The sequence below is a fragment of the Poecilia mexicana genome, unplaced genomic scaffold, assembly GCF_051168715.1.
Source record: "Poecilia mexicana isolate PSO_F unplaced genomic scaffold, ASM5116871v1 scaffold_10, whole genome shotgun sequence".
In the NCBI taxonomy this organism is placed as follows: domain Eukaryota; kingdom Metazoa; phylum Chordata; class Actinopteri; order Cyprinodontiformes; family Poeciliidae; genus Poecilia; species Poecilia mexicana.
The window spans coordinates 23,994,905-24,064,133 of NW_028263379.1; the positions used below are offsets into that span (position 1 = coordinate 23,994,905).

General features: G+C 41.1%; 7 protein-coding genes across 7 annotated transcripts; 5 read left to right on the plus strand and 2 right to left on the minus strand.

Annotated features, from left to right (window-relative positions):
• Positions 1–1,266: 1,266 nt before the first annotated feature.
• npy7r (neuropeptide Y receptor Y7) lies at positions 1,267–3,300 on the plus strand. The gene has a single exon (XM_015010836.2). The coding sequence runs from the start codon at positions 1,303–1,305 to the stop codon at positions 2,416–2,418; it is 1,116 nt and encodes a 371-aa protein (XP_014866322.2). The 5' UTR covers positions 1,267–1,302; the 3' UTR covers positions 2,419–3,300.
• Positions 3,301–6,249: 2,949 nt separating this feature from the next.
• Positions 6,250–9,715, plus strand: prelid1a (PRELI domain containing 1a). Its single transcript, XM_015010844.2, has 6 exons — positions 6,250–6,387; positions 6,894–7,021; positions 7,626–7,851; positions 7,949–8,062; positions 8,286–8,364; positions 8,851–9,715. The coding sequence occupies exons 2-6, from the start codon at positions 6,930–6,932 to the stop codon at positions 8,970–8,972; spliced, it is 633 nt and encodes a 210-aa protein (XP_014866330.1). The 5' UTR covers positions 6,250–6,387; positions 6,894–6,929; the 3' UTR covers positions 8,973–9,715.
• A 687-nt stretch (positions 9,716–10,402) lies between these two features.
• On the minus strand, positions 10,403–13,718 carry mxd3 (MAX dimerization protein 3). Its single transcript, XM_015010847.2, has 6 exons — positions 13,533–13,718; positions 12,746–12,848; positions 12,566–12,595; positions 11,997–12,111; positions 11,732–11,897; positions 10,403–11,567 (listed from the first exon to the last, which is right to left on the minus strand). The coding sequence occupies exons 1-6, from the start codon at positions 13,600–13,602 to the stop codon at positions 11,449–11,451; spliced, it is 603 nt and encodes a 200-aa protein (XP_014866333.2). The 5' UTR covers positions 13,603–13,718; the 3' UTR covers positions 10,403–11,448.
• An 879-nt stretch (positions 13,719–14,597) lies between these two features.
• fam193b (family with sequence similarity 193 member B) lies at positions 14,598–25,997 on the plus strand. The gene is made up of 10 exons (XM_015010839.2): positions 14,598–14,887; positions 17,707–17,985; positions 18,722–18,920; positions 20,625–20,834; positions 21,561–21,972; positions 22,067–22,250; positions 22,351–22,584; positions 23,415–24,471; positions 24,559–24,634; positions 25,550–25,997. Exons 1-10 carry the CDS (start codon positions 14,726–14,728, stop codon positions 25,644–25,646), a joined length of 2,910 nt encoding a protein of 969 aa, XP_014866325.1. The 5' UTR covers positions 14,598–14,725; the 3' UTR covers positions 25,647–25,997.
• Positions 25,998–27,315: 1,318 nt separating this feature from the next.
• On the plus strand, positions 27,316–35,564 carry ddx41 (DEAD (Asp-Glu-Ala-Asp) box polypeptide 41). The gene is made up of 17 exons (XM_015010840.2): positions 27,316–27,499; positions 28,041–28,136; positions 28,501–28,651; positions 28,749–28,823; positions 28,916–28,976; positions 29,075–29,211; positions 29,301–29,373; positions 29,449–29,602; positions 30,210–30,346; positions 30,531–30,693; positions 31,756–31,887; positions 31,991–32,062; positions 32,138–32,234; positions 32,460–32,609; positions 32,722–32,793; positions 34,956–35,066; positions 35,158–35,564. The coding sequence occupies exons 1-17, from the start codon at positions 27,473–27,475 to the stop codon at positions 35,292–35,294; spliced, it is 1,845 nt and encodes a 614-aa protein (XP_014866326.1). The 5' UTR covers positions 27,316–27,472; the 3' UTR covers positions 35,295–35,564.
• Positions 35,565–35,679: 115 nt separating this feature from the next.
• dok3 (docking protein 3) lies at positions 35,680–48,288 on the plus strand. Its single transcript, XM_088009690.1, has 5 exons — positions 35,680–35,986; positions 41,918–42,208; positions 42,505–42,595; positions 44,991–45,178; positions 46,323–48,288. Exons 1-5 carry the CDS (start codon positions 35,930–35,932, stop codon positions 47,190–47,192), a joined length of 1,497 nt encoding a protein of 498 aa, XP_087865816.1. The 5' UTR covers positions 35,680–35,929; the 3' UTR covers positions 47,193–48,288.
• Positions 48,289–48,605: 317 nt separating this feature from the next.
• On the minus strand, positions 48,606–49,399 carry atoh1b (atonal bHLH transcription factor 1b). The gene has a single exon (XM_088009691.1). The coding sequence runs from the start codon at positions 49,347–49,349 to the stop codon at positions 48,606–48,608; it is 744 nt and encodes a 247-aa protein (XP_087865817.1). The 5' UTR covers positions 49,350–49,399.
• Positions 49,400–69,229: the final 19,830 nt, after the last annotated feature.

A 69,229-nucleotide genomic window follows, 5' to 3' on the forward strand; every position in this document is an offset into this window, starting at 1 on the left:
TTGTGAGGGATAATAGTGATAAAGGCAGAACTGAAGTTAACAAATACAGAGCGCCAGGTGGGATGAGGGCGGCTGAATGAAACATGATGCATCTTCAACAGACTCAGTTTGCTCGGTAAACATCCAGGCAGCCGGTTGGATGCCTGCGATGTGCAGTACCACTCTCTGAAAGCAGCTCATTATGGTGTAAGGCCTACTTAGACGGTAGTTGTTGAGGCTGGTGGCTGATGTTTTCTTTGGCAGTGGGATGAATGTGGTGGTTTTGAAGCAGATGATGACCACTGACGCGTGCTGTAATGAGAGACCAAATATATCAGGAGACTTGAGGTGTGCGCTCACCTTGCTGTGAAACAAAAGGGCTCTAATGGTCAGCATTACTTCAGTGCAGAATTTGATGTAATTAAAGCCAGCCTGAGTCAGCTCCCTGTGAAAGCACACCCTGTGTATGCTTTCAAAACAGTCCCGTAATGTTACAACTGCGCTATCCTCACAGATGCTGGGGTTTTGTGAACCACAGGTTTGTATGATAGATTCAGGATCAATGAAATGTGATCTGTTGTCTGTCATCCCCAGGATGTTTGTGATGGCACAGCTTTGTACGATCACGGGACGTTTGCATATAGTTGGGCCGGGATATTTTTGTTTCTGGGCAGAAAGCATACATTTTTATGGCACTTGGGTATGACTGCTGTCATATCTGCATTATTAAAGTCTTTAGGATGAGCATTCATCTGGATGATAAGAAAGCTATGCAGCTCTTCCAGTGCTGGGCCAGTGTTAGCTTGCAGTGAGATGTAAATAGCTCTACAAAATATAGAAGTAATGCCTGTCAGTCGATAAAATACCCTGCATAAGGCACTCTTGATGTTTCCTCATAACATTTACTGCAATACACCTGTCATTGTTGATATGGTTACTAACTCCAGTTGGTATCCAGATGCAAACTCTAGTTTTACCAGAGTTTGCGGATCTATCTGCCCAATAGACTGTGTGGCCAGCTAAGCGAATAGCCTCAAAATTTGGTAGTGCAAGTTAACGTAGGTTAGCTTTCAGACTCGCATGGAGGCCACTGCGCTTGCCCCTAATTGTGCTTCACTTAATTGCTCCTCTTCAGTTTGAAAAGGAGTAGGAAAAATGCCCAGGCTTATTATATTATTCTCCTCACTCCTCCAGAACATCCACCATGTAGCTATGTTCTGTCTGAAAGTGATGTTCTATTAAGTTTGTGTCAAGCTGTTTTGTTTTCTGTTTTCTCTCCTCAGGTGTTGGCGCAGCCTCGGTACTGTGGACATCCCAGTAAAAATGAGCCCCCTTGACACATCCAACACCACAGCAGAAGTGGAGCCTGGCGAAAGTGATCTGCCGTTTTGGTTCAACAACAGCTTTGACTCATTCCAGCCCGGTTTCAGCTCTGATATCACCAAGCACCTTGGAGTTCAAATCACTCTAATAATGGCTTATTCCTTAATAATCCTGCTGGGGCTGCTGGGCAATTCCCTGGTCATCTACATGATTATTCGCTACAGAAACATGCGGACAGTGACCAACTACTTCATAGCCAACCTGGCCTTGGCAGACCTTCTGATGGTCACTCTTTGCCTGCCCTTTACTCTGATCTACACTCTGCTGGATGAATGGAAGTTCGGTGCCGTGTTGTGCCACATGGTCCCGTTTGCCCAAGCGCTGAGTGTTCATGTGTCCATCCTGACCCTGACTGTCATAGCTCTGGAGCGTTACCGCTGCATTGTCTTCCACCTTGGTCGACGCCTGACCTGGCATTCCAGCCTCTTCATCATGGCATTCACCTGGACTATTTCTTCTGTCCTGGCAGCTCCTCTTGCCATCTTCAGGGAATATCGCTATGAAGAGATTCCTCCTATCAATCTGCGCATGCCTGTCTGCTCTGAGAAGTGGCCCCACGGCATCAACAGGGACGGAGTCATCTACAGTCTCTCAATGATCCTACTGCTATACATTCTTCCTTTAGCAATCATCAGTTACGCCTACATATGCATTTGGGTCAAACTGAAAAACCACGTCAGTCCGTCCAGCCGAAGCGACAGCATCAACCGACGCAAGAAAACCACAAAGATGCTGGCACTGGTGGTGGTGGTGTTTGCAACCAGTTGGCTGCCTTTACATGTGCTCCAGCTGGCCACTGATCTGGACTTGGTGCTCCGGTTTGAGGAGTATAAGCTCATCTTCACTGTGTTCCACATCGTGGCTATGTGCCCTACCTTCACTAATCCTCTCCTCTATGGATGGATGAATAAAAACTACAGAAATGGCTTCATAATGGTGTTCCGTTGCGAGGACAAGGCAGATACTTTCCACCCCGATGGGTCGTTCAGGACACGCTCTGTGAGAGGGCCCACGCTGAACGGTCGTAACAGCAGACACCCTCCCACTGCTGTATGAGATTTGCTTCGTTTAAAAGCAGAATTTTAGCACATTAGCTTGACTTCTGCTTTAAGGGGTGTCTGGTTCTCAAGAAGCCTTTTGACTTAAAAGAACTGACCGATGGGTGCATTTCAACTGTATCTATCCCGAAGCTTTCAGCTCCTTGTTGGTTTTCATTTGTCATTTGTCCACAAAAGTTCAAAGTACAGGTACCTTAGATGTGTCACTTACTTCTGGTCAATACTGAACTGCCGAGGTGTCGCTACTGCTCACAGTGTCTTCGAAGTAAAAAAACAAGGCAAAACAAAACTACATGTTCACTTATGCTTTTGGTCTAGTGTTTCCAGCTGAATAAATTCCAGCTGGAAAAATGTGTTATTGTTAGCAAAGGCCTGGCTATTTGCACAACTACGATAAGATTAGGAGATGGTTTTCTAAATGATACCAATAAAGCATAATTTTCTGACAATTTTTGAACACTGGGTACATTATAAAACAGCAGTAAGATAACTACCAATCATGTGAAATCCTTAAGCTGCTCTCACACTATTTTCTGTCTTGCCATGTGTGCTGGGCCTTAAAAAGGAGTGTTTCATAAAACTAAGCAGGACAAAAAGGTATCATTTTGGAAACATCAAATCGTATCACAGTTTTGATGGATGTTTGTCACTTTTGATATGTCCTCACTGTTAGGTTCTGTGTTTTGAGTTCGAGTTTCTGTCTGTCTAGTCTTGTTTTCCCCTGAGTCTCTGTGTTGTCTTGATTGATCCCAGCTGTGTGTCGTTCCTGTGATTACCCTCCCAGTGTATTTAGTCCCACCTGTTGTCAGTGTTCCTTGTCGGATCCTCGTCTAACGTCTGTTTCCCTGTGGACTCTTTATCATTAAATTCATCATTTTCACCTTCATCCTGGCCTGCCTGCGTCTCATCTCACCTCACCAAAGCCTGAATCATGACACTCACTTTGCATAATGCATAAAAATTGGGATTACATGGAGCAGTATTGTGTAAAATCTACTTTTTTTTTTTTTAACTTCAGATCATGTTATAGTGTTATTTCCTCATCAAAAGCCATGCCTGGAGTGTTGCTTTGATTCTTTCATGCATGCTTGAGAAATCCTTTAATCTCATTTTGCACAATCATTCAAATGTACAAAACTCTTGGTGGGACTGAGAACAGTCTTCGGGGATGAATCTCCTCCTCAGAGCTGCAGTTCCCACGCTTCTGAGCCTCTTCCTCACAGATCTCTGCAACTTCCTCACTCAGCTCCTTCAGACTAGCCAGCACATTTAGCCAACACCTGGTGGAACTGTGCATCTGCTGATCTCATACTCCCTATTTCTCAATGCAACGCTGGTAAAAACGTTGCTAAAGGGTCTATAGAGGAGTGATGTTGTGATGACTTCCTGAAAGCTGAGTGCTGGAAAGAGTGGGACGGGACATTCTCAAAGATAATTTTTCAAGGCATGAAAAATTGTGAAATGTTTAAGCTGCTCTCGCACTATTTTCTATCTTTCCACAATTGAAAATAGTGTGAAAGCAAATTTATTTTAAGTCATATTTGATACGTACAGCAATTCCAAAACAACTGAAGGTAACATAGTTGATTGTGTCAAAATTATTCTATAGCGCTGATGTGCTATAGAATAATAACACATCACATGACTATTCGTCATAGGGAGTTATTTTACTTTTTTCCATTACATAAGCTATTTTTTATTCATCTATACTTAGGAATCAACCGAATGTCTGAGAATGAAATGTCAGTGATCTATGAATGCTATGAAGATGAGGAATTATTAGAGTAATTAATCAGAAAACTGGTTGTGCCATCAGTTGTACTTTTAGTTTCAAGCATTCAAGCAAATCTTCATGAGCACTGACAGAGTTCTCACATGAACATGCTAGCATTAAGTCATTGGTGTCATATTTGACCAATGGCGCGCTTATGATTTGTAAACACACAAGTCCCAAAAAAATCTGTAGCAGCCTGCCATAGCTAGTGATCATGTTATGTTACTTAATATTTTTTTCATTGATTACTTCATTTATCTATAGTCAAGTGCTGAGTGTCAACACATTTTGAACATGTCAACATTTTTAACCAGGGCTAGTTTACAACGTCTTTCTCCAGTTGGGCTTTCGGTCAAACATACAATGGTTTTTATATGAACTATCCTTCAGTATTAAATGCAAGGACAAGTGATGCTGGAAAGTGATTTACCTAAGGCTGTATGTAATCCCACCCCAATAAAACACTTGGCAGATAAGGAACAGTGTGACAAAGGTGTTAGTGCCTAATGCAATGTAATGTTACTATTGTTAATGTTAACTATTCAGAAACGGCTAACAACCTTTCAAAGCTCCACCCTTTCGAGGGTATTTTCAAAAGTGCTACCTCCCTACCCTGGACCCTGCAGCTTAAATGAGAGGAGACAAGAGATAAGAACCCCTCCACATAGAGACAATGGTTGACACAAGGCTTTGGTCACGAAAGAGGGCCCAATGCTTTGCATGCAAGTCTCTTTATAAGGCTCCTTGTTGAATTGAATTACTTGTAAAGTACATATCTAATTTATTCAAATATGTATCTAAAATGTTTACCTATGTCTTATGAAAACATGTTCCAGTGTATGTACAAAATTCTTGTTGCTAAAATAATGTTCAACTTTGCAGTATATTTTCTAGCGAGAAGGCAGATATTTATGTGACAGTGAATGTAGGCTTCTCATGATACTTCGGTAATTGTTTTCGCATTCATCCAAATCCTCTAATCTGGAAAAATTAAACTGTTCCAGCTCAGCAACATTCAATCCTCTTCCAAGAAATCCAAAAGGCAACGTCACTAATATTCTGTACAAACAGGAAGTTAATTGTTCTCACCTGGCCACCATCTGTTCTTGATTAAGGAGAGCAGTGGGACTCTGTGTCCAGAAGAATGGGACTGGAAACCAGCGACCTGTGTGACGCCAGGGCAGCACACTGTTGATGTCTTCATTACAAAAACTTGTTCAAGGGGATGTAAAAAGAACATGCAATTCTGTGTTCAATACACTGCTGCTAAAGTGACCTTTCTGTTGATGCTACTTAATAAATGTGGGGACATGAATCAACAATGAGGCCTCTGGGCACGGGTGTCAAGCCTGGACCTGACACATTACAGCTGCTGTTTCTATAAAGACAACTTATTGTTTGTTCCTCTGTGTCAAATAAAGAGATCTTGGTTGTGTATGTCTTTGTTCCCAGTGGCTACTGATTAAAGCAAAAAATATGATCTGTGTAGTGTAGTCTCAAACTGAACAGTGATTTCATTTGGATGTTTATATGAATCCTTGGGTTGGCAGCATGTTGCATCAGTATACAGGAAAAGATAGCCCTCAGACGATGGACTGGATTTATAAAAAAGGATTAAGTAAATCCAGTATAGCATTAAAATAGCAAAATTACTAGTATGACCCACACGTTTAAGTCAAAGAGAATAGCTATAACCAATGCATTACTGGTTCCTAACTCCCACATTGCAGATTTTCTGGTTTAAGCATATTATTTTATATATTTCAGGCTTCAAGCCTTTAAAAAGAAAAGCAAAATCTCTTCCTTAAAATTTACAGTATTTTCATATAGTCCGACATTTCTTAATATTAGTCACGGACAGAGCAGAAAATAAGAGCTTTATCTGAGTACTTATTTGTCGTGACATTTTACTGAACAGGAAGAAACTTCAGCTGTCAACCCTCCTTACAGATGCACAATCTGCAACGGGCGACTAAAAACTGGGACATTTTGCGCAGGGTCTCTGCTGCCATCTAGTGATCAAAACAAGCATCACCAGCGCCTCCTGCCGGATGTTCCATCGACGTCGAACGTTTGACCTTCTTCTCGGCCTGGTGACGTTTGACATCTCATGCAGGTGGTCGCGCGATGGACTTTGCTCCTCACGAACAATGAAATGTCCGTTCTGATCTTTTGAATATCATCACTGTGCAGGTCAGTGTTTATTTTGTCTTTGTTGAGCCCTTCCTTCCGAGTGTTGATATGTGACTAAATACAAATCTATGCCGAGAGAGCCATTCATTCACGCGGTTAGCCACATGCTAGGCTAGCTCCTACCATCCAGGAAGGGAGCTAGGTAGTGTGGACGTGACGAATGTGACAGAAACGACTTTAAACACGTTGACATACGTCTTTTTTTAAAAAAATACATGAAGCCCTTATTTAAACTGCAAATACATCATAAAGCCATCAGTAAAAATGGCCCACCGTGCTTTTTTATAGCTTGCTCGGTTTTTATGTGGGTTTTAGCCACCTTGTACCGTTATTCTATAAAATATGAATGAAAAATGTCCGCACAGTCATGACACTTAAATCCTGCTTATTCGTAGCAGTTACTTAAACCCGGAAACGGCAGCAGAATGATCTACAAATATGATTACTGTCAACCTTACTCTACTTCTGCTTTATCTGATTATAACTGACTTTTTTTTGTGCTGCAGTTCCACAGAGTACTGCCAGAGTAAACCAAGGGAACAATGGGGAAATACGTTTGCTGCACAGGTATGCTGAAAAACACCTGGGACCAAGTTTGCATTGCTTTCTGGCAACGTTATCCCAATCCTTACAGGTGAGAAAAAATGTCTTGGTGTAAAAGTGCACGATTATTATTTATGCTGTATAAAATTGTGCAAGTAGAATAGGTCTTTACATTTGCATACTGCAGAGGTTTGTTAATGGAGATAAATTAATTGATGTACAAACAATCTGATAAGTACACACATAGCTATAGTGTACCTACAACCTTTTTTTTTGTAATAAAACATAAATTATTTGCCATTTGAAACCATAAGGTGCTATCATGCCAAGCTGAAAAATGCATTATGGGAATTTTCTGATGATACACGGACTTTGAAATGATCAGTCATATTACCACATGAGGCAATGATAACTTTTCTGACATAACTGTAAAAGCAGTTTATTAATAATTAGAATCGTATTACATAATATGCATACTGCCTTGCAAAGTTCTTCACACCTTCAATTTGATTTACTGATCTAGCATTTTAGGTTTACTGTAAGTTGTCAACACAGAAATCAAATCAATAAAATCCTTTTATACTAAAATACAACACTAATTTGTTACTTTGAGAGTTTAAAAGTTGTTCAAAAATAAACACATTGCAAACGAAATCTGATTTTTTTTTAAATTTTACCGATCCCTTTGGTTTCAGTAACCACGTCTTGACGGAGGACATCATCTTCAGAGAAGTTACTCCGTCCAACTGCCTCATTTCCAGACGTCTGTTGACCAAAACCAGCCGTGCGCCTCGCTGGATGGAGCGGTACCTCCCAAAGCACATGACCAACTCGGCGTACATCATTGAGGACTCCGTCGTAGACCCTCAGAAACGGACCATGACCACTCTGACCTGGAATATCAGCCACGCTCGCCTCATGGTGCGCTCCGGTTTTCATCCAGCACAACTTGGCTTTTGCTCAAAGTCAAAACCTAATTGTGATGATTTTATTTTATTTTTTCTGCGCGCTGTGCCAGTCTGTGGAGGAGCGCTGTTTATACCAAATGAATCCAGAGAACGGCTCCTGGACGGAGATTAAACGGGAAGCCTGGATCTCTTCCAGTCTCTATGGGCTTTCTAGAGCTATTCAGGTCAGTAGAGTAAAGTGGAAAGTTGTACCACAAGCGCAGAAAGCAGCATGGAGTGGCTGATGGGGAGACCTCCCCACCTGTCTTCTGTTCTGTAGCATCAGCAACATCATGCCAGAGTGAAGATGCGACAGCTGAGCAATTAGTCCAAGTAGTTCCTCATTGTTGCTGTGTTTACGTGAACACACTTTGTCTTTTTCCTTTACTGACTTTGTTCACTTTTCAGGAATTTGGTCTGGCAAGGTTCAAGAACAGCGTCACAAAGACAATGAAAGGCTTTGAGTATGTGCTCTCCAGAATGCAAGGTACATTGTCATTTTAAGAGTTTTATTTTATTTTTTCCAGATTTCCCATAGAGTTTGTCATAGAAATGTAAAAAAATAAATTAATAAAATTTCTCAGAATGCTGGGACACCTAGAAGCTATGACGCACCAAATTCTCTGAGTCAGAACAACACGAAGAGGAAGCAATTTAATGCTTGTCTGCCTCTTCAGCAGCTCTTTTCTATGCAGACATAGTTGGCAGGAGTATGCTGCTGATCGGCTGTGAGACTTTTTCTCCTTGTTTCTTTTTGAGAACTACGTGGATTTTATTCAAATTGATTGGCGTTTGTGAAACGTGGGATATTTTGACGTCGTGATCTTGCCATACTAAACATTGCTGTGGAAAAAGTGTACGTTTTGAATACCTGCCAGTTTTGCTTTTCACACCAGCTTAAGCTTTACCTCTACGTCCTGAGCACGAGAATGTCGACGCGTTTCACTTGACGTCGTGCTTTGTGTTTCTGTAGGCGAAACTCCGTCCAGAACCTTGGCGGAGACCGCTACGGAGCGGGCAAGAGAGACGGCACTGGCAGCTAAAGAGAAAGCAAAGGACCTCGCCTCGCATGCTCAGAAGAAACAATACGTATGATGATGCAGCTGCAGCCTTTTATATCGTGACTATTTTACATTCGACCACTCTCATAGCAAACGCAGTTGCTGGGTATTTTGCAACGGATCCCAGTGTTGGTTTGAAAACACCTCTGTGAGGACGCATCCTGCTGAACGTGGTGGTGAGAGAAGGCCTGAGCTGGGTTCAAGAGCCTGTTCCACCCGCCCTGATTGTGTTTATTGTACCTCCGATGCCACGTCATTTCAGTATTTACCACAGATAGAGATCTTGAGTATGGCCCCCGGGTGCTATAAAAGTAAGGATGATGACCTGTACTGGAAGTGTTCCTTAGGCTTTTGCTCAGCCTCTCCACCCACCAGGATTTGCCTTTATTTTCACTTCACGTCTTGTTTTGTTTCCCTCATGTTCTTTGTTAACTTGGAGCACTACTTTAAAATATCACATCAGTTCTTTGTGATTAATTTATGTATTATATCCCACTTGTTTTGTGTTAGTTCAGTTAACCCAGTTCTACCTTAGTCCCGATGCTGAGACCGGTTCCCTGGCTGCTTCACGCTCAAGTTTGCTAACTCTGCATTGCCGGAGATAAAAGCTCGACAATGTCTCGTCACCTGGCATCTCTGCTGCTGTGTAAGAGCTATACATGAAGACTCCTCTTAACTTGATTGTCACCTCGCTGTATACATTCATGTAGTCCTTTGTGACTCTTCTTGCTTAAATGAAGTATCAGCTGGTCAATAAATTGACATTTCCTAATCATATTATAGTTTTCTGTGTCAAGTGAAGCATTGGATAACTTTACCTTAAATGTTATGGTGCCTTTTTGCTGTATTTAATTGGGATTTTATGTGGTAACACAACACAAAGTAATGTGTCATTATAATATGATTTTCACATTCTTTGCCAAACGGCAGATTTTCTTTTGTCTTACCACAGATTCTAGGTTAGAGTTAGATCTAGATTTTTACAAAGCCATTCCAACATTAGTGTGCTTTGATCTAAATCATTTGATTATAGCTGACTCACTATCATTGTCGCTATGGGAACATCTCATTATAAACACTTTCTGTATTTAAAAGCGTAAATACAGAACGTTAAAAGCAGAAGTGGGTAAGAAACTACTGGTTGGGATGAAACGCACAAAGCTACAGTACGTCAAACATTCAGATTTTGGGATTGCAAAACTTATGCTGTCGACAAATTAACCCACCTTTAAATTCCTCCACTACTTTAAGTGGCATCAGTTAAATGGGGCTGAATACAAATGCAGATTACCATAGTATACTAGGTATTCTTTGTGTTGCTCTATCACATACAGTCACACTGCAATACACATTGTTTTGTTTTCATATGAAAAAAACAGAAAGGTCTGAATACTTCAACAAGGCTTTTGTTCCTAAAGTTCTCAGAGAGAATAGTTTTGGAAAAAATATAACATATGAAAGAAATTTATATAGAAAATATTTATTTGCTTAAAAAAAAAGAAAGAAAGCTTACAATGGTACAAAAAAAATGCTACATAATATTACTGGGTGGAAAGACAAACTAAAAGGAATAAGGCATCTTGCATATACAAAAAAGTGAAGAAGAAAGCAACTTCAGTTCTTGTAATCGGCATTAATTGCATAATTATCGCTGGTAGGTGTCGCCTGCTCTGACTGATTTTCAAACGTCCAGCTGAATACTCACGATGGCCAACGCTCCTCCCCAACTTGAACGCTCTCGAGATCCGACCGATCACATAATGCGTCAAAAGTCTTTGTTTTAAATAGAGATGTAAATGCGTGCCGATATGAAACCTCAATGTGCAAATGTGACTGAGGTTTTTTTTTTTTTTCTTCTCTTCCCCCATTTCCTGGTTGTTGATTCCCCCCCCACCCCATCTCTTGCCCTACCCATCGTCCTTCTGACAAAACAAGTGCAACGGGTGGACGTTATGTGCAACAGAAGAAAAAGAGCTATAAATACATGAAGGGAACTTACATAGGAGGACAAAAAAAGAAGGGGAAAATAAAACAGAAATAATGTTTTAAGTGCATGATAAATGTGACATTGCTGCAATATAGACTTAGTGCTAAGGAGAAGCAGTGTAGAACGTTAGTTTAAATCTGGTTTAAGGCAGAAAGAATTCAGCGCAGACATGAAGGAAATTTGTATTAAAGCCCTTGTTTTGATAAAAACCGGATTCCTAAATGACGGAAAGGCTAACACCTCATGGCTTTTAGGAACAAAAATACATAATTGCTTTATCAGAGGAATGCTTATTCATGCTGTAACATCCGTCCCAGTTTAGTGCAATTGAACACATTATTAGCCTGAACTTATTTTGAAAGGACAAACCCCCCACCAGCCCACCCAAAAGAAAGCTGTCCCATAAAAACAAAAGTGTTCGGTTGTCTACAGTATCCACGTCTTCCCTCATCCTCTGTCGTCTCGGTTTTTTTGGAATGTTTTCTTCCTCCCCTCCCTCTGGCTAAACCCCGTGTCACGGTGGTCATAGCCAGGACCTGTCCAAGCTGGAGTAACTGTGGTCCGCGTCCATGTGTGCAATACCCAGCCCGTCAGAGTCCGCGCAGTCAAACACGATGCTTTCCACGTCCACCTCCACGTCTTCTGTAACGAGGACAGCAGCAGAGACCAAAAACCATTAGGAGAGGAAACTCACGGTGAAAGAGCTGAGAACCGGGGCCGCATGGTTGTTCAACTCAAGCCAAAGAGAGAGTAAAAACAAAGTGTGACATGACAGATTTCGGCTGAGAGCCCCGTCATCCACCCACCTCTGTCTGAGTCCGACCTCTCGGAGGACATGGTGGACCCCTGGCTGTTGTTCCTCATCCTCTCCGTGCCCCTCTGGAGCTGCTCCAGCCGAACCCGCAGCTCCCTCTGCTGCCAGCGAAGGCGGTCCTTCAGCTGCTCGGCACGCTCGTCCTGCTCCTGCAGCTTCTGCAACACGTCGCAGACGAAGGGGAGAGACGCATTTGAACAAAAAGCTTCGGATACAAAGAGAGAGGAGAGGTCAACACGTGAGGCTTTCTGGGGTACCTTTATGTGAAGCTGAGCTTGTCTCAGCAGGTTCAGGGTGGTGTTCCTCATGGAGTCGGTGGAGAGAGGAACCTGCTTCTTCAGCTGCTCCAAGCACTGCCTCAGCTGAGCTCGTCTGCCGATTACAACAGTCAGCAGTGTCACTTTTTCATATCTCGTCACATTACGACCACAGCGTTCGAAAGGAACCTCTACTGAGTTATGCTACAGACCCAGACAGTGTTATTGTGAAGTGGATGAAGATTCATGTGGTTTTCAGTTTCACTTTGCAAATAATGTGAAGTCTGTTTTGCATTTGTATACAGTCCACATTACCATGACAATCAAATGGCTTAAGAAGTCAACCCATTAGGAAATTATGTCCCTATGTGATGTGTATTGCAAAGGCTTCTGAGGTTTTCAGACAACACTGCACATGCAAACTCGATGGATACAATGTGATAAAATGTAGTAAAGTTCAAATTATAAATGAAGGCAATGTACTGTTATATCTCTCAAGACAAAAAAAAAGACAAAACAAAATAGCTTTGACCTTTATGATGTAATTTAATTTAGAAAAAAAAACATACCTGTTTTTCTCCAGCTCGTTGTGAACTGTCCTGCAATTAGAATTAAAAACACACTTTTATTAATGTCATAAATATGCATAGAAAATGATGAAACAACTTTTAGAGTTAAGGTTTATGGTTCCTTATCATAACTGAAAAGCACACTGGAACTGCCATTGATCTGTTACATAATGTACTTACCTTTTACCGCCAGCAGCAGAAATCTTCTTGTTCTTCTGTTTGCTTCTTTTATCCGAGTTACCGGGGCTGAGAGGCGGGGGTGAAGCATATCCATGTTCAGCCTCTGCACGGGAGAGGAAGTCCATTACGGGCAAGCGTCAATGTTTATGACGCTGATAAAGTTACTGCTACAATGTTATAATGGTGGTTTTCTCATTGTAAATATGTTAGAAGTCCTGGAATTCTGATTAAGTATGTATTATAACAGAAATATTACCCTAACCCAAGCTAAAGCGTTCAAGTTAAATGATGAAAACAATATGAGGACTCATCAGCTGAACGTTTTTTTTTTGTTGTTGTTGTTTTGGCGCCATCCATCCATTACCTATAACTCACATGGAAACCGATGCTTTTAGATTTAAAGTAGTCTAAATTACTAAATTTAACTAGCATTGACTCAGTTTGCAGAATGCACGATAAATGCAGCTTTCCTGCCCAGTCGGTCTTTTCATTCATCGAGCAGGACTGACGAGCGCCGCCCCGGATTCATTTTCAAACTCGGTGAGATTGGCGCCTTCCAATACAAAGATGCAACCGATATGTAGGTCACTGAGTCAAATGGCACAGATCGGCCACGGTAGCATCTAGCTGAATATTCCTGTGCAATCTTAAACGAATGCAAACAATGTGATAACTGTATTATTAATCCCGTATGTATTAATAACAGCTGCTCGATGCAGATTGTTTTTTCCCCCCTTAGCAACAATAACTCCTGCCCCTAGGCTGACTGTTGACATAAAATACCAACCTCGGCCTTTCCTCTCCACGAACTCGGCTGCCCAAAGGAGAACCTGAATGCTGCAAACATTCCCTTCCATTATTGAGCTGGCAAGAGTAAAACAAGCGGAGGTAAACAAACTACAGCGAGGCAAGCATCTACTGTGAGCGAAGGACTGTCTGTGCAAGCTACGTTCACAGTGCACGGAGAGCCAACAATAGTGCTGCCTTCAAGGACTGAACGTAAACCTCGGAAATTCCCCACTTTCGGCTGCCTTGTTAAAACGCTAATATCAAAAAATAGTTAGCCCATCACAATCCGGAGATTAATAGACTCCTCTTAATTTGAAGGCAATGGCATATAGCCCTTCATTTTTGTGTTTAAATTCAAAAATGAAAATGTTATGTATATGGCTCTACCATTTCCAAAAGCATTTGAAGGGGTCGTAATGCCTCGTAAAACGTCACGGTCAAGCCAGCCACTCCCCTCCGCGAGAGACGTGTAAGACATTTTCACGCGTATTTACGGCAATAATTGTAGTAGTACTGATGTTTTTTTAAGTTTCTCACATACAGAAATCATACAACTTTACATAATTATCTACTATATAAATCCGTTTCCTACAACATCAACAACAACAACAACAATAATAATAATAATAATAATAATAATAATAATAATAATGATAATAATAATAACCTAAAGCAACATGTTTATGGCTATTTTCCAGTTAAACAAAATCTCTTAATCGCCGTAGCTGACACATTCGTTCTTTAACCATTTGAGACACGTTCGGTCTCAAGGGTTAATTATATATTAATCTGATTTAATAATTTATACATGCTTGTGAGAATTATGCTATTGTCATAGATATTAACGATGTTTTCTAATAAAAGAAATTCTCGGAATTAGGGCTGTATTTTCAATTATACTCTAAAGGGGGAAAAAAAAGACAATTTTGCCCTTCCTAAACATGGCGATCTCTGGCTTCATCGACTGAATGTTACTGTAAATTCATTCACCGGTTGGAAGTGAAGCCTCCTTGCCAGTAGTATCTTTAACCTCTGAACTCCCGAGTGTGCCAGTCCTCCGCCATATTGACTGTTGTCTTGACTGGAGGAGATAGAGAACATTTTGAGGTCCGAGAAGAAACGAAAGTGTGCTCGTAAAAACCATTGAAACTGGTGCAAACTTGGCCAAAGCGTCCCGCAAACACCACTGTAATGGCGAGGAAGAAAAGCAAGCAACAAGGGGTCGGCCAGAAGGAGCTTGTGCCTGGACAGCAGACCGCACCGAAGAGCTCTGTCTCTCCCGGCGATGCAGCTGGCGGTGGCGGCGGAGGAGATGCTGGGTTGGATAGGCTGGCGAACACCAGGGCGAACCAGGTAGCTAAAAAAGCAACCCATTTGTAAAGACTACCCGGCCTGTGTTCCTTCTCCACTCTGGTAATCCAAACAGAACCCTACTGTTCTTTTTAATTTAATTAACGAAAACCGCTGAGGTAAAATTAAATGCATTCGCTCCGTACTTGAAAGCTATTTCACACTTGATGTACTTGTCGTGGATGTGGAGCGTGATAGCGTTGGATGTGCAGGTCAACAAATAAGCTGAATTAAGGGAGGAGGATCCGGGAGCTCTGCAGCCCATCTCTTGTGTCGGACAGGTGACATTGTACCTCATACAGGTCGTCCCATTTCCAGCCTTTACAACTCTTCATCCGCCCAGCTAACGTTAGCCTCAAGGCTAGTCAGTGTGCTGCAAACGTGCTTCATCCCTGTGTGCAGGAGCGCTCTGCAAGCACAAGCTAACAGCTTAGCAGTCCACCGGGCTACAGGAGAGAACGGGTTAAAAATTATTATGCCAAATCTCAGTTATGGTTTTCTTTTTTCCGTCGTGTCTTGTTTTTTATTATCTATTTGGGAGGTGAAAACTTTGACTGTAAATGCATCAGTTTGTTAGGTCGTAATGAGCCCGTCATTTGCACCGAGCATCTAAAATGATGTCAAAACCACACGATTTGACTCAGATTTACCATTGTTTCTTTTTTAATTAAATTATAAAATATAACTCCAGCTGGTGCGAATTTTGCTGAGTCTGGGTCAGTTCCACTCAAACAAGCCTTAAAACTATATTATTTATTTATAATCTGTTTTCCCTTTTTACTATTATAATAAGAAGTAATAACAGTAAAACAGAACATGTTGAAGTTTATGTGATTCTTTTAAACAGTAGTGTGTAGTTTTGTTTATTTTTTTTCTTACAAATCATGAAACATTACTTATATTGTGACATATATAGCTAGATGTGACTTACATCTAGCTATATATGATTTGTAATCATGTGATTCAGTGTTATACATACACAGAATTGTAGTTGACTTCTGTTGACATTTGTTAATTTATTGATACCCCACGATTATGGTCATCAATATCTCTCTTTTTTTCTTTTTTGCTGAATCAGTGAGTGGAGCTCAGAGAAATGCAATGCTCCAAAAATGTAACCAATCTGAAATACTTCTTATGCCATGAAACTCCACATAGACAGTTCAAAACAAACCGAACATTACATCTCCTTACCGACTATTCTGGTTTCTATTGGTCAAATCCATGTTTAGTAATACAGTTTCAAAGGCTTTTTGACAATCTAAACAGATTCTCGTAAAACCGTGACATTATTCTTAAACTTAATGAATCTGCAGAGTGGTTAAAGAGGGTTTACGAAAGGTTTTTAAAAGTCAAAAAGATAATTCTTATAGTTTTAGGTTCTGGAAAGTGCACGTATGTCCAGTTAATTCCTAACTTTGTGTCTTCTTCATTAGCGTCTGTTTTTGTTCTGTGATTAGTAGCTCTTGCTGAGGATTTAGTTATTGCTTGTGAAATTGTGTTTCATCTCCTGTGACTAAACTATGACTCCCATGTTGCAGGGAAGCAATAAACTCGGCTGAAAAAAATAATGATTACATAATGTACAGTGTACTGTAGGTCCGGAAGGTAAGGGAACCCAGCTGTAAACAATTTACGTTGACAGTGTTGCATTAATTGTCCACTCGCTTTGTTCTCTGAATTTGTATTTTTCAAGTTCTGAGTCAGGAAAACAACCAGAACGCTCCCTAAAGTCAGTCTTTGGACCAGAAAAGCTGGAGCTGTTGAAGAAACTCTGAGTTTAAGATCTCACACAGTTGCCCATATTAACCATTTATTAGCGCTTCATTAAACCAGGGCAACACAGCAAAATATCTGTTTGCGAATATGTTCCTTTAGTGTTTTAATACAGGAAGTTGAAAGAAGTAGGCTCGTAGTTGTTGGTGCGAAAAGAAAAGGCAAATCCCTCAGTTTTCCCTCTTGCAACCAGAACCCTCTAACTCAGGTGTGACTCCCTGCTCTGAAATCTGAGACTACTTGAACGCAGATATAACTCGTTGTAATCAACTAAGTAAAATATGTATTAACTAGTGAGTGTTATTTTTTTCCATGTAATTCTTAGATTTAACTCACAATGACATCAGAAAGGTTTCCAGTGATGTTCCATTTAGCCTTTTGAAACACAAAGAAACACTCATTTCATTACTTTTCTAATAAGGCACTCAGTTGTGTTTCTGTTTTTTTTTTTTGTATTTAATCTTCCTTCCAATAATTGTAAATGAAAAAAAAAAGACTTTGCTCCTTACTGGCATCACTCTTTCTTTGCAGTATTTAAAATTGCTGGCCAGTGCAGATCATAAAGCCCTACACACTGCAGAGCCCCTGAAGTCTGTCTTGTGATATTAAACCATAGGATTTAAAATTAACTTGGCAAGTGTGTGACACTATAGGGCTGTTATTAAGCGCAATGTTCATTTAAATTGTGGTTCAAATCTTTGAGATGATTTAAAGCAAACTGAGTTTTGTGCAGACATTGCAAGAAATATCTCAGCCAAAATGATGGTATCAGAATATAAAGGAGCAATGATGGCTGTCTGTTCATCGAGTACTACGGGTCTCAAAGAGAAGAATAAACAAGAGGGAAGTATTCAAATGATAAAACAAACAAAGACTGAGTAGTAGTTAGGTCAAATAAAAAGCAAACAACTCTTCTGATGCTTTGAAGTTTTCTGTTTATATTCACCTGTCTTCAAATTGGTTCAACTTCATTATGGCGCCATGTGAAGTCGGGCTGTAATTCCACAGTAACGGTAATCACTTTCTTTCTGTCTGTGTCTGCCCAGCCCATGCACACCTGCTGCCTGCTGTGCCATCGAGAATTCAAGGACTGGGGAGCGGGTTCTGTCAACGGGCTTCCCGCCGGCCACGGGACGAAGCTGGCCGACGCGGTGCCTGCACTCTCCCAGGCCTTATTGCGGGAGGCGCCGGGTCGAAAGCTGGCCGACGCGGTGCCCTCGCTGTCCCAGTCCCTGCTGGGAGAGGTGCCTCTGTGGATCTGTCAGAGCTGCTGCAAGAGTGTGGAGGAGGAGGAGAGAAGGAGCACGCAGGAGCAGCCCTCATCGGTACATTAAACAAAAAAAAAAAAAACATGAAACGGTTTGGCTCAGGGGAAGTTTTATTCTGCTCCTGTTTTCTTATATTTGGACAATGTTTGGTTGTTTTAATTACTAAGTTTTGATTACTAATGCGTGTGGGAGAACCTCTTTTTGTTTTGCTTCATATGGGGATGCAGGTTCTGAAAAATCTGATTTGACTCCCCCCCCCCCCAATTGCTGAATGCATTAAAACTAAGAACTTCCATCTTTCTTTGGTCCATGATGCATCACCCAACAGCATGCACTTAAATGCCCTTTTTTCAGCTAACTAACTGATGCATAATTGGGCATAATCAAGTATTTTCTTTTAGTTTTCCACTGGATGCAAAACAACATCTAACATGGAACCTGCAGCACATTTTTTCAGTTTTATTTGTCCTGAGAAAAATAAAAGTGGAATTGCTCAAACTCATAATTAGCTGCTCAGACCTTAAATAAAAACAGATAGTGCTGTGTCAGAAAAAAGTCTAATGTGTGCACTTTCAGTTCAAATTGTAAATATGTTAAACGTTAGAAAAACAAGAAGCGGTCTTTTTTACTGTTTGTTTTTTTCTCATTAAAATAGTTTTAATGCATTTCTAAGCCGTTTGACCTTTATCTCACTCTCTTGCCGGGTTCTTTTGCTGCCAAGACTCGAGTCAATAAAAGAAGGCCAGATGAGTAACTAATTGGTGTTCTGTTTTGTGTATTTCTTTCAAACAAGGTACCATTGTCACACTCTTCCTCCTGTAAGTCCCAAAGCTGTGGGAACGGTTACCCGGAGCAAAGTACTGTAGACTGGGACCCGAGTTCCTTCCTGTCGGCCCACAAACTGTCAGGTCTCTGGAACTCGGCCCACTCCAATGGAGGCGAGCACTGCAACCACAACACTTCTTCGCACTCACAAGGTCTGTCATCACAAGGTAAGGAACAAAGGCATCAATGACACACACACGCACACACACACACACACACACACACACACACACACACACACACACACACACACACACACACACACACACACACACACACACACACACACACACACACACACACACACACACACACACACAGTGATGGCTGAAGGTTTCTCCAGGCTTGAGATCCAGATGTTGAGTTGGTGGTGGTGGTGGTGTTGTTGTTCAGAGGAAACTGAAGTTAGTTTTATTGGTTGGCATCTTTGCTCTGCTGCACCTAAAGAGGGCGAAAATAAAGTTTTGGCTCAGAATTATTGCAGGTAAAATGATGTTTGCAGAAAGGAGGTTGGCTAAACCAAACTCTAAATTAAAGCTTTTATTCATAACTACACAGTTACTGCATAGGTAGGCTGTTCTTTTTTAGTTATTAACGAATGACAGTGATAACATAAGAAAATAAAAAAGATGAAATAGTGACTCAACTATTGATCAGCCAATGAACGAAATAGACTTGATTCAATGATCGCCAGGTCAAATACTGAAAAGTTAAATGCTGTTCTCTGGCATCGACAAATGTTATGCATGTTGGATACATGTTTTTGTTTTCAGTTGAGGAAACATCTTTGCGTTTAATTGCTGAATTAAAACTAGTTTATCCTAAGTTGTTATCGAACCTTAAAGAATGTCACTGGTCTTTCAGGCAGCGAAGGTTTGATCAGAGTGTGATGCAGGAGCTGCTCTGTCTTAAACTTGTTCAACAACTGAGAAACATTTAAATGGACAAGATCATTTATTGTTCATCATTTCCAACTTTTTAATGGTTGGGAAGGAATAGAACCAGCAGTTTATTGCTCCTCCCAAACTTTCACAACTCAAAAACAAAAAGCATCCCAAAGAGTAAACTTCTTAAATGCGTAGTAGAGATTACTCCAAAAACAACTACATATCATCTCTTAACAGTATTGCAAAATGGGTGACATCTACTATTGTTTTCTGGTTTATCAACAATTCGTAGTCAGTATCTGAGTATTAAATAAGTACACAGCATTTGCATTTTCGTCTAAACCAACTCTTCAATTTTAGCCCCTACTTTAGTCTTTGTTGCAGAGTTTACCTTAAATAGACCAGAGTTCCTGTAGCTCTGGTCTAGAAAACAAAAAATTTGAATTGGTAATGTAAGATTGAGGCTTAAACATGGAAAGTGAAAGTAGTCAAATGATGCTTGTATGCATCATGAAGTCGCATGTCATTCTTGAAAGGTTTAATTTGTTTAGTGAATAAGAAGCAAAGGGTGCAGAGCACTGACACCACACCGACGGAGCAACATGAATAAGAAAGGAACAAGGCATGTCAACGTCTAGTGTCTTTCTACATCAGTTATGAGTAAGTCAACATTTTAAAATGTGTAAGCTGGACTCAAACGTGTCAAAAACACTTGTGTCAGCTTGTCGTCTTTTAGTAGAAACAATAATAATTAGTTATAGTTGGACAGTTAAACGTCCCCTCAAAGAAAAGAGACGATTTCACAAAGCAAACTCTAATCCTGAATGACTCCTACATGCTTCTTTCTGTTATTGATGGTTCAATTACACCAAAAGGTCCGACGCTTATTACTGTTTCTATGCATTGATCGGTGCGAGCTAAGGGGATGCACAGCTATTAAACCCTCTGTTATCTGAGATATTTTAAACACGCTTCTATTTACAGGGCTAACAGCCTGTCACGAAAAACGGGGGCTTCACGAAGCACCCGGAAAATCGGCAAAAACCTCAAGTCCCAAAGTCTGTCCCTACAGTCACCCGTCGTCCCAGAATTCCAGTGGATCCTCTGCTGGGAACGCCCAGTCTACCTCAGCAGACCTCTGTAAGACCACTCCCAAGCACTTCAAGACCATGTGCCGTCGACCAACGCCACCAGGTATTTTGTTTTGTTTAGTTTGAGTCAAGCAGTCTTGTTAAAAGTAGTAACGTACCGATGAAATATTTTGCTGCCAGTTTTCAGTTTCTGACTTTATTCACGCACAGGGTAATTAAAAGGGCTTTCAAGGAAAGGCTCTTGGTGTTTTGTAGAACGAAAGCAACCAGAATGTGCGGTTGCTTACCATCTTGATCAAATAAGACCGCTAACTGGAAGTAGCATGTGAAGTTTTTTTTCTTTATCTTACATAAGCAACTGCTGAAGAGGAACAATCTTTTGGTGAAATAAAAAAAATTAAAAAACTGTATTTGTCTTAGGAACAAATATGGTGGAAAGTTTAATTTTATCCAACTGAATTCTTTACATTATGTCACTAATTAAGTTATGTTTTTTTCTTTGTATAAAAAAAGGATTTACTTAGTCGTTTTGTATGTGACTAAATAAAAGTACAGCATTTGTTTCAACACGGAAAACATTCTTAAGTATTTTTTAATAAAAAAAAAAACAGTTTAATTTATCATTATCTTAAGCAAATGTAATTCTATCACTATTATTACTTCCCAAGTTATATCTGACATGCAAAAACACATCCATTGTAGCGACATATAAAATGTCCCAGAGATGTAATTTTTACAAATTAATTACAAATGAGATGTAGGAATTTGCTCATTTGTAATTCCTGCAGTCGATCAATGTATATAACCTAGAGCTCATTTTGTTGTCCAGGGGAAGCCTTTCATCCCAGTGACCACCATCAACATGCAGACTTGTCGGTACCGCCCAACAGTCCCACCGGTCTCTCCTCCCAGCATTCCTCCCTCCTGCCCCCAAAGCCAAACTCTGGACAGCACGGCCACGTCACCTCGTCCTGCGGCGCTGGCGTGGCGGCCCAGACTTCTTTCTCCCCGCTGGTACCAAACCTCCACAACACCACAGCCAAACTCAACTCCCCGAGTCCAGACAGCCCGACATCAGTTCACAAACCCAGTTCATGCAAAAACTCCCACATTCCTGCGGTAAACACACAACACAGCAAACTAGGAACGTCTCTAATGGGCTGTAACCACTCTTGCAACGGACACAACCCGGGAACTGTGGCCGCTTCAAATGTAGGGCATCTGACGGCCGGAGCCTGCAGGTTAGAACCGGTGCCTCTGCTTATGTGAAATTAGAAAAATTCTGTATTTTTTGAAAGTAAAGATGTATTTTTTTGGGGGGGGGTTCTTTTGCAGGGATCAGGCATGTAAAGGGCACAAAGTGACAAATGGGACATTGTGCCACCCGTCGTCTGAGCTGGAAGAAGGTGAGGATGAAGACAGCAGCTCTGAGAGGAGCTCCTGTGCCTCCTCTTCAACCAATCAGAAGGACGGGAAATACTGTGACTGCTGCTACTGCGAGTTCTTTGGACACAATGCGGTAGATTTGCTTTTCCTTCCTTAAAGCTAGAAAGCAAGAAATGGAAAGCATTTGCTTTGCCAAACATGCGTCACATTTAAACATGTTTAACATCTTGCAGCCTCCAGCTGCACCAACCAGCAGAAACTACGCCGAGATCCGCGAGAAGCTTCGCTCACGCCTAACGCGACGTAAGGAGGAGCTGCCTCAACGTCAGGATGCAGAGCTGAACGCAGTCGGTGCCATTGACAACAGGGACGTGGACGAGCTGCTGGACTTCATAAACAGCTCGGAGCCTAAACCAGTCAACAGTGCCAAGGCTGCCAAGAGGGCTCGACACAAACAAAAGAAAAAGGTGTGCTGACCTTGGAAAAAGCTGCTCAAGTTCTGTCGCAAATCGTTACCTGTGAATTTTAAACAAAACCTATAGATGTGGTTTATTTTAAAGGTTAAAGCTCAAATCTTTGTCCGGCAATAGAAGGTCAAGTCAATTGTGAGCATATTTGTAACTTCAGATTTCATTTTGTCATGGTAAAAAACACGATAAACCGTGATCTAGGACAATTTAACGAGCTTCAACCATTCTTGACTTCCCAGTACTGATAATACTTAAGTTGACTCCACCAAACATACTTCTTGTGATCTTGGCCAAAAAGATAAATATTGTGCTCGATATAGTTTTGCCTGCAAAATGCATTTGAGCTTGAAGGTGTCTGCTTTGGAGCAGATGCTTCTTTTTGGACAAGTCGTCTCCAACCCATGTTGATGTTTAACTGGACATGTGGTGAGCCAGCCTGTTCAAACCTGTGATAAAATGAATTGTATTGTTCTTGGACATCATAACTAACATAGTTTTATCTGAAGGGAACAGCCTGGGTCAGAAGGTTGAAACTCAGTTACTCAAAAGCCAGGTCCAGGTCTTAGTGGGAGTGCATGTATAATCTTGAACCTCTGTAGATTAGAAAAAACCCTGCAATAAATTCAAACCTGCATCTCAATTTTGATACCACAAATTATATGTTGAGGTATCAAGCCGCTGCAACATTAAACGATTCCAATAAGTAATCAATAAGCCAGGATCAATGACATTCATGTAGATGAGTGCATCTCTAAGGTGGTTCTGCATTGCGTGTTATGTGTTTGTACTTAAGTCTGCTCCTGAACCTGTTTCCTCTTATGATGCAGGAAAAAGCTCAGCAGGTTAACACGGGTCCTGCTGGCAGTGAACCCCAGTCCGGTGCGCCCGAGGAGCCCGTAGACGAGCCCATCCCCGACGGCCCTGAAGCAAGTCGGCTGCTTGACTGGCCTCAGCTGGAACTTGAGCGAGTCAACAGTTTTCTCACAAGTCGACTGGAAGAGATCAAGAACACCATCAAAGACTCGATCCGGGCCTCGTTCAGCATGTACGACCTCAACCTGGACGTCAATGACTTTCCCAAGAAGGCGGCTACATTGGAGGGAAACCACCTGCTGTCCCATCTCAACGGTTCCTCTGACTTGCAGCAGATAGACCTGGACCTGTCTCCTCTCTCGCTGGGAAGCTTTAAGAGCCACCTGGACCTGGTTAACGGATGGGAGGACACGAATATGTCCTCTTCTCCCAACGCTGCTGCCAACACCCAATCAGGTGTCAGTGCTGCTTCAAAGGACGCCCAGCGGTTGCACACTACAAGCAGTCTCTCAAAGCTTGCTAGAGTTCGCTCCCCAGAAAGATGCACTTCAGCTGGATCTGACAGTTTGCCAGAGGTGCCAGCCCAAGCGACGGCAAAATCAAAGGAGGACGCTCCTGACCCCAAGAGCACTGGAAACGTCGGCGCAAAGTCGAAGAAGAATAAAAAGCAGCAGCTAAAACAGGAGCAGTCGGTGTTGGAGCAAAACTCTGTCAGACCAACCAAAGCTGCCTCTGGGAACGAAGCACAGAAAACCAATGAGTCTAAAGACACGGTGTCTCACGGCTCAAAGGCTGGGAGCAAACAGCCTCAGCAGCCAGCAGACAACCAGAAGAACGGGCCTAAGAAAGCCGAGGAGGGGAGGTCGTCCAAACACGTGTCAAACGGAGCAAACGGCCTTGTGGGTGCACCAAGGGGGAAAACTGACATGGAGACCCGAGGAGGTCGATCCGAGCAGGAATCAGAGAGCAAAGCTCCCGCCTGCGTTCCTCCAAATGGGCCTCCACAGCAACAACCCAAGGGGAAAAATAAGAAGAACAAGAATAAGGGAGAAAAGTCCAACAGTGCTATTGGTACGGGGGCAACAGCTTTGTCTTTACCACATTATGTTGGATTTGAGTCGTCCCATCTAATGTTGCATCTTTATGTCACTTCTTCAGATGATGTATTTCTCCCTAAAGATGTGGATCCCACAGAAATGGATGAGATTGATCGGGAAGTTGAATACTTTAAAAGGTAATCACAATAGAGCTGTTTAAAAAATATATTAAAAATCGGGTTTTAGTTTGAACCATACATGCACTAATCAGAATTTTGAGCTCGGATTCCAGTCTTTGGGTTTTATAAAGCTTTGAGCTGCTGATGCTAATTCTTACCTTTTTTTATTTTTTTTCTTTATCAAAAAAACGGCATGATAAATGAACAGTATTGAAGATTCCTGACTGAATGTAGTGTACAGTGCTTTGGAGTCCTCTGGACTAGCTAAATCACTACACAAGTACAGGCCATTTGCTACTCTGTTTTACCAATTGTCAGAGTTAGCATAGATAAATAAAACAAATTTGGGGGGAGTGTAAACCTTTAACTCTGAGATTTCTAAAAGGTTGCCCTATTTTGGAATCAACAGTGGTATGTTGAACAAAAGCTAAATGAATAAAACCAAACATGTCTGTTTTACTATGTTGAGCCTTCCTGTTATCTATTTAGAGAGTAGCTTTTCACACATATAGTTTTAGGATTCTTTTTTTCTTCCTTAATAATTAACAACTTCATTTAATGTTCTGAAACACTGAAGTGTGACAATCTTGCAAAAACAGGAAATCAGGATGGAGACAAACACTTTTTCACACCACTGTACATTTCTGTGATTTTCTAACTTCATTTTGAAGAACTCGGTGGTTCTGGTAAAAGTTACATTTGAGTCTTCTTCAGTCAGTAAGCAAAGCAATTCCACATGGAAACGTGTTGTTTGGTTGAACCGGTAGGTCTTACTCAAGTGATCTCTGATCAGAAAAATAACCGATTTTTGAGTTTTTGAGTTCAAGATGAACATCTGCTGATTTCTCTGTTCGTATCTGACAGTGTTAGCCTTATTTGCATCACTAATCCAGTTTTCTCACTTCCTATTTTTCATATCTTTGCTTCTCATAGGTTCTGTCTTGATTCAGCAAAGCAAACTCGCCAGAAAGTAGCAGTGAACTGGTCCAACTTCAGCCTCAAAAAGGTTCCTTCCAATGCAGCTCAATAACTCGGATGAAATTCAGAGGTGAAGAAATAAAAAAATTCTTCACATAACAAACTCTCTCAGCAGAGCCCGGTTTGGCCTGAGCCCTTCTCTCATTCCCAGTTTTCTTCTCCTGATAAAGCCAAGGGACCCTGGTTTTAAAAATCTTGCTCTTCACTAAAAAGACTGAAACGCGACTCGTGGCCGTGAAGCCACCTGGCGCTCTCAAGGCCAACTCTGCCCTTTTGCCATGATTGCAATGTGGACCGAATGAGTGACACAGAGACGGAGAAAAGTCTGTTGATTCAACTGCATCCATGTGCTTACGTATGTAGTATGTAAACAATTAAATAAAATAAATGGTTTTATCACAAATCTGCGAAATTTTAACGTTGTTAAACTGATTAATTGCAATGAAGTCAAAAGGAACTGGTGCTTATCATCCATCACAACCTGCAGTCTAATCCAAATATGCCAATAATGTACAGTTGTCAGAATGGAGCACAATATAATAGTTTGAACTAATATGAAGAAAACACAGCTCTACCATCCTAAGTTACAGTTATAACAGGATGCGCCGCTTTTAGTCTCAGAGAGACTGACGTCCGTCCTGGCTCTGAATTGGACACCGATATTGATTACGATCAACAATCTACCTTCCTCTTGACCTACCTGCTAGACTTTCTTGTTATGAAATTGAAAAAAATAATAATAATACAGCATGTTTTTTTAAAACAATAGATATGAGAGCAACACTAATAATATTCATGTCGTCACTTATTAAATTTAGTTTTTTTTTTTTTTTTTTTTTTTTTACATTTGGCCTATGGGATGCATGATAAATGTGATTTCTATCAGCCCCCCCTGCAGATGCATCCCTGTGCATGATGAAAAGGAACTAAACTCTTTGCTCCTATCTTGTATTGGAAAATTGTGTTGCTTCAGTGTCGGTCCCTCTTTGGTGTTAGTTATGAAGAACTACGATATCCAATACACTCTGAGACTATGTGTTGAAGAAACCCCTTTGCCATGAAGTGCTTATTCTCTAAACTGCTATTTCAGCCCCTGCTTGGCAGCGCACTGTGCAATGTTCACTCCAGCATTGGACACACATTGTTTGTTGCAGTTAATTTAAATGCTTGTACATACTGAGTGAATATTTTTGGCCCCTTTGAGTCTTTTTCTTACCTTCCTGAGGGTTGTTTGTGTATATGTGTGAGCGTCATTTTTCATCCATAATGCTCTGACCTGTACTGTTAACTTGACGCCCTCCTCCCAAGTGTTTTCTTGGCAAAAATAATAGAGACGGACCTTTAGGACACGAGCCTTTGGCTTTACACCGGTATCAATGTTTTTTGCCTGATGGCTTTCATGAAGATGGATGATTTTTTTTATTATTATTTTAAATCTGTGCTGAAATTCTGTTTTAATGTAACATCTCTGATGCTTTCCAGGTTATACTCAACTAGAAAAGATTACCTTAATGTTTCGAATGTAGATTTATACTATACCAATAACAGCCAAGTGTATGTTGGCTTGTTTCTTTTTTTAATTCACTTTTGATACTGTGAAAAAAAATCTTTCGTTCGGAAAGATTAAAACAATACAGTTTTGACAAAATCCGGTGTGGTGTTCATCTTTTTAATTTTGGCTCATGCCTGTATCCGTACCGCTGTCTCGCCTGTTTGGAAGATGTGGCTCCGGTTGATCTGACCCTCCTGGCGTTCCGTACAGTAGTAGCTTCTGTTGTGTGAACAGGAAGAGTTGATATATTGAATCAAGTTATTGTATTATGATCTGTAGCTAACTCATAAGATATACAGAGTAAAGTTACGTAAATATTAAATAAAATGGAGACCGAAAATCGGACTCTAAAGGTAAGTTGAGATCAAACTACGGGTGATAAACGGGTGAAGCTAGCTAAGGGAAGCTAATATGGACATGCTAACAAGTTTTTTTTTAATCAGTGAAGGTCTGTGCATATTTTCACCTAAGATAGTACATTTAAATGTACATAAAATCACGCAGAAAGTGTAAAAATACATTTTTGTAATATGGTGCAGGTATTGATACTAAACTATATCAACACGGGCCTTACAAAGTGAGCTATCCGTGTTACGTGTACAGTTTTGACTTTTCGAAGGCTGTACGATTATCAGTGTCTGCTTCTATTTTAATGTAAATACGGTGGTGAAATTTAAAACTGAGAGGCGTATCTGTGTTAGAGAGCATTTCTTGGAGGCTTGAAAGTTGATGTATGTACCAGCTTCAATTACAAAAATTGACGGGCGCTACGAACAACTGTCTATACGACGCTAATATGAATTTAAATTCCTGAAATGAATCATTCAGCCACAATGTACAATGTTCATAATTTTGCTTTTGAATTATCATGGCATCTGTCATTTGTTTTTCCAGAGATCCCATGGAGGTGAAGAAAAGTCTGCCTCAGAAGAATCGGAAGATGATGATTATGTCCCATATGTTCCAGTCAAAATTAGGAAACAACAAATGGTGAGTTATCTTGCATTAGTAATGTTACAAAACAAAGAAATGACAAGTCTGTCTGCAAATTTAATGTTTAGGTTCTTGTTTTCACGTGACCAAATGACCTTACATTAACCTTTTTTCTTAATATTTATTAAACCCTTTCCCCCCCTTATAGTAATTCCATTATGAAACCACACACTAATAATTTTCATCTTTTTACTTCATTATTATTGTAATAATCTGAATCTTGGGGGGTAAAAATCCTGTCAAAGTCGGGTAAATGAATATTAAGGGTCTGTTAGGCCTTTAATATTTTGAGTTGCTTAACTTTATGTTGCGCAGTTGTCCTTTAAGTAAGTATGTAGTCAAGCTTTTTGAATGTTTACAGCTCCAGAAGATGCTACGGCTGCGCGGAAAGGCCGTAGATGACGAGCAGAAGGATAGCGGAGAGGAACAAAGGGATGAAGAGGAGGGCCTTGGTCCACGCTCCAATGTTAGTCTCCTCGACCAACATCAACACCTCAAGGAGAAAGCAGAAGGTTCGGAGCAGAGCTTGTCCATGTAACAACACTTGTCTCTACTTTCTGTCTTTACTTTAAGGGATCTGTAACAGTTTTTACTTGTCTGTGTATGCAGCCCGTAAGGAGTCTGCAAAAGAGAAACAGCTGAAGGAGGAAGAGAAGATTCTGGAAAGCGTGGCTGAGGGCAGAGGTACGTTACCACAACCAAGACCCTCAGAAGTCAGAATTGAGAAACGTGTAGATGACACAACTAATTGCACAAACTCAAATCTCTTCTTTTAGCTCTGATGTCTGTAAAGGAAATGGCCAAAGGTATCATATATGATGACCCAATTAAAACAAGGTGAAACTTTACTTAATTAAGCTTTTTCTTGTGTTTGTTGGACTTCTTTTTTTTGGTGGTGGTGGGGGCTCATTTAACTGATTAATATTCATTCGTAGCTGGAAAGCACCACGATACATCCTAAATATGCCAAACACAAGACACGAGCGAGTCAGGAAGAAATTCCACATCCTGGTGGACGGAGAAGGCATCCCTTTTCCCATCAAAAGCTTCAGGGAGATGAAGTTTCCGCCAGGTGACGCCGCTCGACTCCTCCCACGTCAAAACTGCATCCTGTGGCTTCATGTCTCTCCTGTTAACACATTTCTGTTTTTGCATTTGCAGCAATTCTAAAAGGTTTAAAAAAGAAGGGGATTGTCCATCCAACCCCGATTCAGATACAAGGAATCCCCACAGTGTAAGTGATGCGATGATCTCTGCCAGGATTTAATGCATGTGAAACTGTTGATGAGCTGACAGCGCTTGTGTGTAGTCTGTCAGGTCGAGACATGATTGGCATCGCCTTCACGGGATCAGGAAAGACTTTGGTCTTCACTCTGCCAATCATCATGTTTGCCCTTGAGCAGGAGAAACGTCTGCCTTTTTTCAAGAGAGAGGGACCATATGGACTCATCATCTGTCCCTCAGTAAGACATGCCAGACTCGTTTGTTTTTGGGGGGGTTTTCTTGAAAAAAACGAGAGAAACAAACACCGGTTGATTATATGACTTCAAAAATTTATTTTTATTTGTACTTGATAAACCAAATTTTGGCAAATTACTTATTAAATAATAATTTCAGTGGGAATGTGCCCATTGTATTGTTGCAGGCAAATGAAGTTGAATGGGAGTAAAATAATAATGGAAATTAATAACTTTTATAGTTTTGTCCATTGTAAATGTGAGTAGAAATTATTCAGCAATAACAGACGATGAACGTGTTGAGTCTAAATAATTGTTGGGTTTGATTTCAGAGAGTTTATATTGTATTTATGTGAAAGAACCACATGATTTCCAAAAAGAAACGTTACTTTGAAAAGGCAAGTTGCAATCGACAGGTAAAACCCCTGGAAAAGGAGGATATCTGAATCAATTAGGAAAAGCCTGAACAATGCATCTCTACCATTTTGACTTGTTCAGAGCACATCTTAGTCCCCCTCATGTTTTTTTCAGTTTTAAACCTCAGTTACATAAGCAATGGAAAGTCTTTTACTTGTCATACAGTAAAACATCTGCAACCTTCCTCCTCCCCCAGCGAGAGTTGGCGAGGCAGACTCATGGCATCATAGAGTATTACTGCAAGCTGCTGGAAGAGGAAGGAGCTCCTCAGCTGCGCACAGCCCTCTGCATCGGAGGAATGTCTGTCAAGGAGCAGATGGAGGTGGTGAAACAGTAAGAAAGATTGAAAAATCTGTTCGCTGCCGTGCCGTTTGGAAGTGTTCAGCTACGTCATCCTGAGACAAACGCAGACACTCGAGAAGGGGTCCCTGTGAACCGTGTCACAAAGTGTAACGTCAAAAAGCAGAGTAGCGACTTGTATTTGAGGATCTTTTTATATTTGTCGTATTGTTTTCAGTGGCGTCCACATGATGGTCGCCACCCCTGGAAGGTTGATGGACCTGCTCCAAAAGAAGATGGTCAGTCTTGACATTTGCCGCTACTTGGCTCTGGATGAGGCGGACAGGATGATTGACATGGGGTTCGAAGAAGACATCCGGACCATATTTTCCTATTTTAAGGTGAGGCACTTGTGGTGTAAATAAGCGATGTTGGGGAATTGGACCAGCAACATGTTTTTATCAGGGCTGTCCAGGTTTGCGTCCTGAGAGCCACTGTCCTGCAACCGTTCTCAAATACACCTGAATCAAACGAATGGCTTCTAAGGAGGGAATTCAGTCATTTGTGTTGGACAAGGGATGTGCCTGAAAGTTGCAGGACAGTAGTTTTTGAGGACTGGACTTGGGCTCCTAGCTGATTAAAAGGAACGGGGTTTTGTGGAAAAGAAAAGTTAAATGGGTATTGTGGCCTAATGTGGTAGAAGTTTGAGGAGAGATTCATTTAGTGCAAATTGAAGTGCAACAGAACATGGAAAAAGTGAATTGCTGTAAATACTTTCTGGATGTACCATAAACATTTCCTGGTTTCTTAAATTATTTATGAAATACTTTATATATTGACAGACAAAGCCTTCTGTGATCGAAACACGTATCAGGATTATAAAACCAACCACATTTTGGAGATTCCAGGAGATTCCAGCTGTGTGGGAAAAAAATGACTTTTTTTGGCTCGAGCTAAAAGGTCCTTTTAAGACTTTCTGAAGCGACCTGGGCAAGTGTAGTTTAAGTAAGCGAGTGGTCAAATCTGGAGTGTTTGTTTTACAATACACACATCACAGTGCAGTTGTTGCAATTTTCATGTTCCTCTGATCGGTGAGCTGGTTGTTTTATTGTATATTTTAGTCACTGGATAGAAGTATTTTTTTTTTTTTTACATGCAGAAACATCTACATGCTTTCTGGTGACATTTCTCTGGAATAAACTTTCTTTTGCCTAAATTGTGTTTTCATTCTGGATTTCTCCTGATTGTATTTTTATTTTTTTGTTTTCTTTGTTTTTCATTGCCAAGTTGTGATTTTTCTCACACTCCTAAAGCTCTCAGAGGAAGGGAAAGTTAATCATCTAGAATTGGCCACGTTGTGTGTTCCAGCTGCTGCACTCAATCTGTGGACGCAGACCATTTTCTCCGTCTGTAAAATGCAAAGCAGCCTTCCTGATTTTGTGTGTTTTGTCTGCGTTTTCTAGGGACAAAGGCAGACCCTACTTTTCAGTGCTACTATGCCGAAGAAGATCCAGAACTTTGCCAAGAGTGCTCTGGTCAAACCGGTCACTATTAACGTGGGCCGAGCCGGAGCTGCGAGCTTGGATGTAATCCAGGTACGTTTTGTCTGTGTCGCTGTAAAGCTTCTCAAATCTTCTCATAGATTTCATCTTGAAGATTTTCATGAGCTTATTTAACTCCCCCCCCCCCCCAATGCAGGAAGTGGAATATGTCAAAGAGGAGGCCAAGATGGTGTACCTGCTGGAGTGCCTCCAGAAAACCCCACCTCCAGTAAGAATCTCGATGTACTATGCAAACATCCTGACAAAATGAGTGGATATACGTAGTCACCGTTTGTTTTGACAGGTGTTGATATTTGCTGAGAAAAAGGCCGACGTAGACGCCATCCACGAGTATTTGTTGCTTAAGGGAGTGGAGGCGGTGGCCATACACGGAGGAAAAGGTATGCAGAATCATGTCGATGCTGCTACATAAAGCTATTAGGAGACAAAAACGGTGAATGAAGGAGTGTTGAACCCAGCATGAGATTTTCTTCTAAAATCCGCTTGCATTACCTCTTTAATACCAGCAGATGTCGCCCTTCTTGCAAACACCACAAGGCTCAGTGAAGCAGTCACTAATCAGGTGTAAAAAAAACAAAGGTTTTATTTGTCGATTCTTTTTGCAGATCAGGAAGAAAGAACTAAAGCCATAGAAGCGTTCAAAGAAGGGAAGAAAGACGTTTTGGTTGCCACAGACGTTGCATCTAAAGGTCTCGATTTTCCAGCCATCCAGCATGTAGTGAACTACGACATGCCTGAGGAGATAGAAAACTACGGTAAAGAGGGATATATGCTGATCAATAAATCTACACAAGATTGTCACATTATGTAGTTGGGTGTGGACTTCTTCTTCTCTAATGTCTCTCTATCAAATTTTTGTTGTTTTAGTCCACAGAATAGGAAGAACCGGACGATCAGGCAAGACCGGTATTGCCACAACGTTCATCAATAAGGGCTGTGGTGAGGAAACATTACTTTTTTTCTTTTTTTTTAATCCAATCATTTATCCTCAAAATTGTTGTTCTTTTACTTTGCTGCAGATATTACAAATATCTGTTGTCCCCCCACCTCCATCTTTACAGTAGAGAAGTAAATTGTAGCTGTTTCAAGTGTTGTGCAGCCTCTAACAGGTTTTCTTCCAGGATTGCTCTGCATTAAACTTCGCTTCCTGCAGAATCACACTTTGCGTTTGTGTCGGACACTTGAGCAAACCTTTAACATTTTGAAAGCAAAATATAATTCTCACTCTGCGTAATGTTATTTAGCAAATCACTTCTATTTGCTAAATGTCACAAAAATGAGAGGGAACGTGTGTCAGAGACGTATTAATGTCTTTAAAGTCAGAAGTTTACGTGCGACTCCACAGCGTTTGGCAGCATTGCCTCTGAACTATCCGACTTGGGTCAAACCTTCTCGGTTTCCTTCCTGCTCTGGTGTAACCGAGTCCATTTTGTAGGCCGCGTGGCTCACACATGCCTTTTCAGATCTGCCCACAACTTCTCCATAGGACTGAGATCAGGACTTCGTGTTGGCCACGTCAAAACACTGCCTTTGTTGACCTTAAGCCACTTTTGTCTGTTTGCTCAGTGTTGTTCATTTGGAAGATCAATCTGCACCCAAGTTTTAACTTCCTGGATGATTGTTGTCGCTTTAATATTTCCACATAGTGGTCTTTCTTCATAATGCTATCTATTTTATGAAATTCAGTTTTTTCTGCAGCAAAACGGACCCATCACATAATTCAGTCAGAAGGGTGCAAGCAGCAACCCCCCTGTTTTTTCTTCTGGATGCCACTGTGGCTAAAAACTTCCACTTTAGTGTGATCAGATCACAGGGCATGTCTCTAAAATGTCCCTGTGTCTGCAAACTGCAGTCTGGCTTTTTATGTTTCTTTTGAAGTAAAGTCTTCTTCCTCGCCGAGTTTCCTTTCAGCCCATGTCGGTACAGAACACATTTCACTGCGGACAACGACACCGTCTTGCCAGCTTCGGCCAGCATCTTCACAAGGCTTTTGGCTTTAATTTTGGGGTCAGTTTTCACCTTTTGGGCCAAACCCGAGCGGTGTGACGGTTGGACGTTCCCACCACGTCTGTCCTCGCATATAAGACTTTGAACGGATGAACGCATCACCTGGAAGCATCTGGAAATGATTCCCCAAGGACGAACCAGAAATGTCCAAATCCATGACATTGTCAACTGGGTTTTCGCTAAAGAAACGGTAATCTTTCTTTATGCTAACTTCTGATTTTAAAGAGATCAGTAAATAAATCGGACGCATTCTTTTTCTCACTATTGTGGCATTTAGTAAATGGAAGTAGATCTGGCCATTCTGAGCTGAAACAAACCTTATCTAACTTCAGACAGTAAGAAAAAAAAAAAGGTGTTTCTATGCTTTTATTCGGTGTATGTAAACTTCAATGCTACAATGACAAATTTGTTGTGTGAAAGCGAGATACAGTGATGGTGCCTAATGAAAGTGCTGCAGAATCGTCCTGACCAAATCTTCATCTGTCTGAGGACGTTGGTCCTCCAGTGGCTACTGGATCCAGACATTAAGAAGCACCCAACTCTGCAGCCCAAGCGACTGTTTTCTGTTCATTATCAGTGAGGAAGTGCTTGATGACGGGAAACGGAGTAAATCTGTCCACCACAAGCCGTTTTAGAAAACGAAGCTCCTAAAGTAAACTCAAATGGCATTCACCAAATGGAAAATACCAGCTGGCAAGTTCCTGTAAAATGGTTCTATTTTAATGTTAGATTTGTAGGTTCACGTTTTTAGGGTAATTTTAGTGGAACAAAATAGACGCAAACCGCTCAGACGTGGTCGACGGAAGTAATGAGTATTAGAGCAATGTGGTGGAGGAATAAGTAAAGTAAAATGTAGCAAGTTTTTTACCCAGAAATGCTTCTCAAATAAAGCACAAATGCTCCAAAAACTGTATTTAAGTGCAGTACGTAAGTAGATTTATTTGATTCCTGCCCACATCTGGTAACGACCAACATGGAGGAGCTGATGAAAGTTAACTGCAGGGTGAAACCAGCCAGGCTTCAGGGGAAAAAAAAGAACTTGTGACTTTAGCTGGCCTTGAACTCAGCGGCGTTCGTCTCGCCTCTCCTGACAGACGAGTCTGTGCTGATGGACCTGAAAGCTCTGCTGGTCGAAGCCAAACAGAAGGTTCCCCCAGTCCTCCAGGTGCTCCAGACGGGCGACGAGACCATGCTGGACATTGGAGGTGAGCTTCTTTGTTGTGACATAATCGTCTCACTGCGCCGTGTGGCATTAGCGGGTTTATGCTAACGCGTCCTGCTGCCGTGTCTTCCCAGGGGAGAGGGGCTGCACGTTCTGCGGCGGTCTCGGCCATCGTATTACCGACTGTCCCAAGCTGGAGGCCATGCAGACCAAGCAGGTCACCAACATCGGTCGGAAAGACTACCTGGCTCATAGCTCGATGGACTTTTAAACGCTATCTTCGTTTCGTTTTTTTTTTTTTTTTTACAAGAATGCAAGTTGTTCTGATGTAGGTGAAAATATTTCTGCGGAAACTTTGCACTTACATGTAATGTCTCTGAATTGAGGAAGTTTATTTTACCACCCTCCTCTAGATCTGTTAGACAGAAGTGATTGTTTGTTTCTTTTCCTCTTAAGTTACTTGCTGTGAATATGTTTTTTTTTTTTTTTTTTTAAATGCCGCTAGTGTCATCTGAACTGTAAATAAAACCTTTATATTTTACATGATCTTTTTGTATTATGTACAAAATTGAAGAAGTGTCGCTGAGTTTTTTTTTTTTCTACGAGGAAGTTGATGTGGTTGCAAAATAATTCAAAGGGAAGTTTGACTCAAGAAAACAGCAGCACACACAACTTGTGTGTCCTTTCTTTTGTAACAGGTTGCAGATGATGATTTTTTTTTTTTAACTCCTCCTGTCAGGGACACAGGTCGACGGCGGCAGCATGACAGCAGTTCATGACGTCAAGGAAAAAGTCAGACTTGTGGTAGAGGAGGCCTAATTTTAACCTCATCACTTGTCACATTTTTTGCCACATCGCAGCAACTGCTGTCGGCGTGTGAACAGTTTTCATCCAAAGCGTACGAGCATGGAGGTCATTTTCAAAGAGGGGATGCTGCATCTTCAAGGGGCCAAGTTTGGGAAAGTAAGTTTGAACCTTTTGCCATTCGATAAAGAATGAGAAATCCTCCGTGAAATGCGGCGATTGAGTGTCCAGTTCTCATAAAAGGTGGAAAAGTTAAAACGTACGTAGTGCTGCTGCATGCGAACGCTTTCACAGTGTTGGCATTTGTGTTACAGCACCGTGTATGGCACAACGTTCTACTTTTTAAGATTATTTAAAAAAAATAATATAGATGTCAATGCTGCTATCAGATTATTAATCTTATCAAGCATAGATCTACTCCAAATATTACAAAGCTTTACAAACTAGATTGCATTTGATTTACTACATGTCACTAGTACAAGGCAGCAGAATGTTCTCTGTCGCTCCTCTGCAGTAACAATGGGCTGATGTGAAAACTCATGTTGAATTGCATTTACCTGTATGATTTTGTTTTTATTTCTAGGAGGATTTAGAGGTTAAATGACTGATAAAAAAAATAATACATGGTATTTCTGCAGAAGCAGAAATCTGCGTTGTAAGTTCCATTTCGGCTTACTCCATCGCAATAAATAGACATGCAAATATAAAATGTAAAAATAACTGCAGCAGCCACATGAAAATAGCACACAGAGTTCAGTAAATTCAGAATTCAACACATGCATACAGGATTGTGTATTTATTTACATGTCTGCAGTGCCAAGAAAAAAAACAAAAAAACATTTCCCCCCCATCTCTTACAAATTTGTTCTGTTTCTGCTTTTTGGCGAATGTGAGAAATGTCTTTTTCTTCTTACTCCCAGGAACTCACTCTAAAGCTATGAAAATATTCTTGATGTAGCTACAATAACGACAAGTAAACATTATTGAGAATATCTCTGCCACACAATGATGTAACTTTACAGGCAGCATTTTTTTCAGCTCAGTTGATAAAGTGTTCATCTAAGTTTGCCTATAGCAGTGTATGAAGGTTCTGACACCGTCGGTGAGTCTTGAACGCTGACCGTAGCTGCGGCAAGTGAGATCTGCGATACTTGAAATGTTGTTTTGGTTGCTTTTGTGACCTCATGGATGAGTTGTCGATGCGGTCTTGAGATACTTTTGGCCACTCCTAGAGAGGTTCAGCAATGTTTTGTGTTTTTATTCTTTGTGGGGTTTTTTTCCTCTCTTCATTGCTGGAGTTCTGAAACCTTTGAAGGAAATGAGCTTGTAACTCTTTCCAGACTGATGGATGTCAATACCTTTCTCATCTGTTTCTGAGTTTGTGGCATGAGGTGTTGCTTGTAGAGGTCTTTCACCCTGCATCGTGGTGTTGGAGAGCTGCTATTTAAGCTTTTTCTTGATTCTATGACTCTGGCAGGAATCGAGCCTCCGTTGCTACTCAAACTAAAACCAACTTTACAAAAGAAATCATGGTAAAGTCACAGTTTAAACAGGTGCAGTTACTTCAAGACCCCACCAACAACTCATCCTGGACGTCACAAAAGTGCCCAAACGTCATCTAAACCACTGCGTCAACGCTCATGATTCAGTAATAGGACAGAGAGTGGGAGAAATTGTACCTCTGTGAGGTTCCCAAATAGAGCTTAATGGAAAATTGTCCAAAAACCCTCAATGATCCTCAATACTCTGGAGGGAAGTTTTCTGTGGACTGATGAGGAAAAAGGCTAAAAGGGAGATATGCTTCCCGTTACATCTCATGTAAACCAAACACGGCATATAAGGAAAAGAAATTATTCTCAGTCAGGTTGGCTGTTTTTTTTAATTTTTTTTTTATTTAATAAATAAATCATTTGAAAACTTCATTTGTTTTTTACTAAGGTCATTTTTGTCTAAAATTATAATTAGTTTCATGAATGTTTGGGACATGATGTCCAAAAGAAGAATGAAACAAAATCCCAAGAAGCCAGAACAAGAGAAACACGTGAAGCAAAGACTTTCTCTACAACAGGACTGAATTCTTCAACAAGCAAGTTTTACTTTAAAGGACATTTTTATGCACAAAGTCTATGTCTGAAGCTAAAGCAGAGACATTATGAAATCATTTTTGAAATGTTATGGGATTTTTGTTCCAAAACGTCAAGTAGAATATTTTATGTAGCCTTAAAATATTTATTTCATACAATCTCCAGACTTTTAAAGGTGTGGTGAACTCAACCTTGTCGGGAGCTTTTGTTTTTCAGACAAAAGTTTAAAACGCTTGCACAGAAAACCAAGTCACAGGAGTGAAATAATGACGATAATCACAGTGCTTCGAAATATAAAGTAACTGAAAAGTAACAATACTTAAACAACTTTAAAAAAAAATAAAAAAAAAACTCCCTGGATTTACAAGTTTCTCTAAAAAGCGTTTTCTTTTAAACGTGCCTCATGTTGAGATTGAAACCATGAAACAAACACCAACAGCAACAGTAAGAGTCCAAATAAAGTATGTAAGTCAAGATAGCTGCAGAGCTATAATCAAATCCAACTTCCTGACTGAGTGGTAAAATAAACCCTCAGCAACATTTGACACACTTGAGGTGAACCTTTTGTACAGTTGTCAACCGTTACCATTATTGAAGAAAACTTTTCTGAACCCAACCACTGCAAAGATCATCGGACATTTTGAAATATCACAAGTAGACAGAAGTATGTTTAAAACATGGCAGGATCTCATGAAAGGAATTTCATTAAGGCATGGAGGTGGCTCTATCATGACTTGGTGGTTTTAATTCGGAAAGCAATGAACCGATTAACGGAAAAAAAGTAATTTTATTGTAAATATGGATCTGTATACAGCTGGAGCAGAGATCGGCTTCAGTTGCAGCTCGTGCTCCAACTTTTATCTCGCGTTGCTCTCGTGCGTTTGGTAGATCAAATTGCTTTTTAATAAAATGAAATTAATTGTACTGCATCAAATTGGCACGAATTGTGCGTTATTGTCACACTTGGCGGCTCAGAGAGCGATATTAGTGACAAGTGGTGTTTGGAGCTACACTGCGCTTGTGGTTTTCACAGTACAGTGCCCCAGTACACCAGTGGAAAAATCATTTCTAACATGTGGTGTGTAGTGTGAGAGCGCCTCAGAATTATATATACCGGTATATATAAAGACATTTCTTTTTACCTAACCAGATGGATTCAAATGAAGAAAACACTCCTGTTCCATCCATCCATCCAAACATCAAACATTATTTTATTTTTTTTAACCATATCTGGGTGAAGAACATCTCCTCTGACTGGGTTGTGCAGCATTTGTTGGGGCCGTTTCTATGGTTCTTGGAAATTTCTAATCAAAAACACCCACGCAAGAGGAACTCTCCCAATACCAGCTTGTCATTGCCGTGTTTCCCCCCCAAAGTGATCCACCACTTGATTTCTAAGAAAGTTGAAAGGGGAACAGCAGCATCTGATGCCTGTAGAGAAGTTGATCCGGTCGTTTACACGTTCTTTGCATCCCAGCTCTTTGCGAACCATTCCCTTCTGCACGTAAGCTTAAATATAAATCGGATCAGTCCTTCCAGTTGGCCGACTTGTTTATTTAATGTCAGTGTTTGATTTACTGCCGTTAAAAGTTGTTTGTAGTATGATACCGAGTTCTTTTAAAGATCTGACTGGACTTCCTTTTGGCTCATTTAAAAAAGAAAAAAAGACGTATAAATAACCTAAATATAAAAATCTTTTATGTCTAAAAAGTAAAGGACTGTCACAATGAATTAAATCTATGGCGGCAAAAGCAACTAAAAGCTCGTTGAAGTGGTCCGATAATCGGAGATTATTAGCAGAGAGGAAGTTTTTCTGGTATTGTTTTGCAAGGTTTAAATTTGGGTTTCCAGAAGTTGCAGTGAGAAAATAATGTTCTGCCTTTTAAAATACTGATGCCTTTAGATAAACTTTCACACCTTCTTTTCTTGACTACTATCACGGTCACTTCTGCTGTCTGCAGTATGTGCGTCCTCACGGCAGTGACAGAAATTTGGTATAATTTCATCCTGCGGACTCAACCACGAGAAGAAATGTTACCACACAAAACCCAAAATAACTCAAATAAGACTTGATCGGTAAATGTAAGACAGAGCAAACGATAATACAGAGAAAGGCTACAGATGTTTGAATTTGGTTCCTGAAATCAGTTTCAGGTTGTAGACCAGAGGTGTGAGTTGATGGGTGGCGAAAAGAGAAGTGAGGCTCTCTCTTCTGGTCTTTGCTCCCGAGTAACAGGAACAATACGTCACCTGTGAACTTTTGGCTTTATTTTTCACTTCAGCTCTGAGAACAGGATGAGGATTATCAAGCTGTCTTAGAACAAGAACAGGAGTTTACTTGTTAATCACGCTTCCTGTAAGAACAGAGTGCAAACACACCTTCTGTCACAGTCCACACACACATCCTCACACACACTCTGGGATTGAGCTCAGTCCTAAACAACAGTTACGTAAAGATCTGGAAAATGTTCACGTAATTCTACTTTTTTTTTTTTTTTTATAATTTAGCTTCATCCATCTTTCGGTCAATGCTCAGCCATACCTGCTTAAAAACGTATTCCCATTTTAAACAGATACTGTGGCCAATAAAAGTTCACACACCCCTGTTGAAATCCCGTTTTCCAGACTTAAGAAAGAATTTTAAAATTTTCCACGTCTGATGTGATGTGCGCTCATACTCAATAAATTATAATATGGATTCCGATGAGGCTGCTTGTCAGATTATTTGAAGAATAACTTTAAATAAGGCATTAAGCATAGCCTTCATTAAGTCCACATTTCTGAATCGAAGGTATTTTTTTTATGCTAGTCTGATGAAATTCTAATCATTAATGTCGTGTTTTCATTTGTAAGTGGAAAATCCTCGTAATTATCCGAATTAAAAGCCTTAAAAATCATCAGTTTGTGCAATTAGCCTCTGTAATGTATGGAGTTACTGAAATAAATAAACGTATCAGTACTCTTGTGATATGACAGTGAAAAGCAAAAGCCTTTTTTGATCTATTTCAGCTTTGAGTTTTCTTTAGTTCACGCATGCCACAACTTGAGTGAATGTGATGAACCAGAGTCTCCTGACCTTTTGCTCTTTTGCATCCTTTGCTTAACTCTGGAGAGGGGGTTACGATTAAAAAAATAAAATAAAATAAACTTCACTGCATGAAGACACAGATCAGAAAAATGGTTGCAAAAAGCATTGCGCATCACCAAACAGTAGCTCATAACCTCTGCGGAAAATAGTGATGATCTGGGGTTACCTCTCTTCTGATCGACCCTGAGTGAATTCATAAACAGTTTTAATTTCTAGACAGTTTAGACCCCGAACTTTCAGGCGTCTCATGGAAATCTGAAAGCGAAGAGAGGCTTCATTTGTAGCATCATTGTGAATCAGCAGCAATAGATGTTTTCAGCAAAAAAAAAAAAAAAGGATGAAAGTTTTCAAATGGCGTCTCAGAGAACAGAACTAAATCCAAGGGCAAATACATGAGATGACTTGACCGCTGTGGACAAGAGATGTTCACACAATATGAGAGATTTGGGGGGGAACTTTTTTCAGAAGAGTGAGCAAAAAAAAAAAAAAAACAAGTTCAGACGTTGAATGTTGAAATATTTCAGGACGTATCTCACGTTAATGGATTTGAAGTTTAAAAGTCTGACATTTTAACAGGGGGGCATGGACTTCTCAGAGCCATTGCTGGTTGGTTTGGTTGGTAGATAAGTAATTAAGACCAGACGAGTACAAAAAGTAATACTTAGAGTTTGAATGACAGCTCAATCATTATGTTTGCCTTGTGGTGTGCCTCCACTCATACAGCTAGAAGATGATGCAGTGAATGAATGAATGAATGTAATGTGAAGCGCCATGGAGTCCTCTGGACTTGATGAAGCGCTGGACAAGTACACACCATTTACCATTTTTTCCAGTGGAGACACTGGAGGCCGATTTCACTTTCAAAATCTGACTCCAGCAAAAAAAAAAAAAAAAAAGTCTCCTTTCTTTTCTTGTCAGAGAACGTGGCGGAAAATCTGGATGGTGCTTTTCAAGCCCAGCTCCATGGGTGTGGGTCGGCTGGAGTTCCGCTCTGTATCCGACAGCGAGCAGCTAAAGGCCGGTCGACAGAAAGCACAAGAGAGGAAGGTCGTGCGCTTAAACGACTGTCTGAGCGTCACCCCTGCGGCCAAGGAGTCGTGCCCGGCTCGCTGCACGGCCTTCTACCTGAACACCACACACCACACCTACACCTTCGCCTCCACGGAGAGCCAGGACTGGATCAGCGCCCTCTGCATTCTCGCCTTCCAGGTACCGCGCTAACCCCCCCGTCGTTACGACCCCTCCCCTCGACGCAGCTGCCCGACTTTCGCTTCATATCAGCGTGTTGAATTTGGGAAAAATGCTCAGAAGCCTTCCCCACAGCCAGACACGATAAGAACATGGGGAAGTTGAAACATTATCTGGAACTTCCGCCACTTCTCCAATTCTTGTGCTTGCACAAGCCATGTTCTTGCTTGCATCTTACCACTCTGAAGTCATAAAAAGCAGTGATAAGAGGGAGGCGTTTACTCTGTGTAATGTTTACTGTGCCACCGTGTTTGCAGAGGGATCCTGGAGAGTCGGACAAAGGGGATTTTGAGGGAGGGAATGGCCTCATCATGGAGGATAATGACCTTTACTCGTCTTGGAAAAGCGGTAATTCCCATCATTTGTTAGCGCTCGTCCAGTAGGACGAGCGCAACACTGCACTGTTTCCGCTAATTGATGATGTATTGCTATGTGGAGCTCCTGCCGAAAAGCTGGAAGATGAGCTTTGTTCAGAAAATGAAAAGGTGCAGCATGCCTAGGTGGGCCCCATGTGGGGAAAAGGAGGGCTGATATATGGGTCCCATATGGGTTTGTCCGCGGGTTCCACGATGGCCCCACATGGGTTTGCCCATGTAGGGCCAGAGCCCACATGGACCCCACATGGGTTTGTCCATTTAGGGCCCATGTAGCGCCCATGTGGGCTGTGGCCCTACATGGGCAAACCCATGTGGGGCCATCGTGGAACCCGCGGACAAACCCATATGGGACCCATATATCAGCCCTCCTTTCCCCCACATGGGTCCCACCTAGGCATGCTGGCTGGGCGAGGAGCAATTGTTTCGTTTTTACTCAGGATAAACAAGAGACTTTTATTTTAAATGATTTCGGGTAGGAAATCCCCGCTGCTAACTTCTTGGTGTACATTCATAGTAACATAAAACATACTTTTGGATCATCACAAAATAGCAATAAACTGAACTTTCTAAAATGATTCGGTTCTGCCTATAAACGGCTAAAACAGAAAAACTGTTTCCACAATGCTATTACATAATGAAGAAAAACAGAGCCGAAATGCAAAAACTGTGTTCAAAAAACCCCTACCACAGCCATACTGCTTCCAGACCTGCTCACCATGATTATTATTAGGTCGCTTTTGAAGAGCTGAACTCCATCAGTTTTCATTGAGAAAGACTATTATATTCAAGATCGCTGCCAGAGAATGCTGAGAGAAAAGACTGAACACAAACAAACAAACAAAAAAAAAACCCCACCTGTGACTCTGATGACCTTATCTGACTTCTTTGAGTAGCATGACTTTGTTTAGCAAAACTGCATCTGATCGAACAACATCTTTTGATCGAATCAGAACGTTTTGTGATGTTTGGCCACGATGCCATACCTTATATTTAGAGTAAACCAATCGCAATATCAGCACAAACAGCTCATGCTATGGGCGTGCTTTGGGGCCTGGGTGCCTCAGAGTCACCAAGATGACCACAAGCATTTTGTAACCCAAAGTTTTCAAGAGTGAAATTAAACCCTTTCTGTCTGACAACTAAGGCTTGTTACAAATGGCAGAGGTCCTAAGCGCATCGACAAAAGAAAGGCATAACGGCATTGCAGTGGCCTACTTAAAGTCGAGGGCTCAACCTAATTGAAACCCCAATGAACTGAAGCAGCTGTACAGAAGAGCTGGCCGAAATCCATCCTCAGTGACATGAGTGGCTGATAAAATCGCACAGGAAACAACTATTTCAAGTTACTGTTACCAAAGATACTGAATCATGGGGTGGAGCTTTTCATGCAGACCTTTTTTTCCTCTGATGCCTTTCTCTTAGTTTCATAAATAATGACTCTTTTGAAACTGCTGAATGTTTTTTTTTGTTTCCCACACAGCTCAAACCAGATAATTTGTTATGTCCTAAAAACGTACAAATGAATTTAAAGAGAATGTCCTTTCCTTTCGTTAGAAAGGAAGTAACGAGAGAAGATGGTGGTTTCCCCTCCCAATTTTGCATACACGCTAAAAGCATGCCAAGAAGTTGAACTGAGCAACAAGAAGTGCAACACCTGCCATCGTAAACACTGCTACAAGCGTGAAACACCTTCCCCATTATCTTTAATCTGCTCCACAACCTGTTTACTCCCAAATCCATTGTACAGTACAATGTCACCATCAAAATCATAAACCAGATTATTTTCATTTTAACATTAAAGACTCTTCAGCAATCTCTCTTTAGAAAGATTGAACTCTGGCTTAGATAAACAGGTGCTTTCTTTTTTTTTTTTTTTTTTTTACAAACACAGGAAAGTCAAGCTCTCACCCTGTCGTTACTGTAATGTAGTGTAAATATCTTGACGGTTAGTGTCAAATTAGTTACCGCTTACTAAATAAATGTAAGACGACCAGGTGGTGTGTCACAACACAATACACTCTAAGCGTCTGCTGAAACTCGCGTCATTCGTCAGAAGCAGCTAAAGTGTGCTCGTTTGTTCAGGCGTTAAAGCTCGAATGCTCCGGCATCAGCAAGTTCCGGCTTATGAAATTGCATTTCCTTTCATTTCCGAACGGATTACATTCCCCCAAGTCACCCGGGCGGCTCAAACGCACGGAGAGATTAGCAGAGTGCGAGTAATTTTCTTTTAAATCAGACTCTCTGTTTGAAAATGTGGTGTGTGCGCTTGTTTCCTTTAATGACACGCTGCTGTAACAAGTTTCTTGGATTTGCTCGGCCCTGATGTACGAACGTCTCCCTGCTGGGTCGTTTTCTGACTCGTGTAGAGCCGACTCTTCCTCCTGACCAGTACAAAGTGAAGGTCCTGGGCACGGACGCGGCCAAGAGGTGCAAACTGGCCGGGGAGTATGTGGTGTTCACAGACAGCGAGGCCTTGGAGCTCCTCGACGTCAACACGGGCGGCGTCATCTACAGCTGGCCGTACAGACTCCTGCGCAAGTTCGGACAAGTGGAGGTAAAGTGTAGCGAACCTCATTAACTCATCCTAATGCCTAAAGAGAGATTTTATCATAGATTGTCGCACAAAGACTCATTTGTATGAGTGAAGTCTTTGTGAACATATGATGTCCTACAAAATTATTCGTGCACTTTTTTTTTTTTTTTACATCAATATGTCTTACTGTGGTTTTGTGGGATGGAGCAACACCAAGCATATGACATGGTTTTAATTTAAAATAATAATCTGAAAGTGTAGCATAGCAGCCTTGTCAGGTCATTATTGTAAATAAGAACGCCTTATTAGCAGCTTACTTCCCTCCGTCCCAATCAATACTTTTTAATCGCAATTTATGCCTGCAAATCTTTTGCACAAAAAAAAAAAAAAAAACTCAAACCCGTATAATTTAGATGGAGGACATCTTTGAACATCACTGTTCAAGTCATGTGAAAGATTCTCAATTAGTCTAGACTTTGACTGGGCCGTTTTATCGCACCAGTATGCTTTGAGCTTAACTTTGTCATTGTAAGTCAACAAACTTCCAACCAGGCCGGTGCAGACATGCACGATGTAGTGAGGGTGATGTTTTCCACGCAAAACGTTTTGCACGCATCCCAATATGTTTAATTTGAGTCGTCTAAGACTAGAACTTGTTAAAAGGTTTGAGGCAAACAACACATCTTCTATACTGAAAGTACTTTTGGTCCACTAATGTTGTCTTGCCAACCACTGATGCCTTTACAGAAGAGGTGGAATTAAACTGAAACACAGCTGGACTATTTTATTTCATTTTTTTATTTTTTGCTTTCATTGTATTTTATGCTGACCAATTCAATTCAAAATTCAAAAATACTTTATTCCTCCCAAAGGGAAATTGGAATTGGAAAACCAGGGGTGGGGGGGATGCAATCAGAGTAAATGGGGCTGCTTACAAATGCAGGCCACACATTTTTTTAGATTTTTTTTTTTAATTTAAAGATGCAGTTATTAGCTGCTTTGTGTTGACCACATAAAATCCCAACACAGAACAGCGAAGACTGTTGTCGTGACGTGACACGACGTCGCCGCTTCCGAGGCGCGTGGATAATTTCTCACGTGGCTTAGTATTCGTAAAAAAAATGTGCTAAATGTGAATTGAGCGCTGGTCTGATTGTGATTGCAGGGGGGCTTCTGCATTGAAGCAGGCCGTCGCTGCGACTCGGGAGAGGGAGTGTTCACCTTCCTGACCCGCGAAGGCCCCCAGATCTACCAGGCCTTATCGACTCAGTGTTCGCTGCAGAAGAAACAGGGCGCCCGGCCCTGCGGTGTCAAAAAAAGGTCATCGTTTGACGCGTCCTCCGTCGCCCTTCCAGCCGCGGTCGTCCAGACCGACGCCGCTCCAATCTACAGCCTTGTGCAGGTCCGCCGTGACAAGGAGGACAGTTCTGCCAGCCAGTACGGTACGATTAATCGCCCCTCCGAGGAGAGTATGAGGCATCTGTGTCTTGTCCAGCCTTATCTCTCCAGCAGCAAAGAGGAGGTGGGAGAGGAGAGCAAAGAGGAGGAGGAGGAGGAGGAGGAGGAGGAGGTGGAGGAGGAGGAAGAGGAAGCTGAGGGCGAGGATGATCGGTGTCATTCCCTTGAACCCGTAGATGAGGACGGCGACACAAAGGACAGCATTTATTACAACTTGAGGAAGACCACGCCTCCACCGATGAGAAGAACTGAGATTGGAAAATTTCAGTGCACGTACAGAGAGACCAAAAGATACTCCTTCCCCTCCTCCGACCTCCATTATTCGAATGAGCCCCTTTCTCTTGACCTCACCAATGCAGATCACTTTGCCTCAGCGCTACCGCAAAGCCTGCCTCCCCCACCCGCAGATATCTACGACTGTGCGGGGTACAACGCACAGGCGGCGGACGACACGGGCGACCCGGAGGAGGCCGCCGGCTTCGCCGTCCCATCTGAGACCCCCGGCAGCTTCAAACAAAGGCTGGCAGAAATCATTTCTAAGGACCTGGCAAAGTTCCAGCCTCCTCTTCCCTATTGAGCAGGCAGGCAGCCCCACGTTTTACAGTAGGCTGTTAGCTCACAGACTGAGTGGGAAGAGCAGTTTTCAGACGTGATGAACTGTCACGCGCCATAATTAGTTTCTTTACAGCTCTAAAATCCCTTCCCTTCTGGTGCTTGCAGATGTTTGTATGTTTTTCTGCTTTGAAAATGGATCTGGAACTGCACTGTTTTTGGGGGCTGGGGGTTTAGGGGGATTTGCAACAGCAAAATGTGATAATCGGTTTTTATTCTTTGCAGCTTGGACATTAGAGAAGCGCCGAACGTTTTGAAGCCATTTTGCTTGACCGGGTGAAGCAGGAAGCAGTTGTTTAAAACTGAAACTTTTAGCTGATACGGTGCTGAGCTCTCTAATATTTTGTCACATTACAAACCAGAAACTTCAGTGTAATTTACTGGCATAATATGACCGACACAAAGGACCACGAAATTGTGAAACGAAAGGAAAAGATTGCATGATTTTCTAAACTTTTTCTAAATGAAAAGGATAAAAGTTTGTCATGCATTAGAGTTTAGCCTCTCTTTACGCTCCAGCCGTCGAGTGCCACCGGCCTGCAACTTTGAGATGCACCCCTGCTCCAACAAACCCGAATCAAATAGCAGGCCAGCAAGTTTTAGAAGAGTTTGGTTATTACCTCTTAATTTGACTGAGGTGTGCTGGAGTGAGGGATGCATCCAAAAGTTGCAGGACGGCAACAGCCAAGGACAAGAGTCGCAGACCAGTTAAAATTATTTAAAACAATTGATCATTTTCATTCTGCTGCAATGACTGTCATGTTCTTCGTTTCGGTCTTTGACAAAAAGGCCCAGTAGAAATAGATTTAGGTTTGTGGTTATAATGTGGTATCATCTGTGAAAACTTAGCTAATAAGCATGAATATCATTGCAATGTAGTGCATTCACTCTGACCTAAAGGCTTGTGCAACAGAAAGTTTCATTGTCTTCTTATCTTATTAGCCGTGGAATGTATACTTACAAATTTTGCAGCATAATTAATCATTGTGCTTTGGTGTGAATTGTGCACATGTTGCTGGAAGTGATATATACATAAATAAATTAAAATGCACACCCAATAATTCATTATATCTTTATTGTAGCAAAAAAACAAAAAACAAAACAAAACAAAAAAACAATAAAAAAACATCCCTCATAAAATACAGATTAGCTATTCTTAAATAGAAAAAATACTTGTTTTATTTCAAAATAAAAGCTCGTATCCAACCACTGACTCTGGAAAATGCCACAAGTTATTGTCCGGGACCTTAAAGTGCAGACGAAGGCCTCTTTTAGTTCATCAAGAGGAAACCAAGTCAGGGTCTCTGAGAAACGAGTGACTTTTCTTCACTTTTGAAATCCAGCAGTGCAACATCTAATCTACTGGAGACGGCCTCTGTCACTGTCTCCCAGTCTCACTGTCCTCCGTGTCGCTGAGAGTCGAGGATTCAGCATCGCTGCTGCTGGAGGACGCTTCTGACGTGTTGGACTCCATCACAGATGAAGGTCCGAGTATGATCAGGTGGTTGATGGATTGGTCTCTCTGCTGCTGCTGCTGCTGCTCCTCCTCTCCCGTTAGCAGCATGGCTGGCTGCGCAGCCGCGTCCGGCCGAATCGAGTGAATCAAGTTCCTCCTGGAGGTCTTCTCTGACCCTGAGCGGGGGCCTCTGGACTCCTGCTGAACCACGCCGGCCAGCAGCTCAGACAGCTCAGTAATATAGATCTGCGCCATCTGGAGGGTGTCGTACTTGGATAACTTTTTCTCGTTTTCCAGCGATGGAATGACGCTCCTCAGCTCGTCGAAGGCTTTGTTCAGACCGTGCATCCGCCTGCGCTCCCTGGCGTTGGCTGCGACGCGCCGGTGTCTCTGAGGCCCCAGGCCGCTCCCCTTGTCTCCATCGGATGCCCGCGCGTGGCCCGTGTCTGCGGACGCGCACTCGTGGAGTCTACCCACTGACCCGAGTTTCTCCAGGGAAATCCCAGCCTCTGCGGCGCCGTGCGCCTCCCTCCGCGAAAAGCCACGGACCGAGTTTGAGGAAATCCACGTTTTGGAGCTGAGGTGGGCCAGATTTTTCTGCTGTAGCAGGGAGAAGTCCTCCGGGTACTCTGGCCAGCCCGGAAGCTCTGCTTTTGCGGTCATCATCAGTGACGGCCTGCGCTCGTGCGGTGCAGTGGAAATTGCGCACGGGACTCTCCGCGTCTTTGGAGAGGTTTTGCTCGGCGCCGCCAATTTATAGAGCCTCCCCTCAGTCACCTTGCTGTCACTCCCTGCCCAGTGACAGCCCTGCCGTCTCAGGAGAGAGCAGCCTCTGACCCTGTCAAAGAACAATCAGACAAAGCTCGACTTTTTCTCCCCTATTGTGCTTTGTAACTCAATCACGACCTTGTTGTTATCCTCACACATGAGGGGAGCTGGAGTATTAATCATTCAGGAGCGTGGATGTGCACTGGAGGTCTAGAAAGTTTGGATAAAGGAAGAAAAGGGTGCAACGTCTCTCTTACTGGAATGAAAGTAAACTTTGCAAACGCAATTTCAATGGGTAAAATGCGGATCATATTGCAAGTGTGCTTACCAAAAATCAACGTTATGCACAACGACTTTTGAACTTGAACTGAAACAAGATCTACATTTAAATACACCGATGAAACCAGCTGTTATTTGGTTTAGCAGTTTATTTTGATGGAGCAGAAATTTAGCAAGATTAATGGCTGAAAGGTTCTAAAATAAGTATGTTAAACTTTAAAATCTGCTTTGTCAACAGAGTTGCATCATAACAAATTGCTATATATATATATATATATAGCACTGGTGTCTCAAGAGAATTCTGATATGAACATATCCAGTGTTTATGCCCTTACTTCAGGTCAAGAATAAATGAACGGGAGAATCTAAAGCCTCTAGCTCTATTGTAATGTCTCCAGAAAAATCACCAGAGAAAGATCAAGTCAAATCAAATATCTCCAGTTTGACTTGTATTTTAAAATAGTAAATATTGTTTCATTATTCAGCCTAAATGTCTCCCCCCCCCCACAGCAACAGCTATGGATGTTAAAGTTTAAGAAGCTCAACTTGCTAGTAAGTTTGACTTTATCATTAGCGCTAAACTAGCTTAAGCTAAACTCAAATTTTCACTGCAGTAAAGAAACATTTTCAATCACAAATCTTAAGGCAATTTTTCCAAATTTTCTATTTGTAATTCAAGCCACAAAATCAAACCAACTTTTCATTTTTACCGCTGCTAACAACACGCAGTGACTGACAATTAAGTACGTTTCATCTTCTGTTAAACTCTTAGACCTTCTTTGAGGATTTGCAATCAAAATAAAGTGCTAAAGTTGTATGATTCAACCATTAGTCAACATTACATTTATGATATGAAACCCTTGATAAAAAGTGTAAACCCATTTAACGACTAATGTTTACTACCACGCAAAAAAAAAATCAAAAAAAAAAAAATCAAATTTTTACAGTGCTCAAAATAATCTCATTGAATTGGCAGAAGAGACACTACACACTAAATGTTGGTGTGCAGTGAACAGCAATCCGTTCTGGATTAACCATGAACCATCATCAGCCATGGTAAAATGAATTTGAGTATTTTTCTGAACATAAAGCTAACCATAGGCTCTGATCTCTGAGCGAGGGAAAGGCAGATCTGGAAAACAAATGCATGCTCAAACAAACAGTAAAAAAAAAGGCCAATCTTTCCCTGATTATTTGCAGAAGAATAATAAAACGAACAGGTGGGAGACAAGGCTGAGACACACCTGTCTATGCAGCGAAACCGCAATAACTGATAAGTTGTCTGAAGGCGATTTATGAATCCTTTAAGAGCAGGATGAAAACATTCATAAAAGAGGTAGTTACACCATTAAATAACCAGGTTCCAAAATGAAGATGTTGTTTTCGTGTGAAGGATGATTGATTAGGCTACAAATTTCAGGTTTAGTAACTTGGCTCCTGCCCTGTGCCTATCAGCTGGTGTCCCCTGGCACCCCTCACAAGCCACGCACCTCTGGTGGACACAGTGTCACCCACGTCTCCCATATGCTGCCCACGGCGCTCCGAAGCTAATCACTCATTAGGGCGTCAATTACTGCAGAGGAGCAGCTTCAGCACCAGGCGCAGACCTGTCCCGCTGGGAGATCTTGAGATCGTGTAGACCGGCGATGGTGACTTGGACACGCTTTACATTCAGCCCTTCTCACCCCTGTTGAAGTGTGTAGAGTTGGTGTTTGTGCGGTTCCGTGTGAGAGAGACAGTCGGGGTCGGGCAGTGTTAGTGAAAATCACCGTGACCTGCCTCGCCGCCAGCAGTTTAATGAGGCCTGGTCTTAGTTGAATAAATCGGCACGTTCTTCTCCCGGGGAGTCCATTCAGGTTTTTTTTTTTTTTTTTTATTATTTGGGGGCCTGCATGAATATTTCATTCCTTTGGCATCACTGCCAGCACAACAGCCTGTAACCCTGCGTGCAGGCTTTAAAAATGCGGCTACACTTCCCATCTGGTGCAGGGCGGGAGCGGAGGAGTGGCAGCGCAGGCCGAGGAGGTGTGAGGGAACATTGCTGAGGTCAACTTCTACTGACCCGCTGAAGCGCCCTGTGGCTCCTGCTGGGGGCCTTTACTTTACACTGAGAAGTGGTGGATAGTATGGACTCCATGCAGGTTAGTCACAGGCTTCACAACTAAAAGGTTTTACAAGACAGGACATTCTGTGGGCGGTAACTACACATGCATACATTATAGATTTCAGTATATAAATAGATTATAATAATTTTCCTGACCCAAGTTTATTTCCGGTTATGTTGAAATACACTTTAGTAAAATTATAAAATAACCAAAAGCTATGTCAGCAGAAACAACGTGGTATGTAGCAAAATAATAAATATGATTTTTAAAATAATGTAAAGTTTTAACAAGATAATTTTATTTTAAATTTCAATGATGCCATCTCATTAAAATATCTGTTAAATTTTACTCAGCCAAGCAAGCAAATAAAAAAATAAATAACATGACTAAGAAATAAATATATTTATTATTAGATATTGTTGCTCATAAACCCAAATTATGTTTTACAATTGTATACATATTTAAAGTTAAAAATATGTTATCTATTACATTATGTCCTTAAATTGCTTTTCAGTCCGATTCAATAAAATTTACGCATAAACATTATGTAAACAAAACAATACAAGTTGAATGTGATGACTGATGCCAGCAGCACAAACACAGCTTTTGACAGAAACTCCAAACAGCCTCAAATATTTAACTTCTAAACATTATCATTTTCATTAGTAATCGTTTTCCCACAGATTTCTTCCTACTCTCTGCAGTAAGAGTTAACCAGCTCCACTGAATTCAGCTCCAACCAGGCACAGCGCTAACGGGACCAGTCCAACATGGTCGGACAAATTTCCCTCAGAAAATTTCACAACATCCGCTTGCCGCCAACGGCTGCACACAACTTGCCACCGGCCTGGCAACCATAGAGCTGCAGATGAGTGCCTCTGGCCCGCGGTGCCAGTGATGGAACCTGGCGTCGGTCCAGGCGCTTTGTTTCCTGAGCCTTAACCATTATTCAAACCTTAATCAGCCAAGAACAGCAGCACCCACTTGTGTCGACACAATGCTGCTGTTCAGCTAACCCACCTGAGCTGCTGGATTTAGCATAGGTGGCTCGGACTTGAACCCAAAAGAGTTTGCTGCTGTTAAAAACTTCTTCTGACCAACAGCGGCAAATCATAGAAGTGACAAGTGTTTTGAATTTTTATTTATTTATTTTTTCCTCCGTTTTGAGATTCGTGTGTTTTATTTATAAAGACAAACAAAAAGACTGAAGGGGAAGGATTCATTCTCAAATGTATTCAGGCCTAGACTTTGACTAGGACTTTCAAATACATTAAAATACTTTGATCTGAACAGTACCATTGGCTGCCGGGTCTTTTTCTGCATTTTGTATTTTTCTTCTGTACCTGCTAAATAACAAGCACCTCCTGCAGCATGATGCTGCCACTACCATGTGCCACTATGGAGACGGTGTGTCCAGGCTGATGTGCAGCGTCTCACATAAGAGCTTCTTGCACGGCAGATGAGAAGTTCAGTTTGTCCTTGTATCATAACTAATATGTTCTAAAAGTCCCTAAGGCCGCCGGGGAACAGGTGTGTTTTCACTGAGATTAATATACCGACAGATGGACTCCATTCACTAATTAGGTGACTGCTGAAAATAATTGGTTGGACTGGATTTAATTTAGGTGTATTGCACACTTTTCAAATGTCCATTTAAAAAAAAAGAAGAAAGAAAGCATGCATCCTATACTTCTGTGCCTCTTTGTTCTGCTTTTTCACATATAATTCCAATTAAGTGCACTGAAGTTTGTGGAGAAATGTGGAGAAAAAAACAACAAAAAACATACAAATACTTCTACAAGGCACTGCACATGGCCTTTTTATTTTAATAGCAATCATACTTATTAAACACAGCGTGACGGATTCGTGCCAAGCAAACCAAACAGTCTTGATATTTCTCAGGGGACGCACTCAAACCCACTCAGTGAACTCCCTGGGGAGCCACAAGGGCCCCAAATGTTCCCTCGTCTGTTAGGCTTGATTTAAGACAATTTTGTCCAATTTAAGGATTAACTCATGCTAAATTTATTTCTTGTTAGCTCCAAACAAGAACAGTCTTTTTTTTTTCTTTAATATTGCAACAAGTGACTAATTTTGTTTTTGATCTTGCTGAAAGCTCTAAGCCATATTGGTGTATATAGTAACTTAAACCCTGGCTTATTGTTGCTTAATATTATTACATTATTATTCCAGTAATACTGGTATTTATTGGACGTGTTTGCAAAATGCAGGTCTATAAAGTGTAATAATTGTGATAAATAAGTGATGAACAAGAAACTTTAAACCAAAAATGCCTAATTCTTTTTTTAGGTTCAGTTAAATAAAAAAAAGAAGAATATTATTTTCCATCAACAGGATTGTTACCGCCACGCCCTTTTCAGATGCTTCGGTAATAATCTAAAGTTGATGAGTCTTAGTGGAAGTTTCTATGTCAACTATCGTTTTATTTAATTAAAGATCCTTTAATTTCCTTACAAAAGACTGCGTGGATTATTTTACACAATCGTGCACCAGCAACAGAGAACCTCTTGATGTTGGAAACAGTCCATAGTCTGTAATTATCCCCTCACACCCGAAGCTACGGAGGTGGTTCTGGTGAGCACAGAGAGAAAGCTTAATGCTTGGGTTTCAGACGCAAATTAGGACAATTAGCGGCCTCATTAATTTGGGAAGAGGGAAGTAATATTCTCCTTACAGAAACGGTTCATTAAGTTAATGGTATCTGTGGCAAAGGGCTAATTGATGAACTCAAAAAGACAGTGGGTAGTTTTCTCTCTCTCTCTCTCTCTCTGACTTTATGCTGTGTGTCATCATCTTTCGTCTACAAGCTGCTTGTAATGATCTTCAGCTCTCCTTTCGGTCATCTAGAGCATAACCGCGCGCGCATGCTCCAGTGAAGTGGAAGGAAATGTCGCGATGCTTTAAGTCGAGGTCCTGCAGGGGGGGGAAGGGCGGGGTTTGCCTTTTCAGTCCGAGTCCGACAGACGGGGTCCGAAGGAGCCGGTACTTCAGGCAGAACAAAGCAGGTTCTTACAGCCGGACCTGCACCGATGATCACAGTGTTCCGGGCGACACGTGCCACTCAGCATCTGTAAGGGGGATGGATATCTTGCTTGGATTGGGCAATAAAAAAAAATAAATAAAAAAAAAAGCTTTTTTTTTTTATTTATTTATTTATTTTTTACCAGTTATTACTGGAATAATAAAGTATTACTGAAAATAATACTTTAACCTCACCATTATTTACTCCAAAATGAAAACCCACTGGAGCTGTGTGTATGTGTGGAAAAAGTGAACTGTGACTTAAAAAAGAAAATGCTTTTTATTTATATTATTTATATTACTGTAGAACTGTCCAGGGTATGAATTGCTGGAGATAACCCTCTATACCCATAAGGGGTATAGACAATCAATCAACTTTATATTTATGCCATTAAGTAGAGTTGGTTGGATGGATATCATCAATCCTGGTTGATATGGAGCCTGGAAGACACTTATTGTTGATAGTTAGCCCTTTCTAACAAACAACATTAATTTGTTATTGCTATAAGGAGCTGGTAGTTTAGGTAGATAGTTATTTAAAGTCTATTCATTCACACATACAGCTGCTTTCAGATCTGTATTTCTGCTTAGCAGGTTTATTTTCTGCTTTCAACTAATGAAAACTCATTTAGTTTCTTATAAAATTAGAATGCTACATGCAGGGCCTGCTGCTGAGAAGCATCCCTCGGCACTGTGCTGCCACCACCAGTGAGGATGGTGAGTTTGTGAATTTTTTCCCCCTAATGATTTATTTGTAAAAGAAACAAAAGGGTGAATGTGAGGTTAATGAAAAATATGTTTAATACCTAACAATAAGCTTTGGTACAACAAAGAAACAATCAGCCATAAACAAATTTTCTCAATTTTTGAGCTTTGTGTAGAAAACACATATCTTATTTCTAAAAGGCAGCAGTGCTAATGTGTTTAGATGTGCACAGTTACAGAACTAAGCTAAACATTACGCCTTAAATTCAGAGTAAAACAGATGTGAGTTTTTACCAGAACATACTGAAAAAATCCACGAAACATTCAGATCATAGTACTTTCACCACTCAATGTAGGTGGAGGACGTATCCCACATTTATACAAATAATCCCATTTTTGCATGAACTTTTATGCTTCTTGATCAATCTTTTCCAATCTTGTTGATTTTCTTTCAAAATACTATTACAACCTTGTGAAACCACAATGAAATGCATGTTTTAGCATGTTTTTTTTGTAATGTACCAGCACACCATATGGCAGATAGGCAAACATGTGCGTCGAGTGTGTTGTAAAGAACCAGTCCATCAACTGGAAGAAGAAAGGCGTCCAGACACTTGAGCATCAGGGACCCTGAAAGCTGTCAGCGGTAGATAGACACTTATTATCCATTACACACTGAATGCCTGGGCGGGCTATTGTGGTTGTAATGACATCATTATATGCCGTTGATGGGCAGGCGTGCAGACGAGTGAACAGCATCTTTAGTCCAAATCCATTTTTATGAAGGACTCCATTGAAACTTTGGCCCTGGGCCCAAGTGAAAGTTGTTTTCTATTGTTCATACACTGTAACGCATTTCTAAGACCCAGAAAGGAGAGAGCGCTTTTTTTAATTTTTATTTTTAATGCACTTTTTTTTTGTTTTTTTTTTTGTCGGTTTTACAGCGTTAAAAAGGCGAGGCTACCTTGTGGTGATTTTTGAAGCTTCGGTTCAGTTTGAGTGGTGTTGTTTTGGAAGAATTCACACAGTGACCATTCGCATACAGTTGAAACCAGAAGTTTACATACATAAAAAAAAAATAAAAAAAAAGACACATTCACATTTTTGTCCAAAGTTAAATCACGCCAAACATTTCTTGTTTTAGCTCTGCAAGAGTTGCCACAAAGTGAGAGAAAGAATATGGGAGAGATTTATTATCCATGTCTTCAAAATCAGAGGAAGAACGTGTGTATGTGCCGGGGTGTTTTTCCTTTTCCTTTAGGTGTGTTTAATCTTCTGGTTTCAAGTGTTAATAGCAGAAGTGTGACATATGGGTGAATAAAACCAAACTTGTCAAATGTTCCCTGAAGCTGCAGAGCAACAAGAGTTAAGAAAGAACAAATCATTTTATCTTCCTTTTTCCCATGGCTACTGTCTTCCTTTATTAGTTTCATTCTCTTTTGTGTTGGTTTGTATTTATTGTACGTATAGCCATTTTCATTTATATTGTCTGTCGTTTTTATTTGTTTCTAAAGTCACTTTTACTACCTTAGTGTCAGATCTCCAAATTCCTTCTTTGAAGAGTTTTTGCAGTTGTTTGCTGCAGTTTTGTTTCATCTCATGTCTGTTGCGAGTCCTTCTGATGTCTCTTTGTGGTTAGTTAAAGGAGCTGAAACTCTCTGTGGGCTTTCTTTGTGATTTTCAGTCCTACTTGTAGCGGGAGCCAAACACCTTTGTTGTTCTGTGAATTGTATGCCTCCCTTTGCCATCCAGGTTCTTTGTGTTTCCACTGATGAAAAACACAAGATCCTAACAGCCTCTTTAAATGAAATCTCTTGCACATTTCTGTTGTTGGGTATATCTTTATTCTGTCTCTTTAAGAACCTCCTACTCTTCCCTACACCCCACCTTCAGCACGTCATCACAGCAGTGCTTCTCATTATGCTGTTCACGGCTCTGCTAAGGAGTGAGAGGTAGTTTGTCTGATAAGCTCAGCAGACGACTCGGAGTCTCACCAGGCGTTTGTTCATTGCTGCTGCCGCTAGTCTAGTGGAGCTGAGTGGGGAAGGCATGGGGAAAGATGCTGTGTGAGGCGGAAGCTCGACCTGAAGAGACATGAACAAGTGTTTAAGCACCCCAAATGGCTTCCACAGAATATCTAAAGATTTCCCAAACATGCATGAAAGAATCGAAGTAACACTCCGGGTATGTTTTTGATTCGGTATGAGTTGTGCATAATACCTCACAACTGTAATCCCCCCTCACCCTCCCAACTAAACCTGGGCTACTCAAAAAAGAAACCCTGAAGCCCATAGTAACTCTCCAGGTGCTGCAAAGAACCTTTACCCTTCTGCCCTATAAAACCCCTCAAATGTGGTGGAAAACATCCACACTTCACATCAATCTAAAAAAAAAAAGCATCACCCACATGATGAAGTGTGATAGTGGATGCATAATACTTTTAGGCTCCTTTTCTTTGACATGGCTTCTGGAGCTGGTCAGAGAGCAACTGGAGATAAATCCCAGTGAAATTCTTGGAAAGACAACTGTGAGAGGCTGCAACAGACTTGAGACATATCTAGTTTAGTGGGTATGTTAAAATAACGAGTACACAGATGCTTTCCCTCACTAAATGTAATCTTTTTTATTTCATCAGAGTGATTTTATTCCTCTCATATTTCGGCTCCAAGTAAACGGCGGTTAGAGATAAGATTTATTGTGACGACAAATAAGCTTTCAGATGAATCTTAGCTTTAAGGGCGAGGGTGCCAGGTTTGCTGCAATACTCCCAGATTCCACCAGATGGAGACAACACAGCAGGCAACAAACGTGTGGCATTAATGGCATCATATCAGAGCGGGTTCATTGTTCAGTCAGAGGAACCACATAACACATTTCAGAGCTGCCAGTCAGATACAAATCCTGCAGGATACAGTGATGGAGTTGATTAAAAAAAAAAAAATATATATATATATAAAAAAACAAATCTGGAGGCCTGAGTGAGAGTCAGAACCAGAGGTTTGATGGGGCAGAATAGATGTCACAACCCCATAATAATGCAATCCAAGTCGTCACGAACATATAAAAGATGGACTGAGCAACTAAAAGGGATCATCGCCGCATTGTCATTCAGTGTCAGTTTGCAAGGTAAACCTCATCAGGTACGTTAAGTGTCTTGCAGCCAGCAGTAGAGAGCAGTAGCACTCTTTGTAAGGGAGCTGAGCAGGGCAGCATCTCAGCTGAGATGAGCAACACTTTGTCCACTGACCCCTCTGACCTTGTGGACTGAATTAAACGTGCCTCACAAAGCGAGAGTCGTTATGATGTGGCTATCTCTGAATCACGGCAGACTGTTTTCACTTAGCGATCGGCTAAAAGTGCGTGACCTTCAGCGTCTTTAATGTCCATAGAGTGAGCGCAGTGCCTCAGAAATCACGGCGGATTACTCTCACCTTACCCCGTTGTCCTCTTTGGTATGATCCCTGCGTGTGTTTGATATATGTGGCAGAAATGCCTTGGACTTATTTGTATGTCAGACACTTTTACAAAAAAACAAAAAACAAACTAAAAACGGAGAGAGAGGGAAGGTGTCGGGAGGTGGGTCACAGAGACTTTGTAAAAAAAGGAGATTAATAACAACAATGCCTGTGTGCGATCACAGTCAGGAGGTTGGTGTAACAAGATTATTTCATTAGAGAGAAAGTGACAGACACAACCAACTGCAATTATGGTGATGCAGTCCCTGTAATTTAGCACTAAAGATTATTCATCAACCCTCAGTATAGATTTTCTATGGTCAATAAATATAATTGGACTGAGAATCAGTAACGTCCTAGTCTAAGCCGATGTCCAGTGGGGGGGGAGGTAGGTTTTGCAACCTTTAGTTTGTGTTCCTGCATCCAATTATTACTGCTCTGTTTGTTGGGGCTTTGTGTGTTCAGGCAAAAATGATAGCAAGAGATGAAGCCTTAACCATGATTCAGCTGGAGGAGATGGGTTAGTGTGTGTGCGCGGGGGAGCTTCACATAGCTAACATTTATTATGAAAAGAGCAGCAAACTGCATCTGCTAGCTAATTGTTCCCATGCTGACACTCTGGATGCGATCTCTCCTTTTAAAGCCTTGCCTTCAGATGTGGGAGTGTGACTCGGGAGTGGCGAAGGACCGAGGAAGCACGGGACGGCTGATGGCAATCTGCGTCTTAATCCAAGCAGAGCTGATTTTGCTGCTATAATCCCCAAGTGATTTCCATCTGTAATGTACACCGGCGGGGACGCCATCAGGTTTTGTGAAGGTGGCCGTCGCTCCTGCAGAAAGACCTTCCTTAATGCCGCCTTCACGGTCGCGGCACAGAGGAGATAAAACGTCGTCGTCACAGATCTGCTGCATGTAAACCATTTGCATTGGGATTCTCAGCCATGTGAAGCTACCGAGGGCAAGTGGCATGTGTGATGTAGGCTGAGTGAAGCAGTGAGCAGAGATGTTTAGACTGAAAGGGGAAGACGAGGGATGACGTTAGAACAGAAACACGTAGCTGAGGTGGGCAGCAGTAACAAGGTAAAAGTTTCTGCTTGCGATGAGGGGCGCTCAAAATATGTTGTTCCTCAGATTGCTTAGTCACATGTCAGAGAGAAGTCATCCTCCTGATAGTGAGTCTCGTGGCTCGTTACCAGCAGTCGATCAAATCGATTTTATGGCGGAGGACATTGGGGTTTTATCTTTAAAACGTTTTATTCATCTTCAACAAGTAATTCTTGCTTAAAAGAATCACTCGCATTTCAAACAGATCAAATGCCAAATTTTATTTGTATGATTATCTCAGCTGGAAGTGCAGAGTGGCAGAGGGTTTTGGTAAAAACTGTTGTTTCACTTAATCGCTGACATGTTCCTGTTTTGGCTCAACTCCGCAACACCGACGGAAAACTGATTTCTCAAATATTTTTGTTCTGTCCTGCAGCGGTTTCAAACGTATAACACGACAGATGGGAAATGTGCATGTTCTGTAGAAATCTGACACACACACAAAAAAAACATGCTCTTTAGAAAAATAACATTTGAAGTTAACCAGCTGAGTCAATTTTAGTTTCTTATTTTGAAGTAACATGTTCAGTGTCGTTGTCTCCGTTGGGTCAATTGGTGTCTCCATAGATTTAAGTGAAAATGACCCTTTAATTCTTAGAGATCCATCAATTTAAGCAAACTGAAATATGTTCAATCATTGAATCTTACAACCACTTTAAAAATAAATTCTCTTGATTTTGTTTCTGATTATTGCTGTAATCTTCAGGTAATTTGTTGCTCTTGTGATGCTATGAATGGATTGAAAAAAAAAACTAATCAACATTATTAATATATTTCTTTGTTGAAATGTAACAGTTATTCATGAATTTTCCAAATTTTACCTACATTTAAATATGAAAATCCCACCATTTGCTATTGAAACTGATTAGATTAAAAAAAAAAAGCCAAATGTATCCGTCCGCTATTTCTACAATTATGGTGCTTTTTGACTCGACACAAGTCTTCGTGTTTCAGCGGAGACATTATCCTCTCGTCGTGGGTGGGATCATCATGAACTGTGTGAAGCTGCAGTAACATTAGACCCACAACAGCCCTGTGAGTCTTCGTGACATTATGCCGATTTAGCAGACGCATTTCCCCAAAAGATGAGGAGCACAGAGGAAGAGTGTCACTTATCTGTAAAATGACGACGATTAAAAAAAAGTGGCAACAACAAGATATTTAACAGTGAAGGTTTCCTGTTTAGCTTCGTTTTCGACCACACACTTGAGCACAAGTCCCACAGGATCAACAAAAACCGAAATGGAGTTCTGCTCGAGAGTAATTGTTTGCTTTACCATGACAACCATTGTGCGCTGGAAGCTCAGCGAGGGGTGTGTGGCAGTCCTGCAAAGAATAAAGGATGGGTATTAGAGGGAGGAGAAGGGGGCCAGAAAGGTGTTGCTGGGAGGAGGGCGGGCTGCCCAAAACGCCTGGCATCTCAAGGTCAGCGGCAGCGCCCCGAGGCGGGAAGCGCTGTGAGGAATGGCGATGTCAGTCAGGAACCTCCCTCACCTCGCTGGCCCTGTCAATTTGCCAGCAATAATTAATCTCTTGCCGGTTAAATATAAAGATTGTAAATCACAGCGTGAACTGGCACCAACGGGGGGCCTTTATCTGTCAGCTACACACCTCGGCTAATGGCCTTTTGCAAGCAGGTAGCACAGCAGCCGCCTTCCAGTCGTCCTCTTGGCTTCTGCATCGACGATGCAACCTTTCTCCGAGCGGTTCAGCAGAGGATCAAGTAGAGTTGCATACAGGGGAGAAAAGCTGATTCTTTAAAAGCGAAACGTTTTCTTTACGCTCACGAGTAATACAAAGATAGCTGATGAAATGAAGAGTTTACAACGGCTTATGAAGTACGAGGACACTGACGGCGACCTTCTACGAGTCTCTGCTCTTGTACAAACTGCCTTGGCTTGTATGGAGCAAGGAAAAAAAAATTGACGCTTTCTCTTCCCTCAATTACAAACAGGCCGCTCATGAAGGACAAACTGTTTATATCTTACTTCGCACCGTTTCAAACTGCAAACCTGATGCCACGTTCATAGCAGACGGCCTATTCGTTTTTCTAAGAAGGCCCGACATCTGCGTGACAGCGATGTTAGTGAGAGAAAACGTTGCAGATATTTCTCAAGAGGATCATGACATATATGCGTCCTACTGTATCGTGATCTCGCTTGTTTCTGCCGCAGATCAACTCTTTATTCAAAACTCGCTCAAGCACTCATGCCGCTTTTTTCAAATTTTGCCACGTTTTAATCACGATATTACGATATGCAGGATTTTTTGAGGAAAAAGTCTGGTAAAGTTGCAAGTTTTCCAAGACATCGACGTTTGAATCAGGCAAGGAATGTGAGAGTTCAGAATCGCCTACATATGCACATCACATGGAAACACAGTGGAAGCAGGATAATCGTGGGAATGCTTTTATGTAGCGTGGACGGAAAGGTGGGTGGAGCCCACTCAGAAAACTGAAAAAAAAAAAAAATCCTGTTAGAGGCCACAAAAGAGCTGACCGGGAAATTTGATAGTTTGCGTCGAAGAACGAGCGACGTTTTCCATCTCTTCATGTTCAGAGCTGGAGGAAGTAAATGCCCTCAGAAAGATGTCCTGCTGTAGACGCAGCAAAAGTCAAACACTGGAAACCGCATGCCGTACAGATTTTTATATTTTAAAATGTTTTTAGAGTCGCACGTTACTTCCCTTCCTCTTCCTCGCGCCACCTGAGAATGAGAAAATGTGTAAAAAAAAAAAAAAAAAACGTTCAAGAGGCATTAACGCTTTTGCAAGGCACTCTCTTTACGTCCATTTTCACAAAGCAATTTTCTCTGGAAAAAAAAACAACAAACTGTCTGTTTTTGTGCGTTTCATGAGGCCGAGTGCATTGTTGTCTTTACGGGAGCTGCTAAGGCTGCACACTGCTGTGCTTGGTAAATGCATTGTCGAGAGTTTGACGAAAACCTCTTTGGGTTGCACTCAGATGCTGGTTGCTTAACTTTGTTTCGTGCTGCCGCCCCCCCTTGTGAATGAGGGAGGCACAACAGGGCTGCAGAAGAGGGAAAACAGCAAACGTGGGCACATGTAGTCCCCCTTTAAAGTCTACGAGAGCCGCACCTCGATGCTGCCGCTGCTGTACTCCATGACAAATGCAGCCAAGTCACTGTTTCTCCTCAACTAGTCCCCGAGAGCTGAATTAATTGGCTGTCATCATGCTAGCTCTCACTCTTTCTGTCACACACACACACGCACACACACACACGCCAACATGGATGGCATGATCAAGATATAAATAACCTGAGACAACATGGCATTTAAGTGAAAGGCAGCTATAAACACAGTGTGCTATATTCAGAGGAGCCTGCTTATTTTGGGGGGCTGGATCACGACACGAACCGCCTTCATGAAACTGAAATAATCACAACTATGAGGCAGTCGCTTGATTGAGTACTTGAGTGGATCGCATGGCTGCTTTGATGCCAAGAGTTTAAAATAAAGCACCGGCGACACCCTTAATGTCGCTAAAGCAGCTTAAAACTCACAGAAACCTAAACTGAAATGTAAAAGAAGTCGATACCGACAGCTTTAGCAGTTTTGTGTTCTGAATTTGGTGACGTGCAACTCATTAAGCGACGGATATATTTTTGATTAAACAACTTCGGTCTTCACGTGCAGATAAAGCGCACACTGTTTCGTCATTCAATCTATCAAACCTTACCTGCTACAAATGTGGTTTTTGTCTCCGTGTCAATGTTTAATTAACAGTCTGTCCGGTTGGTGTTTTAGAGGGTTGACCTCAAGGCATCGCTCCATCCCTGCAGCGGTCTGGGACCTAATCCCAGCTGGAGCTTTGTTTGTGTACAACGTGGCAAATTGTTCTCTAGAATGCAGAAAGCTGCTCATCCATTATTAACCCCACTGTTACCCCCCACTGTTAGCACTTTAGTTGCAGCTTTTATTCAGTCAAAATTAACTACTTTGGCTCCACTTCATATTTATAAGGTAGCAGGAGCACAAGAAATGCTCTGTTTGTTTCTCTAAAGCAATCAAGGTTAGCTCATTAGCACTTTTGTCAAACCTAACCTTTGTGTCTTTCTGCAGTGAATGGAGCGTCACACTTTGTCCTGAAAGAAAAAAACAAACAAACAAAAAAAGAAACAAGAAAACTTCCAGTTGTTGTAACGGAGAGCATCACGACAGCTTTCAACCTGTGCTGGCGACACTGATTGCATAAGTGATAGCAGAAGAAAAAAAAAGTCTGATGGCTGTTTCTTTGATTGTTGTTGAAGTTTACAAGGACACCAGCTGCTAGTCTATGGAAATTAAATACAATACTCTGCTGGGCTTGAATGTAAATCACATATAATAGTATCATTATTGGGTTTCCTCTGTGTGTCACTGTCGACGTTGACTTTGAAGTCTGGTTTCATTTCTTCTCAAAAAGTTGTTTGTAAATGATTTCAGTGTCTTTAAGAGGTAAAACTCATGACCTGAAATGGTTGTGGAGTTCATCACTGATGCTGCTGGATCAGCTCTGACTTAGAGAACAATATTTTTTTCATTTGAAACATATTTGAAGAGCAGCAAAGCCAAGGAAATGGTCAAGTTCTCACCACAATGTGGCAAATTGCTATAGATGCTGTTCCTTAAGAAAAGCATCTTTATCCTATCAAATGTTTTCTACAATACTCAGAAATTTTGAGATTCATCTCAGAAAATTTCTAGACAAAACAAAAAGAAATTGTGAGCTCCAAAAGATGAAAATGTACAAAGTCGAAGATTTCCGACTTTTCAAAAGCAGAAAATTTCCTTTTTTTTTTTTTCTGGAAAATGACTGAGCTTAATCTAAAATATTCTGAGTTCTTTGTGGACATTTACTCCTTTTTTAAAATCTATCTTCAGCCTAGATTTTCTCATCAATAGGTTGGAATCTATATGCGTTTTTAAATAGCATCCCGTTTTTTTGCTAAATTTTATCTTCACCTTTAGTTTAAATCCTAAAAATAGAAATAAAACGGTTGTTCTTATTTATCTAAAACTCTTAGTTGTCTTGTCAAAAAAGCTGTGCAACATTTGCAGCTCTAAATTACTTTTATTTGGCCTGACAGTAAAGAAAATGCCTCTCCAGGATGTAAAGGTTGCAGATCTCTGCGATAAACCAATGCAACAAAATAATTTTCGAGGAGTTGTGCAAAGGCACAGCTTAGTTGGAGGAATGTATTGGCAGCATAACTAATATACACCCAACAATCTGGCTTTTATACTACAAAAGATTTAATTCAGACTGTTAAATACATATGCAGCTATATTTATATGTTTATATATAAAATAAAAAATATTTATATATAATTATATATATATATATGTATATATTTTATTTTTTTTTAACGATCATGTACCTTCTTGCTCACTATTATCATCTCCTTTATCCCATGTATTTCTGATCAAATATTTTGAAATTTGTGGTTTTAGCTCTAGCATGAAACATGTTTAAGAAGCACGCATATTTCTGTTTGACTCTGTGTCTATTAAAGAGTGAGAGGAAGAGAGGTATTTTGGTTGTGTTCTCTCCTCTGAACGGCACCTGTTGGATCAGGGTCATGCAGCACTTTTATCCTGCTTTGAATAATCTCCTTCGTTTTATTTATTTTTGCTTCTTTGACGCTCAGCGAAAGCCAACATTTTGAAGACGAACAGGTTTGAGATTCTTTCCTACTGAAGCATGCTCGAGAGATGGAGCGTGATTACTTTCTATTTGTCTGCGCTTTGAACTGCTAAGAAGACTTTTTGCTTCTCAGCATTTTGTTCAGAATAAAAGCGGTGTCACGCCGACCGCGCCGCGTTTGCATATTGCGGTTGCAGCAGCACTGCAGTTTAATATCTGTCTGTCTGAGACGACTTCACCTCCACCGTGAGGATCATCATCATCAGTTTAATGTTTGTGAGCAGCAAAAAGAGTACTTTTTTTTCCCCCTCTGATTGTTATGCGGTCATTACTTCAATCCAAACGAGTTTTACTTTTTAATAACCTCAGGCATGTTTGCGTACATATGCACACGTGTGTGTGTGTGTGTGTGTTTGGATGGAGGTTTGCTCTGCCTCCCTTTTTTTTTTTTTTCATCCTCAGAGCTTTCCTTTCCATAACACTCCAGATGTTATCATTTGCTCATTTGGGAGGAGACAAAGCAGTCAGGTGTGTTAGAAATCCTCAACGCTGAGAAGATGAGCACAAATAAAGCTCCGCCATGTGTTGCTATATGCCTCTGTGTGTATGTAAAAGTCAGAGAACACTTATCAGCAAAGTTATTACCAGGTTTTGTACAATCGTTTGCGCGGCTCCTCTGCCGCTTCACTAAGCCGGAGAAGCTTAAGTGAGAATCTTGATGCCTTTTATGGTTACAGGCTTTATGAGACTATTTAAAGCTGGGAGGCAACACAACAACCCTTAATACCTGCAAAAAAAAAAAAAAAAAAAAAAAGAAAACATAAAAAAAGAGAGGGAAACATTACTGGCGAGGAACAACACCACAAACAGCACCAGGTGTGTGCTAAATATAGCTGCCTGTCTCATAACACGGTGAAGTGAAACTAAAACTAACTGAAAACCTCAGATGTAATTAGAGCCAATTGATCTCTGCTTAAGCTTGCCCTGCAGCAGTAAAAAAAGCAAAAAAACATTTTGAATACAGCAAAGTATTTTGTTACGAGAAGGTGTGTCTGGTAATCAGTGGCCTGATGCTTGAGGACAACACCAAGGCATCACACGTCGTCCTGAACCGATGATGAGGAACACGGTGGAGGCGGCATCATGGTGTGGTGGATGGTTTTTATTCCCCAGGAACAGAGGACTCTGGAAAGAGTTAAAAGGGTGAAAATAGAGCAGGACGGACTGTTAGAGGCAGCTGAAGACTTGAGAGTGGGGCAAGAGGTTTACCTTCCTGCAGAACAAATAAAGAACAACAAAGACACAACCAGAGTGAAACTGTTTAGGTCATGCTTTAAATTTGTCTTGTACATTTTTAGATCTTAATCCAGTTGATCTGTTGTAAGACAAAAACAAACCTAAGGTAGAAAAAAAAAAAAATCAATTACCCAAACTAATAAACAAACAAACAAAAAAAAACAACAAACAAAAACAAAACAAACCAAACAAGCTTAAACTTTCTTAGAGAGGAATAAATCAAACACCCACATTAAAAAAATATTACAAGTTCACTGCCAATAAAGTAAACACTATTTACACATGGGAGCATTACTCAGATACTCTGTCAAAATCAAACTCTTGTCAAATAATCAAGACAATGCCCCAAAATAGTACCTTTCTTTTACCTGATGAAAAAAAGAAGAATAAAAAAGATTACTCAAATATTTAATGGTGGCAACATGGAGAGCAGGCTCAAAGAACAATGTCACTTTAAGACAGTCATACACTGCAGCAATGTGATCATAAATGGTGTCAGATTATCTAGTTGTGATAGGAATTGTGATATTGTCACACTAAATGTCATACACGTCATGTGACTGTTTATTGATTAAACTGAGCAGAGTTAAAACAGTTTAGAGATCAATTTGTCATATATAATGTTTTTTTTTTTTTTTTTTTTTTTTTTTTAGATCCAGTCAGTCAAGCAAGAAACAAATAGAATATCATAAATTGGATAAACTGACTTGTATGTTCTGGATCTAAACTAATAAGCAATATTATCAACTAGGCAAAAAAAAAAAAGGAAAAAAAAAAGAAGAACAAGAAGGAAAAACCTTACATTACCTACCAATAAACATAAGCTTCTGTTTGAAAAAACATTCACAGATTAGCCTCAGTGTGTTTCACAGATAATGTTATTTGGACTATTTTGGAAAAACTACATCATTGTCAGTAAAACCAGGATTTCCATCGAGCTCTGGGTTAAAAATGCTGCCTTTGGTGCAGCGAGCTTTTAATGATTCAAATCGGTGATGGATTCTGGAGCTGAGTGAGGCGTTTTAGTAGGTTTAAAGCAAAGCGATCAGAAGTGCACATCCAACAACAGAAAGATAGTTGAAATACTGAAGATGATCTAATCTAAACCAGGAAAAAAAATAATCAGGAATTAAATCCCACCAATGAGTTTTGATTTGGAGTAAGTTTGAAAAATGTACAACTAAAAATGGCAGATCACCCCTTACCCAACCCAATCAGCAGACACACAGAGATGTTATTCTGTTATGCAAATGATAAGTCAACACAGAGCCTCAAATTAATTTCAACAACATCATGTCTATTTCACTTGCTTTATATTAATGTCATGTTACTGGAAATTTAAAGTAGACAAAGCTGCTCCAGAAGTTCAAAATTTAGTTTGCTCTTTAAGAAACAAACAGAAACAACACATTTATGTGTTTGTAAAGCATTCAGTGACAAGTTTCAAACCTAATATTCTGAAAAATAACATCTAATATGGAGATGTTTTAATCTGAGAAAAAAAGAGAGAGAGGAATGACACACAGTCGAAGAAGAAGAAGAAGAAGAAGAAGAAGAAGAAGACGACATCGGAACAGGTCCTGAATTGTTTTATTTTCCAGAGTGAAGACATTACTCCGGACCCATGCACAACCGAGCGTTTATCCCGTAATTTGAAAGCAAGTCTTCATACTGGGGCGTTTTGGTAGCTAAGTAACTGCTCCAGGCGGGCAGCCTTGGCATCATTTCCAGAAGCGCTTTCAGTTCGGCTCACTCATAGTTACCAGGCAACACTTAATCTGCTTCAGAGGGCGCTGAGGAGCCTCTTTTGTCAAGGTGCCTTGCTCAAGGAGCTTTTCAGTCAACATGACAGGGAGATGTAGCAACAGATGTTACTCCAGCTAACCTCCAGGAAGAAAAGCGGGCAGCTGGAGCGAACCCAGCCTGCGGTGGAAGGATCAAACTTGCGACGCCGAGAACTGTGACTTTGCTACTTCTTGGCAAACTCCACACTTCTTCTTTGGAGTGTGAATCTATAAATGTGATTAATTTTCACTAAGAGAGTAAATGCAATTGATAGCACTTGAGAGAGAGAGAGAAAAAAAGTGTAATTACAAAGCATAATCTTGTTGTTCTGGTTAATGACTAATTTAAATCATCCCCCTGCGT

What these genes read in the sequence shown, in the direction of transcription:
- prelid1a (XM_015010844.2), top strand. Translation starts at nt 6,930, where the DNA reads ATGGGGAAATACGTTTGCTGCACAGGTATGCTGAAAAACACCTGGGAC. An exon ending in GGCTTTCTAGAGCTATTCAG is followed by an intron (nt 8,063 to 8,285) that starts GTCAGTAGAGTA and finishes TTCACTTTTCAG; the next exon opens with GAATTTGGTCTGGCAAGGTT. An exon ending in TGTGCTCTCCAGAATGCAAG is followed by an intron (nt 8,365 to 8,850) that starts GTACATTGTCAT and finishes GTGTTTCTGTAG; the next exon opens with GCGAAACTCCGTCCAGAACC.
- ddx41 (XM_015010840.2), top strand. Translation starts at nt 27,473, where the DNA reads ATGGAGACCGAAAATCGGACTCTAAAG. An exon ending in CCATATTTTCCTATTTTAAG is followed by an intron (nt 30,694 to 31,755) that starts GTGAGGCACTTG and finishes TGCGTTTTCTAG; the next exon opens with GGACAAAGGCAGACCCTACT. An exon ending in GACCATGCTGGACATTGGAG is followed by an intron (nt 35,067 to 35,157) that starts GTGAGCTTCTTT and finishes GTGTCTTCCCAG; the next exon opens with GGGAGAGGGGCTGCACGTTC.
- dok3 (XM_088009690.1), top strand. Translation starts at nt 35,930, where the DNA reads ATGGAGGTCATTTTCAAAGAGGGGATGCTGCATCTTCAAGGGGCCAAG. An exon ending in AAGGGGCCAAGTTTGGGAAA is followed by an intron (nt 35,987 to 41,917) that starts GTAAGTTTGAAC and finishes TTTTCTTGTCAG; the next exon opens with AGAACGTGGCGGAAAATCTG. An exon ending in TCTGCATTCTCGCCTTCCAG is followed by an intron (nt 42,209 to 42,504) that starts GTACCGCGCTAA and finishes CCGTGTTTGCAG; the next exon opens with AGGGATCCTGGAGAGTCGGA.
- fam193b (XM_015010839.2), top strand. Translation starts at nt 14,726, where the DNA reads ATGGCGAGGAAGAAAAGCAAGCAACAAGGGGTCGGCCAGAAGGAGCTT. An exon ending in CGCAGGAGCAGCCCTCATCG is followed by an intron (nt 17,986 to 18,721) that starts GTACATTAAACA and finishes CTTTCAAACAAG; the next exon opens with GTACCATTGTCACACTCTTC. An exon ending in CCGTCGACCAACGCCACCAG is followed by an intron (nt 20,835 to 21,560) that starts GTATTTTGTTTT and finishes TTTGTTGTCCAG; the next exon opens with GGGAAGCCTTTCATCCCAGT.
- atoh1b (XM_088009691.1), bottom strand. Translation starts at nt 49,349, where the DNA reads ATGATGACCGCAAAAGCAGAGCTTCCGGGCTGGCCAGAGTACCCGGAG.
- npy7r (XM_015010836.2), top strand. Translation starts at nt 1,303, where the DNA reads ATGAGCCCCCTTGACACATCCAACACCACAGCAGAAGTGGAGCCTGGC.
- mxd3 (XM_015010847.2), bottom strand. Translation starts at nt 13,602, where the DNA reads ATGGAAGGGAATGTTTGCAGCATTCAGGTTCTCCTTTGGGCAGCCGAG. An exon ending in TCTGCTGCTGGCGGTAAAAG is followed by an intron (nt 12,596 to 12,745) that starts GTAAGTACATTA and finishes TTCTAATTGCAG; the next exon opens with GACAGTTCACAACGAGCTGG. An exon ending in AAGCTCAGCTTCACATAAAG is followed by an intron (nt 11,898 to 11,996) that starts GTACCCCAGAAA and finishes GACGTGTTGCAG; the next exon opens with AAGCTGCAGGAGCAGGACGA.